The sequence below is a fragment of the Athene noctua genome, chromosome 3 (genome assembly GCF_965140245.1).
Source record: "Athene noctua chromosome 3, bAthNoc1.hap1.1, whole genome shotgun sequence".
Classification (NCBI taxonomy): Eukaryota; Metazoa; Chordata; class Aves; order Strigiformes; family Strigidae; genus Athene; species Athene noctua.
In genome coordinates, this window is record NC_134039.1 from 53,185,608 (window position 1) to 53,257,696 (window position 72,089).

The window sequence follows — 72,089 nt, forward strand, 5'->3', positions numbered from 1 at the left end:
TCTCCAAGAGCTCTACTGAGCAAGGATTGTGATAAACTCTGTTAATTTAGGATTAAAGAGAGAATGAAAATCCAGCAATAACGGCCCTTTGATAGCAGTGGGGGATGAGTAATGGAAAATGTTCTTGCTGAGGACTAATCAGAGCGTAATTGCTAAAGGAACCAATCTTTCATTAATTGGAAAGTCAGTAAACTCAATCAGTCACAGTGCCAAAATATTGCAGTTCAGTTGAAGAATTTTATTGAACTAATTGATTTAATTGTTTTAAGTATTGCTGTCATAAGAGCCATTATTAAGAAAAATTATTCTCAATATACTGTTCTGAAACATAAAAACTTTTTATGAGGCAAGTGATTTTCATTTCAGAAAAAGATGAGACAACAGTTTTGAATTAAAAGAGCAACTTGAGTAGGTTATCTTTCATTAGAAATTGTAAATACTTGATTTTGGATGTCATCATGGATAATGTGAAGCACTTTGTAAGTTAAGAGTACTTTAGCTATGTTTAAACTAGCTTAAACATTTCTGATAGCATTTTCTTGGAGTAAGAAAATTGGTTTATTTTATCTGCCTAATCCGGATAGGATTCCCTGAACCAGGGAAGTCTGCCTCCCGCTTTTGCACACCCATTCTCCACTCCTTTTTAGCCCTGAGAGAACATTGTACAAGTTCTGTAGGTTACTCACTAGCTCCACAATCAGTTTAAACTGGAATAAGCAGTCCTGGCTTACCTTCCAGTCCTCTGCCTGATTACTGCCATTTGCGTATCTCTCTCCCTTCTGCCAGATGTTCCTGCAGCCACATGGTGAGTGGGAACAAAGCAACGCTCTTGGTTAAAACTAGCCTCTTTTTTTTTTTTTTTTTTTTTTTTTTCCCTCCCGTAAGTATTTATGACTATTTGCAGTCACTGGGGAAGCAAGGAGAGTGAAAACAGTGATTGTGTCAGTGGGAAGTTGGCACTGCCTCTTTCAGCATCAGCATTTGCTTATGTTGACTTAAGAGAGTTGTGGGACTATAGTGTTAGCATCGGTCTTCTGGGATTCAAACCCAGTCTGGGTCTGTGAAGCAAGAAGCAGGAGCCCAGATTCGTCAGTCACTGATTCCCTTCCTTTCCCAACAGTGTTTGGGCTGATTGAAAAACCCATATCACTGACACCAGTTCTGATGCAATATCTCTTAAATTCAAAAGCAGAGGGAGGGTGCTGTATGTAACCCTATATGAACCGCAAGTGCAGCGTCCTGGCCATGTCTGTGTAATCTTTCAGGGTCTGTGACAGTGACAATAAATATTGACATCACTGCAAAGCCAAGCAAAACGTTTGGGAGGTTTTCATGCCACAATGAACCATTAGTGTGTTTCTAGCAACATCCCATTGGTTATTGAATCACAGACAATCCTGACGGCGCAAGATTTGTAGAGGAAAGTCAGGTAATTCATTAGATACAATGGCAGAATTCAGGAAAGAACAGTCACATTTCCAGACACCTGATCCAAAAGGTAGAGCTTGTTAGTCTTTCAGATATGGTCAACAATCAAGGAGATATGAACGGTGACTGAGTTCCCATAAGGGGACTTTATTTGATTGCTATTTGTGTTCAGAAAGTTTCTTAGAAGATTTCTTGCCATTAAGCTGTGGAGTCAGTGTGGCTCAGGGGTCCAAAAGGCTCGGTTAAGTGCCTGGAAAGTTTCTTGGCCAAGGTTCTGCACAAATTCATTGCATTTGCAACATTAAAATAGAGTTGTCATTACTTTTGCTTTATCACTGTTATTTTTAGCTATTATATGTCTCCTGCAGCTTCTCTTGATCAAATGCCATTATGCTAACAAACATACAGACAGGCAGTACATGACCATTTCTAACTCACATTTTTAAGGAAATAATAGAGTTTAAAACTCAGGAAATATCACAAATTAGGACTGCAATTCATGAAGGCATCTTCCCTGTGGAGTGCCTCTCAGGATTAGGTGTGGGACTGAGAGGTGGAGGACAATCCGCTGGGTCAGATACTGGCTCCCATCACATGGGGCTGTTGAACTTGCTGGATCAATGGCTTGATCAGAGAGGGCAAAACCTTGCAGAATTTTCACAGTTTAGTCAGAGCAAAAGTATGTTTTGCACAAGGTAGCAGGAGGGATATAAAAACATGAGAGTGTAATAAACATGGTTTAGCTAGTATAATAAACAGTATTTGGAGCCTTCAGAGCAGAGCCAGATTTCTCTTCTAAATGAGGAAAAATGCACAACGAGGCATTGTCTCATATGACAAATTATAATAATGAGCAATAACAATAACATGAATCATTGTTAGAAGTCATCTGTGATTTTTAAAATTTTTTTTTAGAAACTAATAAAACATTACAAAAGTCACTATCATGGGGTAAGGAACACTATCAAGAAAAGTATATGGAACAGACAGACAAAGGTTTTCTAGATATGAAGTCTCAACAGAAAGAAAATAATGTTTCACATAGAGTATGTTTTTGATCTTTTTAATCCTTTTTGCATCTTGTATTTTATTATGTGGCTTTTCTGTATCGTTCACTCATTAAATAGCAAATAAATGGCAGCCAGTTTTCGTCAAGGACATGCATGCTTCTTTTCCACTTAGTCTTGAATGTACTTATCCCTATGATGCCCATGTGAAATAGGCATGTACTACATTCCCAGTTTTGCAGATGAAGGACTGGAAAGCAGAGTGGGTTAGATCCACTAGGAACATCTGTGAGTTCATCTACAAGGTGTTTTTTAGAAAGACATGCACTGACACTGCCCACGCTCAAAGTCAGTCCAACCCATGGAACCCTTAGGAGCACAGCAGAGAACTGAAGCTTTGTTAGGCTGCCACGTCTCATACCAGTAGGCGTATGCTTGGTGTATTTTGAACAGATCGGGCAGATTGAACAGTAAAGAAACTTTGACTTTGTAGAGCCTGAGTTGCCCAGGTCCTGAGCTGCCGAGCCCTGCCCAGGTGGTGGCCATGCCAGACAGGGCTCTGTTAACCTTGGGGATCTCCCCATGTAAAGTGTCAGGGCCTAACACATTGGTGTGAGCTCTGCCTGCCACTCTGGTGCCTAAGATCTCCATGAATGTTGCCTTAGAGGTGAGTTCGATATGGCAGGAAAAGTCTGCAAGAGAACCAGGAATTCAGTTTTATGCTCTGGACTAACTGCAGGGCACTTGGGGAGATCAGGACTAGGTGTACAGCATCGCCCATTCACTGCCAGAAGAAAGTAAGGGCCTCACACTCTACTGGACCAGGCCTGTATTGGTTTCATCTATTTTTCATTCATTTTAATAAATGGGAAATCCTTGTAGGTTGTCAACACCCATAGGTCTCCAAAGGCATGTTTTTCCCCTTGTGTAAATATAAACCTTTTTAAGAGTGGTACCTCATCCTGATTCCTTCTAAAGAGCTGAGTGATCTCAGGATCTAAGTAACATTGTTAAGTGCCTCAAAGTATTATACACTGCTCAGACAGCACAAGTAACAGTACTGCTCTACTGCAGAGTCTGCTAATGAAAGGAAAAACTGGTTGTTTTCATAGGCTGATTTTAATCGCATTTAGTTTATATGAATATGTTATTTTTATAAACAGGAATATAGTCACATGACCCTAAAGATTACCGTGAAACTAAGTTATCAGTGGCTTTTTTTCACATGTTTTATAAAAACTGGTTGATTCCTAATGTAACAAAGACTGAAATACAAATGGCCAAATCATAGTTAACACAAACATGGTCAAGGACAGACTAAATGCCTATTAGGAAGAACTTGTCCACTTTTTCCAGCTAGGACAGTGGTCTGATAAAAGTGGTGCCCTATCCCCTTACCCACCTGTTTTCCTTAGCTCACCATGGGAGCTACGACTATGCTTGTGGTCTCCGTCGGAAAGATCCAGGTGTTGCTAACCCTACTGTGGGTCAACTGTGTTCAGTGCCCCTCTGCTTCCAAGGAGACCCTGGCTCTCTCTTATCCATAACCCCATTAAGTTGTTGTAGACAGCAATAATATGTCTCCTTAGCCTTCTTTTCTGCAGGCTGACCAAGACCAACTTCCTCAACCTCTCTTCGTATGCCTTCCATTCCACAACCATCTTGATGTACTCCTTCTTGGAGAAGTGGGGACAAGCAATTCAGAAGTGCCTGATGAAGGGGAATAATCTCTTCCCTGCCTTTGACCTTCTGGCTGCACTCTAGCTAAAACAATCCAGATGGTTTCATGAGAGCTCTTCCAGGCCTTCACTCTGTGATCCTGAGGTAAGGAGTAGTGGTGGCTAGCTCTTACGTCCCAGCACATCATGCTGGTACATACAGAGACATTTGAGAGCTGTACATTGCTAAATAAATATAGATTTATCTGGATGACTAGACACAAACAAAAATGTATGTATGTGTCCCCATACATCATCCCCAATAATGAACAGTGAGCTCTGCCCAGCCTGTGTGACTGGAATTATATTTCTCATGATACATCACCATGGACACATGCCATGGTGGACACACTTCTGGTCACGCAATGGGCATTGGGGCCCAAGGAAGATGGAGCTTCAAGCAGACTAGCTTAGCAAGTAATCCTGCTGGAAACCTGTCCTTACTCACATCTGAAGGGCCTCTACAAGAGGTGGCAGCAGAGATGGGGACCATTTGGATCAAATGTTCTGATAAATTGGATCTGAGCTGGGCTGCTTCTGATGAATTGCTCAGGATGCAGGGGTCACTGCAGCTGCTGCAAAAATTAGCCTCCTCAAATGAAGATGGAGACCAAAACAGCAAACTAGGTTTAACTCCTTTTCACCTTGAAGTCCTGGACCTGCAAGTATTCCAGGTCTTGAAAGAAGCAGGGGTCCCAAAGTCCTGCCTAGTGTGCAGCTCTGGATGCTCCCAGGGCCCCTGAGTCTCAGCATTATTCACTGCCCCAGTCACAGGTGTCAAACCACTCGAATGCCTGAAGTCACTTGCTCACATTTGGGCAGCACATAGCAGCATCGATGAGAAATCACAGTTAGTTACCTGAAAGGGCAATTCTCTACACTTAGCAAATGGCACAGTGTAAAAAGATTGGATAAACTGCAATGCAGTCCCAAACAAGCAGGGATAAGACTTCTTATACATATTAGTATAGAAAAGTGCTAAGCTAAAGTGATCTAACACTTCAATGTTCCTCAGTGATATGTTATATTTAAGAACTATGCAACCATGATATTGTATTGCATATTATCTAGCAGTGGCTATTCACTACCTTGTGTATTCATCATTCCTCTGACCTGCAAGTTTGCTTGCTCAGTCTGGTTCCATGTAGAGCATGGACAATATGTTCTTTCTAGCACACGTGGGCACTTTCAGAGCAAACAATAGACACAGGCTTGCAATGAAAATCTCCAGGTAGCCCCTGCCTTCACTCAAGAAAGGCTTGAAGCCAGGAATAATTGTCCTGACAGTGCAACATGTTCCCAAGTATGTTCTGAAAATAATGGAGGGATTGACACCACTAAAGTAAACTTTTTTTATGTGAGGGTCTGGAACAACAGAAGGCCTAGGGTAAAAGTCTAGGGAGTCTGTTTTTGTCCGTTCCTGATATCATTCAAACAGAAAGTAAGCAAAACAATTTTTGCGTGGTGAATCCTTCTTCTAAATAGTATAAATAACACATGTATCCTTCTCAAAGCTCAGACTCATATGATCAGCATTTAAGCACCTGACTGAAATGTATTAAAGAAACTGGGTTGTGACCATAATTCCCTTCCAGATGGGCTGAGTCATTTTCTGAGATGTTCCTATCTCCCTCCATTGAGATTATACAGACCCTAAGGCAAATTTTCTCCTTTCTTAGTCATTGCAGTAAAGTGCCTTTTGTTAGGTGTTATGAAGCCGAACCTCTCTGTCTTTCCCTTCTTCTTAAAAATATTGGACAACAACAAATACTTACACTCTGAGCTGACAGGAATCATTACAATAGGGAGATGTGGTAATGTCACAAAGAAAATATCATGTGCCACCTATAGTCATACTTGATGTTATAGGCACACTAAGTCAAAAAGCGCAGTAGTAAAGCAATTAATATACTGTAAATTATAGTCCTGATTCTGAAGCTTGTATTTATTATATGGAATGCTGTTCCTTAAAGTGAACCACTTGAGTTTTATTTAATATTCTATTTTAGCTCTTCCTCAGTTCACTGTAGCCAATTGCAAATGCTGCTTTTCATACTTGCCCTCTGAAGCTCATTACTGCCAGAGAGACTGGAATAATCTTGGGGACAAAAGAAATTATGGTTTCGGAAAGGAAAAACAGGATGTTGCAGCCTTTTTTCAGAACATACCAGTTATTCTGCTAGAGGGAATTTAATACATTTACCAACTATCTTCAGTTTTGATTTGGAAAATTTGTGAGTATTAATATTTATAAAGAGTATTTTGGGGTGGATAGTTATGTATTTACAATGTATGTGTAAAGACAAAAAGATTTCTTAAGCCAAAACCTGCTGCTCTTTCTCCAGCAAATCTCCTCAATAGATCAGTGGACTGTTGAATTCCTCACTGAGTATTTTTTTTAACTTGTTTCTGATGCATGGAGTGTTGTTTGCCTAGCATCTGGCCATGTCTCAGCTAATTACATTCCTGTCATCAGTAGTTTTGAAGGCATCTTTAATATCTTTGTGTTTCTGCTTGTGGCACTAAGCAGTTTCATACACTCATCAGAACACCGATTGGAATGGTCGGTTGGAGGACAGCTGGTCCAGTGACCTTCCACAAAGCAGGGCTGCCACAAACACCAGGTCAGCTCAGACATGGCTTTGCCTTGCAGAGTCTAAAAAACCTTCACAGACATGACTCTGCATCCTCTGCTCCCTCAGCAACATGTTCCCGAGTTGCACTACTATTCTGCTGATGTCCAGCCTAAACCTCCCACACTCTGGTACATGGCTCCTGCCCCATCCCATGTCTGGCTGTCTGGCTCTACTAAGAAGAGAGTCACCTTTCTAATCACCCTCCAATTAGCTATAGCTTGCTCTCGTGCTCCCCCTTATCTCCCCCTCTGCCAGCTTAAACAAGCCTTGTTATCCCAACTTTTTCTATTCCAAAAAATCCAAGTGTTTTAGTCCAGCTGAAATGATGTGGCTCCTTGGATATGCAGGATCTGGGTGAGAATTCAGGGTGTTTGAGAGGCAGGAAATGACATTACTGAGGTGACTGTTGGAGTTTGTAATACGATCCCACAAATTGAGAAAGAAGAGATTTATTCAGAAGCTTTGGAGGATGGGTGGTTGGTCAAAAGCAGTATACTTGGTCCTCCTTTGAATATAAGAGAAGTTACTCTGGCTGCAGAGTATCATAGACATGTCTCACAGAAAGCTAGTGTCAGCTACAAACAGACACGAGTGTGATGAATATCACAAGGCTGTGCTTTCTTTTGTTCACTGTTTCCAACATTATAATCAAGAATTTAATCCTATTCTTTGCCAGAAAACAAGAAATTATATTTTCGTCTTTAAACTCTCGCAGGATGTCAGTAATTCTAGCAAATACAAAGTTTTCTTTAGAAATAGTGAAATCGAATACAGACATGAGGAATGCAGAACAGAAAGGCCTCTGCAGTCCTAGGGTTAGAATGTGTCTCCCTTCAGTCTGAAGATCAGACACCAACATTTGCTCAGCTGAGAGAAGTCCTTCCTGGTGAAAATTAAGCAGTGCTTTCTAGTTGGGGATAGGCAGAAGGAACTGGCAGTGTCAAGAAACCTCATGTTAATACAGCTGGTTCCTTCTCTGCAGACAAAATTGCCTACAAGCATGTGGACAGTTTATGTCAGCCCCCCTTGCCCGTACACCTTATGCTGCCTGGCATCTTTGGGGCATCAGGTGCTGGGTCAGGGGTACTGCTGAGCACTGTCAGTCCTCATGATTCCATTCCTCCATGCACCGAGGAAAGACCCACCCAAGTAAGTACCCTGATGTGGCTGCAGAGTTGAGCCATGCTGCTAAGGCTCAATGGGTATCAGACATAGACATTGATATCTGTGATATTTGAAAAGGAAACAAACTCTAATCTTGATTACTATTTTTTTAATCAGGTTCAAAATATGTATCAGAAGTAATTTTCACAGCTGTTGTTGACTTGTTAGTACATCTGTCTCCAAATCTCCCTGCTGTTTGCTATATGGTTTGCAATCTTATTTTCATTTGTTTAAAGAAATGTTTTTTTCTCCCCTGTCATTACATGAGACATCCACATGAACAACAGTGCAACAAAAAATCTGCCTATACCCACAGTCCTGTCAAGTGTGCAAAGCAAACAAGCACAAATGGAGCAGGACTGCCTTCCCCAGTCCCTCCTGCAGTTCTGCTCCTCTCATCCTAGAAATGGTATAAAACAGCTTGGTGCCAAACCACAGCTGAGAACTGCTTTAATTCATTAAGACACCTATTCTTTGTCATATTCTATAGCAGGAGAGCTTGTTTCCCTCATTAGGCCAGCTGATACAATGGAAAATATGGCCAGCTTTCAGACTTCCAAGTCTGTTATCTAGTCTAAGCCCAAAAATGTGTTCGTTTTTCCAACTATGAGATAGGTTTAAAGCAAGATAGGACCTCCAGTTCCGAACCTTGCACCTCTTAATCTTTGAACTGTACTACTTTTGACATCGTATGACATGACAGGCTTTATGATCAGTCACATTTTCATGGGAATGCAGAACTGAGGGAGACAGAGCTTATTTTTGTTAAACTATTTGTCTGAGTCTATATTGGAACTTTTGGAGGGGGGAACCATAAAATGGCACAGCACAGCCAGTGCCAGCAGCAAGCAGGCAGAAACCCTGCTTATGGAAAAGCAGGGTTGGGTTCCCACAGGTTGTCACCCAGCCCGAGCTAAAGCAGTCTGAAGTGCTCTGCAGGGAACTCTTAAGAATTAAAAATTACATCCCCTCACTTGCCTTCCTGCCTTTGCAGTCAGGCCAGTCTGAGGGCTTTAATCACAAAGCCTACATGGGAGAGAGGGCTGGAGGGTTGTTTGGATTTTTTAATTACAGTCATTATATAATTGGATAAAAGGTTGTAAATTCTACACAAGCACATCACAGGTAATGAAATACTTCTCCAGAGGTGTATAGTGCCATTAAATGAGTAACATTTGTCATTTAACATATACCTCTACAATTGTAATGACAGTAAATATTTCAACTGGGAAACTAAGGTACAGGTCAACCAGCCTATTTAAAAGCACACACTTCCAAACAAGTTCTGCCGTGCACACCTCACTGCAATTGCAAGATGTTGCTGTGTAGTTACAGAGATAAGAGCAGTGTGGGAGCCCTTAGGTTTTTTCCCAGATCCCATTTTCCAGGCTTATTACTATTGTGTTACTGCAAGCTTAATACACACGCATCATTCAAAAATCAAGACTATCAAATGAAAGCATGATCAAGCCTGGGTGAAGCATTCTGCAGATAGGCATTTTGTAATAGAGCTAAGCTCAGAGAGCAAATAGCTCTTGTAACTGAGATGTTTGCCCTCAGTGTGCTCCAATAAACTGATTTACTTTTCTTCTTTTTTTTTACCCTTTTTTTAAAAAGAGCTGACGCAAGTTTGTCAAAGGGAGTTGTTGGGGTGTAGCAGCTGTTGATTGGTTCATCTGATACACTCCCATTTGTCTTTAAATCACTGTCCAACTGCTCTAGGTTGAACATGAGCAAACTTTTCATTACAGGTGCAATTCCTAGAAGATAAAACCTGCTTAGCAAGTGAGGGAGAGAACCTGCTTGACTCAGAGGTAAGCCTAAAATATTTTTCCTTTACAATGTTTGATCAATGTATTTTAGACACTGGTCACATTTTTAAAAACCGAGAATTAGAAATTTAATTAATCTGTAAATATAAGTGCAATGTGAAGGATGTGTTCCTTAAGAATTACTGACATGGTAATTTACATTGGCAAATATCTTTGGTATTTCTTCAGGTATGAAATCTAGTCTTTTTTTTTTTTTTTTTTTGTTTGTAGAGCAAATCAAAACCTAAGCAAAAGAGAAGCAGCAAAGAGTGTTTAAAACTGACCAGGCAATTAAGAAATGTATGCTTGCTTTACTTTGCAGCCCTTGGCTAATTTCTGATAATTTTTTTCAAGGCTCTTGATTTGCTTGGCTAACATTTCTGTAAATAAATGAATTTGTGAAAGAAGGCTTTGCATTTCAACTGTTTATTTCACAGTGACAGAACATTTCATTTTTAAACAGCTGTGCAGACAATAATTTTATAAAGTCACTGTCATGAAGATGAAGAATCTGGCAAAATCTGCTAAATCAGATATCATTGTGGAGCTTACAAATCTCGATACTGCAAAACCCATGAAAATGTTAGTCATATTTGTGACCTGGCATTGTCTGCCCGATCATTGTCCATTCACTCAATGTCCTAACTGCAGACTGGACAGAAATCAATAACATTGTGAAATCCCATGCCAAAAATGTCATCATTTTCTGAATCACTGCGGAAAACTGTTACTTAATAAATGATGCAGAACAGTACCCTATACTTGAAGAGAAAAATAGTTCTATAGGGATAAATAGCTTCCCGCTAATAATAGGTGAATCTCTTGCAACCAGTATTTCCATTTTAATACCATACTTTAAGAAAAATATTTTCTGTTCAGCCAAATGCCACAGGAGACAGCAAAACTATCACCATATTGAAGCCAAGTTTAAGAAACACTGTAGAGCTAAGATTATTCATATATATAAACATAGGGGAAAATGTATTGGTTTTAACTAAAGAGAAGGAAAAAGAAGTGGAGAGATTTTTGGTTGCTTCCAAACTCAGAAAAATCCTCTGTAGGGAAAGGAAGTCACACAAGTTATGATGGGTTTGGATGCCTAAAGCAGAGTTTAGGGACCAAATTCGCAACTCTGAAGCAGAAAGCACTCAATCCCGGGGAAGCTAAAGCAGATGAACTTTGATGTTTCTCCTCTGCTATCATGTGCTAATCTTCTTGCCAGGGCCCAGGCCTGCCCGCCCTTGGTGGCCGTGCTCTGTCACATCATCACTGCCCTGGTGCCTGGCCATGACCCAGGAGCAGTCTTTCAACCAGCACAAACCCCTGCAGGGGTGCAGCTGAGCACCCATCTACCAGCCCTGGCCGTGGGGTTGCTCATGGTGCAGCATGCAGCTGTAGCCAGAACTTATTTTAAACAGAGCCAGCTAGTGCATCCCCTTTTTTCTAAATAATATCTTGCAGGCCAAGCAGCAAGCCAAGAGGCACATGGCTACCCCATTTCCTCTTCAGGTGAAGGGGTGGCAGTTCTGCCCATTCCCCCATGTTACTCATGGGGAGCAAACGCTGCCAGTACCTCAACATCTTCTCAAACCCTTCCATACCTACACCTTTAGGAACCTGAAGACATGGATTTCCACCAACTAAGGACCAGTTTTGACAAGTTCTGCTGAAGTTCAAATACACCGTTAGTTGTAATTACAGATATTAGTATTTGCAGGATTCAAATCTAATACCAAGACAGTTTCATGGGTCTCATCCTGCCCACATTTATGCCAATGTTTTCAGCTCATGGCTTGCAGACCCTTTGAGCTCTACCAGCTGTTCCCTAAAAGGTGACAACTGCAAGAAACCAGCTTCTCAACAGATTTAATTTTGCCACCTGAGGCTTTCCACCTTCACCAGAAGACTTTTAGGAATTCACAGATTAAAAAATAAAATGAAATAATTTTTAAATCACTGCTTTATGCAGTAGTTCCACAGCCTTTTGAGGTGACGCCCATAAATGAGATTACTTGTGTAAATGTTTGACAGGACAATGTCCAGATGATTCTTATGCTCTAACATGTATTTCCAGTCCATTTTTGCTCCCCTTTCCAAATTGTGTTTGCTGTGCTGCACAAACTTTCCTCCTCAGCCTAATCTCTGTGTAATTTAACCACTGGCAACTTTTTTGCTTACTTTTCCTGTGTTTCCCAACTCTTTGAAGATCTGTATTTTTTTTGGACTACCACTTCTGGAAAAGACAAGTGTTTCTCTGACAAGCGTTTGGCAGTGTGCACAGGGGAGATTTTGCCCTTTACCAGAACAGGGCTAAGCGCAGTCAGATTTTTCTGCCTGACTTTTACACCACAGATGATTAAAAATAAGCATCAGGAATTGGAAAGACTTCTCTTCTCAGACAGGGCAGTGTCTGCATTTGAAGACAGTTCTGTGAATGAAATCACAATTAGGAGGGCTCTGTTGGGGGTTTTTCTTATTGTCTTTCTGTGTCCTGGAGTTATTCATACCCCAAGCGGGCAGAACCCCCCGGCTGCTGGAATGCGAGTGCCAGCAGCTCTGCCCTGATGCCCAAGTCACTCGTCCCCTTATGCACACTCCTTGCGTGGCAGCTGAAAGGAGTAAACACAGATGATCTCTCTGGTAGGCAATCTCCTAATGCACTGTGATATTGCTTTTCCTTTTCAGCTGTGTGGTCTGGGTAAATGTTTTTAGCAAGCAAGGAAGCTGACTTTTATTTCTGGCCTGGGGTCAGTTTTAGCCTCTAGGACTGGTATTTAAAGTTTGTTTACATTTTAAATACATGCATTCTAACATTTTGCCACTACACGCATGTTTGTAGACATTCTTAAGAACAGCATATGATCATTAGCAGAGGCTAGTGAAGGTCTGGTCATTGAGCAAGGACATATCCATCCATAAATGCAAAACCAGGAAAAAGGCTATTAAATAATTGCAGGTTTAGTGTTACAAAGAGCCAGACATAAAAATTACTTGTTGCAGTGTCTGATATTGTTAGTATACAGTGCTGTGCTGCATTTAGCATGTGATATTTATGAAAATTGTAATGGATTCAGCCAGTGTGCCTGATTGCAACGTAGCAGGTAGAGTGCCAGCAACATGCGATCTGGTCTGTACTTGCTCTCTTCACCAGTGTGCCACTTTGTCTCCTCAGCTATGACATGGAAATATAAAATGCATCAAGGAATATCTTTGGGAAGGGAATAATATCATAAACCTGCAACATTTCTTGCACTGTGTTTTCCACTTGAATCTGGGAATGAGCAAATGAATGTAAATATGTATCTGCAGATAAGACTGTAACATAAAGCTGCTGATAATCCTGGAGGTGAAGTCCTCTTTGTAATTCTGGTTTGTACCGTTTCCTTTGGTCCATATAGAAATAGAGAGTTTAGCATTTATCCATATGATTTTTAAAAGGCAGAGATTTTTCTAACAAGAGTAAAGGCAGTCCATGTAATATTGATGTAATATTCCTGCATGAGACAGAGCTTTTAGTCTTGGGACAAGTAAAAATTAAACACAGATATACTGAAAACCAGAAACTGCTGTATCAGAATTGCACCACCTAAATATCAAAGAAGGGATCATACAGAGATGCTTACCTCTGTCAGATTCCAGTGAAGCAGCCAAACCTTCAAAACATTTAAATCTGTGACAACATTAATCTTACCAAAAATTATTCAAAAATAATTTCCCTTAAGAGTAAGTATGTTTTGAAGTAGCGGTAGGAAAACCCTGATATACTCCATTTCTAACAGCAAGCACTTCCACATCACCATCCCCTAGAAATTCAAAAACAGCAGTTCAAGAAATTATTTTCTGATGGATTTGTAATTTTGCCAGATGCTGGACATCCACTGTGCATCCATTGGCCCCTGCACTCTTTCCCATTTGAGGGGAGACAGAAGGGACAAGTGCTGGCACATAAAGGGACATTATGCTTGCCCAGAATTTTCCCAGTCTGCAACAGTTTCCCCTCTTAATGCTATTACAAAGAACAAACACAACCCCAACAATTCACACTGGTTTATCTAATTTGAGGAAAACTCTAATGAGTTCTGTTGTGTTTTGTTTGCAGAACAGAGTGTTCTGGCAGTCCCTGCATGGTAGAGAGGACCCACAAGCAGACGACGTGGTGCTGTTTACCCTGAAGAAGTGAGTGTGTGTGCTGGAAAGCGCTGACCACTCTAATGGATCGCATGGAGCTGCAAAAAGTCAACATCGAACTTGATGATCAGAGCAACAGTGGGGAAAGCCTAGAAGATAACTACACGGAGCTGGTTGATTCAGAAAAGGCTGCAATTAGAAGGTAAGCATTTAAATGGGAAGGCTGTTCTGTTAAGGCTAGAAAGCAGTAACCAAAAAAGCAAACTTCACTAATGGCATCTGGGACTCAAAAACATTTCCTAGGTAATGCGATGAATTTAGTGTGGTTGTTTAGCTAGTGTTTTCCCACAGCACCAACCATCTCTGTTCTGCTCTCTCAAGCATGGTGTGCCCAGCACAACAGGGGCAGCCCAGGTTCCCCCTTGCTGCCCACTGCCTGAAGCGACCTCTTCAGGGACCCGCTTAGCAATTTTCAACCACTCCAGCCAGATAGGACATGTGTAGATTAATATGCTCCCAGGGCACTGCTCATCTCCCATGGGGCAGCCCACACTCAGGCATCTCCACCAGGAACCCCTATAGCACCAGAACCTGGGTGACCTGAGAAAGACATCTCAAAGCCAGCCATCCTCCTCCAGCTCTCAGCTTGCTGAACCCCCCGGCACATACCTCCAACAGGGCAGCTGCAAGGCACTTTGTTCCTCAGATGTAAAGTACGTGCTCTGCTTCAGCACATTGCTGGCAGTAAGGCATTGTTATTTTCCAACATCTGCAATCAGATATAATTTGAAGATTACTGGGTTTAAAACTAAATTCCAAGGCAAAAAAAAAAAAAATCTATTAAACATGTCATTGGACATGAGAATCTCACAGGAGTAAAGAGGTTTTTTTCTGAAGGATTTTTAAATATTCATTGCAATGTCAAAGGAAAGTTTCCACTGATGACAAAAGGCACTACTTGAACATAATGTGTATGTCATAAGCTTTATCTAATATTTTCTTATTTTTCTTCATGTTCAGTGCATTTGCTAGTGATGATGCAGAAAGTCAGAAGTTCCTTACAAATGGATATCTGGGTAAAAAGAAATTGGAAGAATATAATGAAGAATATGTAAGTTTTACTCAATTTTAAGGGTAATTGCAAAGTAAATCTTATTGACCTGAATCTTTCTCCAAAAGTTTCAGTAAACAAAGTTACTCTGGAGCTTGATTGGTATAATCTTGGCTTTGGAAGAGTAAACACATTTTCTAACAGTTAGTGTAGCAAACCCTTTCTGTTGTCTTGAAAGCAAAACTAGGTCTTTCCTTCACAAGTATTCAGAAAATTCCTCAGATCATACTTGGACTTCAGTAGCCCCCATGTCTCTCACCTGAGATGTTCAGCCAGGGTGGGTCTGCACTCATTTTTCTGATAGAAGATTTGGTTCAGGGGAACTTTGTTGTTCCTATATCAAGTTAGAGCTGGGCCTTAGTGCATGTGCATTTGCATTGTTTGTTTCCAGAGTCAGTGTAAATGAATCCACATCCAGCTGCATTGCTTTGAAGAAAGGACATTCACGTTTGGCTTTACAATGCTGAACATTACACACTCAGAACACCTCCAGCTTTTTCCATGTGCAAATGGAAGTACAGCACTGGTTCCCGGGGGTTCATGGGGGTATCTCTCTGTTCAGGATTTAACTTTATTCAAAGTTTTCATGAACATCTGATTTTTTTTTAAATCAGTAATTTGAAAATCTGTTAGATAACAGCATGTATTTCTAGAGAGGCTGGCCAACACAGCCAGTTGTGGCTATGTCACCTCAGCTGCCTGTCAGGGATGTAGCTCTTTCCGCCACTGAGACAAGAGGAGAGTGGAAAGATGCAAACACCTACCAGCACAGCTGACTTTGGGGATAGAAGAGACTCCTTATGGTGGCAAGCACCTGTGACCTCAGGAACCTTGACAAAGCTCTACCTCTAAAGATCAAGGAAGCAATACAAGGGAAAACAGCAGACATGATAATTAGTCAGTTGTTCTCAGTAAAATGCAAATTAATTTTAATTTTCTGTTCTTGTTCTCAACAGCACCGGGGCAGAGCTTCCTTTGGAATGTCCTCGTTCAACCTCAGCAATGCCATTATGGGCAGTGGCATCTTAGGGCTCTCCTATGCCATGGCTAACACAGGAATTATCCTTTTCATGTAAGTACATATAAAGAAAAACAAATAGAATATAAGCAGTGAGCTAGAGCTAAAGTTTTTTTGACTGAGAGGTACATTAAGCTTGTTTTGTGAGCTGAAAAGTTTTGTAAGATCATTTGTAATTAAAACATTTTAGCTGCGCCACAAGGAACCGTCCACTGCTGACAAATTTTTTTATTTTTTCTTTTTAGCCCTGTTTTGTATCAGGAACACAACTGTAAATTGATACTATTCAGTCAAAAGCCAGAGGGGTACAACAGTATACTGGTCCTAAAATAACAACAATCTTACTGGTTAAGTTGGGATTTCAACAAGGGAAATAAATCACCCATAAAGTAGATATTTACATCATCCCAACTATCTAATCACTATGTAGAAATGGAAGAAGAATATTCAATGTAAGTCTGAAATAGCAGTCTGCTTTGAATGCAAAGGCATTCACAGATTTATTCAGATTTAATGTTCTCCCTCAAGTCTATTTGTACTCAACATGCACAGATGACAGCAATAGTATGTGGCTGACATACAGTATCTATACAAAATGGGTTTTGATAGACAGTAACAGCCACATGAAGTTTTTTAATCTATGGCTAACCTTTTAAAATGAGACGGACTATACAAAAAATAAAAAAACCAAGAACAAAACTTGGTTTTCTTTTTTCAATAACTGGTTTTAATTTTAACTGAAGCCTTGATATTAATCCTCCATGAGGCTGGAATAAAGCATGACAGTACTATATGACAATAAGCCATTACTGAAATCTAACAAGCCTTTAAATCAGGTTGCATGTCTGTCTTCATACAACTTCTTTCTTCTGGAGATTGTGTAACTATGACAGCAACAGCATTTGAAATACTACATGTAGCCAGTTGCTAAGAAGCACCTCCTGTGTTTCCAGTAGAATTTTTGACTCAAAATTAGTTGTAGATGCACCTTCACTCAAATTGTTTAGATCTAGTATTTATAGATACAAAAATGGAAACTGGTTCAAAAATTGACTGTATTAGAGTCTGAAAAATGTCAGATTTTTTTTTTCTCCAACTTTCTCTGAGCACTTGTACTAACTAGTATGGCCATAAAATATCACTGGAAAGAAAACTGTGATACATCAAGCCTCGCTAGGGGAAAAAAAAACCATTACTTTTGTAATATCTTTATTTTTAAGGCTCTGTTTTTTCACACGGGTGGCTAAAAAAATCTGATATGAGCCTAATGACATTAGCTCTGTTGGTGGTGCTAAAACAGGGAGTAATGCTAAAGCAACCCTATGAAATCTTAAACAGCAAAAACAAAGGACGTCTCCACCCACAGCTCATTTTCTTTTCTGTCCTACTTTCATACTTTCTGCATGAGAACATTCTCCCTTCTGGTAGAGGAAAGAGTTTTATTTAAAAGTATAAAACTGTGTTAGGATATTGTTACCCCCATAGCATGTATCCACTTACTGGAGGTTCCTCTGTTTTCACAGATCATGACGTTAGTGTTAGCAGGACAGAAAAATCCCATCTACTAAATGGAAACTGCTGGACATTTATTTGAATTTATATGATGCTGGCAGAGTTGTCTAAATTTTTGTAATTTACTGTTCTCATGTTGCCCAAGTGCTCTTGTGCTGGAAAATGTTTCACAGGGTGAAGGCTAACGGAGGGCTCCTAAATTTCAGAAGCTCTCCAGAAGTTCTCTTTACATCCTCCTTTCCTGTAGAGGAGGTTTGCAATGGCACACAGCATGCACCAGAGCATCACTTCTGCTGCCTGGCATGATTTAGCAAGTGCAACCAGGATGGCTTTAGTTTACCACACCTCATGCATCAGGACGTGGAGACCATGTCTCTGAAAAGCAGCTGCATGATTAAGAAGGGCGCCGTCTTGGTAGGATACACTGCGACGTCAGACATGACCCTCCTTACCAAATCGCATGAGCCAACAGCGTGAGAGACAACCTTGCTCACATGAAGTCTGCAGCACTGTCTGTCTCTCTTGGAGAAAGAAAATTCAGAGAAAATTGTGGTCTCGTGGCCATCGCATGGCCCCAGGGCCTATGTCTCCTCTTAGACTGTAACTCATTTATGAACTTGGCTGTCAAGTGTCTCCCATAGCTATACCAAACCATGTGTTCAGTGGAGTGGAAGCTGTGGGCACAACCTCCTGTTCAGTCATGGAGTAAGGCACATCCGTATTCTTAACTGTGTCATGTTATCTCACATCCCCTTCTGCACCAACACTTGTGCAGGTTGATAACAAGACAGTGGTAATAAGATATGTTACCCACAGTGTTGTGCTCTGAAAATGTCATACAAAGCTACATTTTTCACCAGCAGTGCGCAACAGGCAGATAGCTGAAATCACATAGGATGTGAATGTTGTGTGGAAGGAACATGGCAGTAATCAGAATTAATTAATTCAGGCACCAGTACCTGCAAACAGACTAAGCTAAAAGAGTATGATGCAAGTGCTCCAACAGTAAACTTGCTAGTGTCATACCACACTTTAGCATTATGCAAGATTTCTAAAAGCGAAAGCAGGCATCTCAAGCTAAACTCCACATCTTCATGGTGACAGAGCGAAAGCCAAAAGTGGTGACTAGCCAGGAGCAGGCAGCAAAGTTGTCACAATCATGGCTTTAGTTTCTTTTCTAATAGCTCTGAGTAAGGAGAGAGATTAAAATAAGTGGTCAGTGAGCAGGTGAGAGACCAAAGACCTGACTCCTGTATAGAAATCTGTTTACTTCAGCAGGGTCTTGGTAAGATGTAAGATTCAGTCCTTGTGGAACAACACAGAACTGGCACTTACCTGAACTTAAACAAGCCTTGAGGGGCTCATGGAGTACAAGACTCACAAGTAAGCTACAGCTGTCAATTGTCTCTTCATTTAGCACTGGCAGTCCAAAGTACAAAACTTGCTGAAAGCTATTATGCATTGACTTCATGAGAATGAGCAAGCTTACCTTCAAATCAACTGAGTGTCTCTGATGTCCTGCTTGGGATTCTGATTTTTGCTTTGCCTTGCAGAGTTTTGCTGCTCAGCGTAGCAATACTGTCACTCTACTCGGTCCACCTCTTACTGAAGATATCAAAAGAAGGAGGTATGAGGATCAGGCTGTGACTGACTGAGTCCCTACTGCATGCATGTATTTTACCTTGGAATCCAATTCATCAAGTGTGTCCAATGCAGTGGCCCATGTTTCTTCATTTTTTTGTTTGTTTTTCAGCATCACTAATATATGAAAAACTGGGAGAAAAGGCATTTGGCTGGCCTGGGAAGTGTGGTGTTTTCATTTCAGTTACAATGCAGAACATTGGAGGTAAGGGGCAAGAGTTTTCTAACTTTTCTACAGAACACAAGTGTTTTCTCTCCTCTTCTGGCTAAATGGCATCAGAGAGGAGCCAGGTACATATATCTATACCATACTATAATAAGGAAGGACAGGAGGAATTCACCTTGGCTTGTTTCAGTTATCTGACACTTCAGTGTCTGGTGAAAGCTAGTCACTTGGGATCCCTCCATGACCAGTGAAGAGCCTTCAATGATGGCTAAAATGGCTTGGCTGAATGTCCTTAAAGACCTGTTTGTTTCTCTTCACTGAGTACAGCTCAGACTAGACATCATCTGCTTCAACTCAGAAAAGATTAATCTGACCAAAAAGGAACAGCACATGCTTCTGACTTCTCCATAAAAGAAAGGCTCTTCAGTAGTTCATTTTACAGCTGAATTGTCTCTTTGAAATGACAGCTGGGTTGTGATGTCTCTAATTTGTTGAGTGTTTAAGAGTGATTGTTGGAAGTATTCGTCCACAAAGATACTTCCTGTGAAATATCTATGAAGAAATATTCATCCTCTCAGGATACTGTTTATTTACTGATGTAAGTATTAGGGGTAGAACTATGCATTCATGCAACAAAACTTAATTCCTTTTGCTACCCTGGAAGAAGCCTTTTAGAAGACTGGAGAACACCATCTCTGAAAGCTCAGGGCATTTTGTAGTTTTTTCCAGATTTTTTAAGGAGAGGTAGTTGAAATATAAATTAAATGCATCAGCAGTCAATTAAATATACATAGAGTTTTTTGTGATCTCTCTCCTGGAATTTGGCATGTTTTGCAAATCTCCATTGACAGATCATTACTGTCCTTTTAGAGCAAGTTTGCTACCCAGACAGAGGTGGTCTACTGCAAAAGGCTCTTTTATTTTGTTCATAAAAGATCCTATTCCATGGTCTTCCTTTCCTTCCTCAAGCCCGGATATCAAATGTGGTTGAATTCAGAAAGGAAATATGCTTCCCTCCTAGAGAAGAACTGTTCCTCTAGTCCTGTTGTCTAGACTGATCCATAGGCCTCCAGAAACCTCTCTGTGGCCAATGTAAAATAACTGAAAAAAGCATGCCTTCTGGAAGTACATTTAAACGAGATGTATAGAAGTCCACCCTTCCATCAGGAAACCTGGGGCAGGGTTTTTTTTAATATGTGGAGTAGCGTATTAGAAGCAAGAAGCTAAAAATAGAAGGGATAAGGCAGATGAAGAGATTTAGAGGCAGTAACAACTAAAGTTACTACAGGATGTGGATGGACAGTGTCCATAGGAAAAACAACATTGACAACAGAAAAGCAAAAGGAAAAGTTAAGAACATAAATTTCATCAGAACAGTGATTTCAGTATGTTGTTAATTCAGTAATAACTGTATTGTATTCTAAGACTGAATGCTAGATGTCATTCAGGACATGCTCTTAACAATATCAAGGGAACATACTATCTATTTAGTCACAGTGTTATTTAAACAAAACTAATTTCTCTATTTTAGCAAAAAACTGGTTTCCCAAACTAAATGTTTTCCATGAAGTATTAATGGTTTTTAAAACAAATTATTTTTGTTGGAAGTACACTGTTTTCTCTGAAGGTGTTTATTTTTTTCAGCAATGTCAAGCTACCTCTTTATTATTAAATATGAACTTCCTGAAGTGATCAGAGCATTTATGAAACTTGAGGAGAGTTCTGGGTAGGTACCTTTGCCCAACCTGAACCTCAGATGAAAATTTTTCACTTTGATGTCCATCATAATGATTGTTATTTTTCATTCCTCCACTTTAGGGAATGGTACCTAAATGGGAATTACCTCGTCATACTCGTAACAATTGGGATTATTCTTCCTCTCTCCCTTCTAAAGAGCTTAGGTAAGCTTAATGCCCCACTTAACCTCATTTCTTATTTCTGTTAGGATTATGAATTTATATGTAGCTGAACAATTGTGGTTTTTTTTTTTTCTTGCTACCCAGGTTATCTTGGCTATACGAGTGGTTTTTCGCTGACCTGTATGGTTTTCTTTGTCAGTGTGGTAAGTGACTAGGTATTGTCTCTCTGCAAATACAGAGCCTGCAAACTGTGCAATGCTGCTATATTTTTTACCATGACAATTTAATGTGGATGTTAGAATAACACCTGCAAGTGAATCAAATCAGCAAGCTTATTGCCAAATGAAGCCAGAATAAAAAAGATCGGCCTAAAAAACCAAGACCTGAGAATAAAAAATAAAGCAGGAAAACTGCAGACACAGAGTAACAACAAATACTTGCAGGAGAAGCAGAAGTGTAGCAATTGTTTTCTTCCTCCCTCTCCTTCCCTTCTCTCTTCTCTGTTCCTGTCTATATTTCTGTTGGCATACCCTGGATGTAAGTGTAATCTCCTATGGTGGTACCCTTCCGATTACATTGTCTACTCTTTTGTAGGTAATCTTCAAGAAATCCCAAATACCATGTCCTCTCCCCATCATGGACCATGGCGTTGAAAACTGGACCACCACCAACAGCACAGTGCCAATGCACCTGGTCATGTTACCAAATGAGTCTCTCAGTTCTGGTGTGAATTTCATGATGGACAACACAGCTGGGCACTTGCCAGGCCTTGAGGAGCCAAAAGAAACCTCCCCCAAAAGTGGTGTAGAATATGAAGCACACAGCGACAGTAGTGACATGTGTCAGCCAAAATACTTTGTATTCAACTCACGGGTAAGGGAGTTTCTGTAGAATTTGTCTTTAGCCATTTGTGCCACAGCTAAACTGCTGCCTGCCAAAAAGTCAGAGGTACAGCAGTGACCATTCTTACTAATGGGAGCTTTATTTTACAGACTGCCTATGCAATACCCATCCTGGCATTTGCATTCGTATGCCACCCTGAGGTGCTACCAATATACAGTGAACTGAAAGAGTAAGGTTCTTAAATTTTGTCCCATACTTCCAGTTAAACATAACTAGAGATCACTTTCTACATGTTCTGCCTTGATTGCTGGTGTGTAGACAGCTATGATTTATTGCTTTCCATAGTAAGCAGATATTGGCTTTTCTTTGACCTACTGTCAGATACTGGTGACAGAGAACCACTGTTCAGATAGCTGCATTAATCGATATTTACTTAGAAAAGGGGGAATCTGGACAGTCCTTCAAATGATGCAGAATATACTGGGGAAGTTCATTACCCTAAAACAGATCATTCTGGTTTCTAATAATATCTTAGTGAGTTCTGCATCTGGGTCAGCTGCTGCTTATACTTAAGCTTTCTTGGGATGCCATTGGTTTGGGTGTCTTACATAGACCCTTCACCCAGTCTGTTTCACTTATCAAATATCAAAATCAAATACGCTTGCTTAAATCAGCACAGAGTTGACAGTTGGGAAGGGCTAAGAAAAATAAATTTGTTCAACAGCAAGAATTACACTACAGGAGGTTGTGCTGCAAAACTCCAGGAGGCCAAGACCCATTACCTCCTATTTCAGCAGGTTTAACCTCAGAAGAAACAAAAATTCTCAGCTGACTTGGGTCAGCTTCCAGGTCCTATAAGCTGAAGATTTTCTTACACTAAATCTCTAACCAAAGGATTTCTAAAGAAAGCATTTGACCTGCAGGAGGTTCTTGAACCTGCAGAACAGCCCTATGTAGATATAAGGGTATGTTCATACGGAGCTGACTGAAAGCTCTTGTCCATTGTTATTACCAGCCCTGCAATTTTAGCCACTTCATTTTTTATTTAAAATACAACATTTGATAGTATATAAATAATGATATTCAAAATAACACAGCACATTTATATGTTGTCACTAAGTAAGCAGTAGAAATAGAGTTTCAACACACTTTTATAAGTCTGTGCTGTCCTGCACAGAGCTGTGAGGCTTCAAGTAAAGAGCTCTGTATAACCAGTATAGTTGCTATGAACTACTAGCCAGCGAGGGGATGTCAGTAGAGCTATGACTCTTCAGAGCACTTCTTGTACAAATAGGGGCTTTATAAGAATAGCACTGTTACTGTCTTTCTCTCCTACTTTAGTCGCTCCCGAAAGCGGATGCAGAATGTCTCAAATATCTCCATCAGTGGCATGCTTATCATGTATCTTCTGGCTGCCCTCTTTGGATATCTTACCTTCTACGGTAGGTCAAAGCCCTGTTCTCTGCAGAATTTTCCCTCTCATTTTAAAGCAGGTGAGATGGTTCTGTCACACTGAAGTTCAAGTGTTCATGTATTTTCTGTGGGCCTGAATCAAGGTGTAAGCATTATTCAAACACAGTAAGTACTTAGTGTGTAACCTCATGAATAAGCGGTGGGACTTATCCAGCTGTCGGGCCACAAGTTCTTCATGCACAAGAGACTCAGAGACACCTGCTAGGTGGAACAGTTTTGTATCTCTTGGTTTTGTGAACAAGAAGCTGCTGCAAACCTGGCTCTTGGCAAAGGCCAAGAGTGACCATACTAAAAATACTCTAGTACTCAACAGTTTTACATGACACTATTAAGTGCTACCCACCCTGGCTCTGACGCCACTAATTCACCTTCACCTTATGCTGAAAAACAGGTGCAAATCATTCTAGTGTAAAAAAAATATGGATGAGCTAGACTAACCGGTAGGTAAACAGAGCAGCCCCTCTATTAGCACACCATTTTATGCAAACGCCACCTCTTTTTACCTTGTTAGTTCCTCCATTACAGCAGAGAAGTGAATGACACAGCACAATCTGCTCTCTACCACTGGGGCAGGAAGGCTCTGTTTGAGAGCTGGGACACCTGAGTGCAGGTCGGAGGGACCTGTTCCCAGTTCAGTGAGTCGTTTCCTATTTCGTATCAGAGAAATTATTTTTACCTCAGATTCCACATCCACTTAATCACTTTGAGAAAGTCATTTGAGATACTGGGATGCAAAGCATCACCTCGAAGCTGTATTACCCTCATTATCTCTGAATGATGGACTTGTATCAGTCATGCTGCGAAAATTCCTCTTTTGTGCCTAACCCAAAACATGTATCCAATGACAGCAGCTGGGCCAAAGCTAATCTTATCTGTCTGGAGTATAAACATCGTTTTGCACGTGCAGATATTACTTAAGTGATTCAACTGCTTTCTGTTTCCTTTTCGTAGGAGAAGTTGAAGATGAGCTACTTCACACATACACCAAAGTGTACACCTTCGACACCCTCTTACTGTCAGTTCGCCTGGCAGTGCTGGTGGCTGTAACCCTGACTGTGCCCCTTGTCCTTTTCCCCGTAAGTAATACAGTTGCTGAAGCTGAGATCACGGCTAGCCCATATATACACTGGCTGTATGTACTCAGCACAGACAGACTTTAACATTGAAGAAAAGTAAAACTAAGTTTTTATTTGGGAGGGTCTGTATTCTCATATACAGTTTGTCCTGAACAAGGACCGTACAAGTTAGGGTTGTAAACTTTGAAAGACTGAAATAAATCAGTCTTTATAAATAAATCAGACACAACTGTTCTGTCTCTCTTTGTACTATATTTACCAGAGCAGCAATGTAAGTAAGTACCAAAGACTTGGGGATATACTGAAGCCACTTAAAAGATTTCCTAATACAGACAGGCAGCTACTATAGCATCCAAACTCAAGACAGACACATGCAGCTCAGGCCATGCACTGTGCAGGACTGCCAGACCTGGCTGCCAAAGTAGAGGGGCAGAGACCCTGTGCACATCTTACATGCTTGAGTATGCGGAAGTTAAGTGCCAGAAAACAGAAACAGTCACGATTCAGACACAGTCAAATGTCTCAGCAAAGTTTGGAGCTTCTAGGTGAAGTTTACAGGGAAAAACACAATTTCCACAGGAGCAGGGACAGAAAGACACAGCAAAACAAACTGCTCTGCAGAGGGACTGACCTCCTCAGGAATCAATCCCCAGCTGAAGAGCAGACCTCCAGCCTCCTGAATGTACAGGACTGTCCCTCATGCCTTTCCAGGGCTGGAATGCAACAGGGGAGAAAACAGTTGATCCTGGTCATTTAGTTTTGAGAGGCTGGTGTGCCATTTGTATGGTGTGTACAGCCCTGCATTGTGCTACTTTTGGATTCCCAGCAATCCACATCACACTGTGGTGTTCCCATCTGATGAGAGCAGGAGTCCTGGGGTCCTGTTGCTCTGTTGTCCTGGATGCAAATGCAAGCTCTGTGTAGGTACTGTTTCCAGGCTTGCTGACAAATACCTAAAAACACTGATCACCATTCAAGGTTGCCTACAGCAGAAAAATTTCTGGTATAAAGCACCCAGAGGGATCAGTCCATCTAGCTTAGAGTGCTGGGATGCTCTGCCTTAAATGTCGTGTTTAAATCAGTGACTATGTGCTTAAATTAGTTTTAAATAACAGATCCCTCTTCATGGGAAAACAAGCTAAGGTCATTGCAGAAGCCTCTATCTGTCAGATGTGGCATTTTGCATTTTGCGTCTTTAGCTTTCTGTATAATCATTTTATATCTGAATAGTGAGCAAAGGCTTAGCAGTTACATACCACAGCACTAATTGCTCTATTAAAAGAACTCCCCAGAAAATATCTTTTGCTTGTAAACCAGCATATCAAGCAATTTTATACGACCTATCAGGACAGCCAGCTCAGCAGATCTAATTACTCCAAAGAAGCACTACAGTTGTATCAACTACTTTTTTATGAACTACCGCATTTGTATTTCTTCAATTAGTCAGAGTTTAATCTTTTTTTTAAAAAAAAAAAGGAAATCAATGCATTGCTAAAAAAAAAATAAAGATCGAATTACATACCATTAATCACTGTAAAATTTCAGTTTGATAGCTTCATCTTAAGGATGATATCACAGCAGGAACAATGCACAAGATGTTGACAATAAATGAACAGGAATGCAGGCAGCAGTTCTTCAGTGGAATAAGGCTGGTTTACACCAACTCAGTGGCTGAAGAAAATTTTTTCAACCTGCCTCCCTCTTCCTAATATTGGCTTACATCAACCTGAAAAAGATAAAATGCAAAATTCATTCTCTGTTTTTAAACATGGGCTCCAAGTCTGACAGAACCCCATACATTTATTGAATTGCCAGATTCATCCAGAAACAGTTGTCTGCTATTTTAAAACAACCAAACAGAAGTTTCTAGCTTTTTTCAATGTAAAAACTTTTTTTTTCAACTTCTACATTTCAAATGTTTTAAGTTAATCAACAGTACTTCAGAGCAGCACTATCTCCAGCCACCAAAGGGATTTGCTCTTCACCTTTTTCCTACTTACCATCTTTGCTGATGAAAAAGCAGAAAAACTCTCTCTGTGTTATGAGAAAGTCAGCAAAGTGAAAAGGATCCTCTGTAATAGCTTTTAAAATTATAATTTTCAAGTGCTATTGAAAAATATACTTTTGAGAGACATGTATATGTACATGTATATATTTAATGAAAGTAAAACAACAGCTTCTTTCTTCTCTAAGAAAAGTAAATTATAGAACTCTTGTGGGATTTTCAGAGGGATCAGGTTCAAGAATACAGCAACTTATATTTCACCCATGCATTTTTTGCCTGCTGATTAGTATTCATAGTGGGGGTTTCTTTGGGGTTTTTTTGCTGATATTAGCATCTTTCAGTTGAACAGATTTCATATCCCTGATTTTACACCCTATTTACTTGATTTTCTTCTACACTGCAAATATTTGAGTTTCTGCATTAAACTGTGAGCCCAGTACTCAAAAACCTATATCACAGTGAGATTACATTAAGGGAATCAAAGACTGAAAACACATTTCTTAAGTCAGAATTTCTCACAGAAAAAGTAACTAGCATAGATCACTTCAAAAAAAAAAAAAAAAAAAAGATAAATTAATTGCTGTTTTACTTTCCCTGCTCGTTTTCATCTTACAGATCCGTTCATCTATCAGTGCATTGTTGTTTCCCAAAAGGCCATTCAGCTGGATAAGACATTTCCTGATTGCAGCAGTAATTCTTGCTTTTAATGACCTGCTTGTAATTTTTGTCCCAACTATTAAAGATATCTTCGGATTTATTGGTAGGTTTCATAAATACTTTTTGTTCACTCTGTTAATCCTCTCCCCAATATATCTACATTCATGGGCTGAATGACAGTCTCTGTTTAGGTCTTGCAGTAGAGTAATACAAATGCAGATTAAAGTTAAAAAGGGAAATGAAAATTTCCAAACAGCTGACAGACAAAGTTAAACGCTACCCAACTTTGTTGCTACCTTGCATGAGGCACAAGGAATCCAATAATCTAGTATAAAAACTGGTGAGGAATTCCCACGTTGCCAAAAAGGGCATTAAGTGCATGTGGAGGAGAGGGAAATCACCTCTGGTTTTCAAGCATCTGTAACTTGGACAAAACGTATTGACTTCCAAACTGTGATGTTAGAAGGAGAAAGGTGACACATTTCTTTCGACATTCACATTTCTCTCCCTACTTCTTTCTTTTGGTCAGTTTTGGCCTCTGACCAAAGAAGTCCATGAAAAGCCTCTATGCTCTGAGCTGCTTGAGGACTTGGGGATGCAGATGCCCTTGAGAAAGACACCTCCATGGGGTTTCTGGCTTTTACATATTTTTGTACTCCACGCAGGCAGCCAATTTGCTCCTCCCTGCCTTTTACACCCGGACTCTGCTGAGAGGAGAGGAATTGGCATTTCCAGGCCATGGGTCATCCACCCTCTTTTCTACACCTGCTTCCCAGGGTCATCCTGCCCTGGAAGTACCTGTTTATCCTTGCTTCACCAGCTCACATGTAAACCTCCATATCACGGGCAGCCATGCTGGTTTGAACAAACCCTCCCAGTACCAAGTGCCTCTTCAGGCCCCAAGCACTCATGTAAGTGTTTGGACATCTAAAGCTTTGCACAAATGCTGTCTACAGAGAAAGCCTTTTGCGCAGCGGGGCTTGGAAGAGCAGCTGCCTCCCCACAGGCGCTTTTGCAGGTGCACCACATTGCTAGAGTGTCAGATGGCATGGTAGTCAGCTCTGCTTTCTCTTCCAGGTGCCTCTTCTGCTACAATGCTGATTTTCATCCTCCCTGCTGCCTTCTACCTGCGTCTGGTTGAGAAGGAGCCCCTGAGGTCTCCCCAGAAGATTGGGGTAAGGGAGCTGGCATCAATTGCAAAAAGGATGGGAGGGTGTGTGCTTTCTGCTGGTCTCAAACCTTTGACTTGCAACATCTGGCAGTGGCTCATAAAGGGTAGTGTCTCATGCAAAGTTCAGGTCAGGCAGTGGGATTCACCTTAGCATGGAGAGGCCAAAGCCTTTAGCGCCCTACTGCTACTGGTACGCAACAGGAGGTGTCTAGGTTAAAGTGTGACTTAAATCACTAGAAAAAGGCATTTATTTAATCTGATCGAAGATCTAGTTAACACCTGCACTTTCATAAATAACACCAAGAGAGCATATAAGGAGCTGTTGGTTCATGCTAGAAGGCCATCTGTGGATTAACAGGAAGTTTTGAGGTCAAGGTTAAGAAGGATGTTGTATTGCAGAGATAATTAAGTAATAGTGAATTCCCCACTGAGGTGGATCCATACACCTACAGGACACAGATATGAAGGTATATCATTTATACACAGTATATTTTTATATGTTGTGCTGGACCGTTACAGCTGTACCTTTCATCCTGAATATCAATAGTTATCTGCACATTTAACAATATTATCAATGAGATGTCCTTTGAAAATTTAATCTGAAAAGTTATTAGTGAAATATATATGGGGGCACATAGTGTAAAGAGATATGCATATGTACATCTATATATATGTTCACAAAAAACATGGAAGTTCAACCGATACATACTGTAAGTATAAAAGAAAAGGTTTGTTAGCATAAAAAGATTTCTGATTATGACTTTTGGAGCTGTTATTATAGAGAGTCTGTGAATATTTGTTCATGTCTCTTTGTTCATTCTTCATGTTGCTGTGTGTTAGGCGTATCTAGAATGTCACGTCCTGCACTGAGATCACATAATTTTGTGTTGCGAGGCAGAATATTGTTAAGTGTGGACAGATTACGGTATACTAAAGCTCCACTAAAGCCAAGGGTGACTATAAGCACCTGAATCACTTCAATATATACAGAAATTACTTCAGAGAAGAGAGATGGGCTTACCTGTTTGTCTAATAAGGATGAAAAGGATTAACTCTGAAGCTGTTCTTGACATCAGTGACAACGATCATTCATTGAAAATTGGTCAGTTTTTAAAGAAAAAAGCTGTTCCTCTGTTATGTTTTGTATTATTGTTCATAGTAACAGAGTGTTTTTTTTCCAGATCTAGTCTTGTAAAGCCCGTCTCTCTTGAACTGGAATTCACACAGGACTCACTTTCATTCACATAGCCCTGTATGACATTACTTGGGTTTTAGTCACAATGACCCAAACTCATGACCTGGGTTTTACATAAATGCGGTTCCAGTGGGACAGTCTGTGAACTACGGTCTGCTCAGTCAGTCGCTCTATTAATAAAATTTCATTTTCCAATTGCAGGCTCTAATTTTTCTCATACTTGGCATAATCTTCATGATTGTGAGTATGACTCTTATTGTAATGGACTGGATTTACAATCCCCCAAGTTCCAGACATCACTAACCTGTGGAGACAACCGAGTGCTTTTTATACCATAAATATTTCTACTGTGTGCTCCGAAGGACACCAAAATGGGACTGTTATTCCTAGCTAGTAACTGCAGTATTTTGAAGACAGTTTCTGGTAAGGTCACTAGAACCCAATGGAGTCTACATCATCCTTTTCACTAAGGATCGTTATTTATGCATTAGGAACCTGAGCTTACCATTTCTGGCCAGGTGGAATGATATGTGTGATGTGGATGCTTTCTATTTTCAAAACCAAAATAACTGTGTACCTAGTCCTCAAAAATAGCTCGGTGTCACCCTTTTCAACCTCTTCCATCATGCTAATAACCACAGTTCCTAGAGTCCTGGAAAGGTAATGGCCAGAAAACCATCTAGTTCCTTGTTTTCTATCTGAAGCTTGTGGGCATGGCTGCCCAGCTCCAAGAGGAAGGGTGCAGTTTCTGTAGGGCTCTGAAAGGTGACTGGTCCCTACCAACTGGTCTACCAGAAAGATGATGGCTTTGACAAGCTTGTGGACAAAACTGAGCATCAGATTTGTTGCCCAAATTCATCACCCTTGGCAGATGACAGCTGTCGTACAGAATAAAGCTCTCTGGCACAAATTCTGTGCCGGGTCATGTGCTTGAACAGTTGAGCATTCGCATTGTGTTGTTAAAGATGCCTGTGCTGGAAACATCAGGCTTTTCTGCTGTGGGGTTTTTTTGTTTGTTTTCTTTACTTTTTTAATTCTTTTGTGAGCTTGCATCACTGAACAAGTTGTATCCTCCATAGAAACTTGTCTTCCATTCTCATGGGAATTTAAGGAGACCACAAGATGTGGCAAAGCACCCTATCCAGTATTGCTCGGTACTTGTGTATTTGATAAATGTTCAGTGCAGGAAACTGTAATTTGCTATATATAAAAATATATGTATTTATGTAAACAATTTTTTGTTTTCCTCTAGTTATAAAAATGCTACCCTGTGGTAAATGATTTTTGAAATTTTTGTATGTGTCACTCTGTTTTCATAGCCACACACTTAATATTGTTTTGAAGAAAACATATTGGATTGGTGGGTTTGTAAAAGGTTCATTTTTATTCAGCAGTGTTTAAAACATACCTGTAGCAAGCCCTAACGGTTACCTGTGTAAAAACACATTTGGATGTTTACTACTTATGTTACAATAAACTGCAAGATGTTTTCCTCTTGAGAATTTTTAATATATGCCTCACAGTTCTGTATTATCATTGTACACCATAAACCTGGGTAACTTGCTTCATTGCTCTACCTTAGCTTCTCTCTGCATATGCTAGCTTTCAACTATATACATAATTAAGGTACACAAAGGAAAAGACATTATTGACAATCTCAAGTGTATTATGCTATGCAGCTGTGCAAGACAGAAAAAAAGGTTAAGTTCTATGTTATATGGATGCTTAATTAACGCTCAGTACCCTCCAGACTGCGATTTTGGCTGTGCTGTGGATTACCCACTACATATGCTCTCTGTACATACCAAAGGAATATAGTTGGAGAAGTCACGTTAACTCCATAGCAGAGGGAATGAGTGCAAAGATGCAAATGTTGGTTTTAACACGCTTACACAAATCCAGGCTCATGTAATTGTAGTTTTCATTTTCCAACTCAGAAATCTATTGAGCACACACCTGTGAATTTGGAAAGCTATAAAGCGCACAAAAAGTGTCTCTGCTCACTCCTCAACCTCGCACAAAATTATGTGTGTGTATGTGTGTGTATAAATGTGTGATACTTACGGGTAAACCAGAAAGGCACACCAAATATGTATTCCATTCCAACTGCTGTATGTATGAGCAGTATTTTATGCTCGTTTGAATACTGTATCCTTAATATACTGGGGCACGCTTCTTCACGAACGCTAAGTCTGGCTTTACATTTTTTAAAGAAAAAGGTGCCAATAATATTTTTCTCTATTTTAAGTACACTAATTCAAATAATGCTGCATTATTGTTGCAGGTACTTTTAACATGGACTAGAGTTAACAATAATGCACTCACACACCTTTCTTCCTGCGACCATGACTGAGAGTTACGCGTATGGAAAAACTGAACTGTAACTGCATCTTTGCTTCGGAGCAAAAGCACATATTGTGACTGCAGCTGCATGTAGAGATAGAATTCATGTCGCCCACTTAAAATATAAAAGACCTCAAGAAAAATAACAGAAAAACTATGGAACAATGGCATAATTCACTGTCTTTTCACAGTGCAAACCTGTCAGTGTCCAAAACCAAAGTAGAGAGTCTGTAACACGCCCATTTTTCAAGTTAAAATATGTTGGTCACAGTGATATGCAGCTGCTGTGCACACTGTAAGGGTAGTATTGCATACTAACTTATTAGCACTGCTGGAAGTGGTGGATGTTGGATTTTCTTGCTCATTTTGTAATGTTGACAGTAGGCCTTGTGAGGGTTTTTATTACAAAACCATCCATGGATGTATAATAAATGAATTTTTCAAAAACTGTAGATCTTTTTTCTTCTGTTTTAGGCTAGTGGGAGAAGGAATTTATTTTTTTAAACCAAGCAGAGTCAAACTGGTAACCTTAACATGAGCATCATTAAAACTACATTCCTTTTAAAGAGAGAAATTTGTGTATCCCTGTCTCTGCATATGAGCAACATGGCAGCCCCTTCATTTAATAACCCTTTTACATACCTTATTTTGTATCTATTCATGGAGTTGCATAGAAATCACCAAGTAGAGAATGGCTGGCATTAAAAGTGAGGTTATCTGCGAGATACTAAATGCCTCGTTCTTTAGAGCGTGGGATTAGCCGGGATACACAGTATGGCAGCTAAGTATAGTCACTATTAGGAGCGTGCACCAGATGGTACCACTCTGTATAAATATACTTCCTATCACTGCAACTGTAGGTTTTCCTGCTGTTACATATTTGTCTGGTGTATAATTGTAGCCCAAAATATACGGGTCTATGAGCTGCTCCAGCAGTGATGAGCTCATGTGAGAACCACGCTCACAGACGCAGCCAGCATTTGCAACCTGCCCACTAATGAAGGAGGGACTGCAGACCTGCAACACAAACATCCTCCCTGATTTTCTCCTTCCCTTGTGGTTAGGTGTCCTTAATTCCCTAAAGTATCTCCTTTGCTCTGTCTTGATGGGCCTTGAGCTGTAAATTTCTTGTGGCAGGAGGTCACTTTAAATAAACAATTAAAATTGTGGCAAGTGAATGAGGGGAGTTAAAGAAAAGGAAAAAGTATGTCTTCAAGGACAAAAAAGAAAACAGTGAAAATGTATTAGAAATTTTAGCAGACATAGAGGTGTGTCATTAAATGGACATGAGAAGAATGCTAGAAGTGATATAGAAAAAACCAGAAGTAATGAATAAATATTTCAGCTCTGAATTTTTAAAAAGCCAGAAAAAAGGACATTCATTAGAGGGCAAAGTCCTCTCTAGTCCATAAGTAATATAAGATTATGTTAAACAACATCTATCTGAAAGAAGGGCAGCAGGCCTAGATAAGCCACAAAGCAGCTGGCTCTGGTGTTAATTTTCAGTAAACCCTGGCATGCTTGGCTAGTTCTCAATGTCTGACATAATAGTAATTAGAGCTAGTCAGCAGTTACTCACTAAGAGGTCTTGCTGGTGCTATAGGTGGAAAACTTCCATTCATTTTACTTGAAATTTCAATGGAAGTTTTACTGAAAATGTGCTATTGCAACAAAATTCTGGCAGAATCTAGGCAGACCCAAGTGGAAATCTGCCTGGTTTTCCATTAACCTGCCTGACAAAGTGCTGGGGGCTCTAGGGGCTTACAGCTCCTGGACTCCACCTCCTCTGGCAGCTGGGTGCCCCGGGAGGGGGACCTGCTACAGGGCCAGCCTGCTGACACCCAGCCCAGGTAGGTGCTTTGGCTGGGGATCCAGGGTGATCTCGGGGTTGCAGAGTCTCTTCCCATGGAGCCTTGCCTCAGTGCTGCAGTGGCAATCTTGTCAATATCTCCATGGTATATTGCCTTGTTCAGTAGCATACTGGGGGAAAAAAAACAAAAAAAAAACCAAAAAAAACCACAACAAACAAACAAAAAACCCAACCACCTGGAGAATGTTTTTGGTTAATTAAATCACTTACTACAAACACTTAAAAACTTGTGCTGAACCTGGGTGATAAAGACTGTTTTAAGAGCATGGGAGATATGAAGCTGGAAGGGATCTGCGGTGACATCCTATTCCGCACCTGGCTTAGCTAACAGTCTGAGGTTAATGTTTGCAGACAACAGCATTGCCTCTAGCTGCTCATTTCAGATATTTTGTAAAGTCCAGGAGAAAACAAACAAACAAAAAAAGCTGTGCTAACTGGTCTCACAACCACTAAAACCTGTGAAGAGCTGCTGTTTCCAGCTACACAAGAGACACCGCTGATACCTCAGTACCCTCTGGACGCTGAGGTGTCAGGAGGCATTCACAGTGCTGCAGAGCTGCTGCCTTCATTATCAAAGCATAACAGTGAAAGGAGTTATTTCATACGGAGCCTAAGTCCCCCTGCCCACCTGCTGAGTCGAGTTCTAAACCCAGTGCATCATATAATGATAAATAGCTTTGGAAATCTATGCCCCGTCCTAATTTTGCTACATAATATGAGATAGAGACCTTTTTCTGTTACTAACAATGAAACAGAAGGTGTTGATCACCCAGCAGAAGCAAAGCTAAACATAAAAGGATGCTCACTTGGCCACAGCTCTCCAGGACACTTTGAAGTGGATGTTTCAAGTTCCACATGCTCAAATGGAAAGTGTTCACAGCATTCATTCACCTTTACATGCAGCATGCGCCTCTCCTAGCACATTTATCTTAATGCCTGGGAAAACTACCTGTCTTCAGTAACAGATTGTCTACACATAAATTATTACCTAGCTGTTTTTCCCAAAAGGAGGGCCCATGCAGGAAGCAACGGCTGCATGCCATCAGCATCAACCTCCTTTTCCCTCTCTGACCAAGGTGAAACTTTTGCCTTTTCCACCACAGAGAACCCAACCCTTCCCACCCTTCTCTCTGAGATGTTTGGGTTTAACTTTTACACAAGCAGCTCAAGCAATTGACTCTAGTTTCAAGACTGCCATGGTCAAACTAATAAAACAAACAGCTTCATGTGCATGAGCTAATACAAATGCTCACACTAAGATTGACACTTCTCCTTTGAATCCTCGCCTTTAACTTGGTCCATCCTGAGCAAACTTAAGAGGACGTAGCACAAAACATTTCTGAATGTCCCCGCAAAGCAGCAGCTGCTGAGGCAGACAAGACACCTTTTCACACACCCACCTCAATTACTCTTTCCTACAGGTCACTTGGTGGTCTCCCCTTGGCTTGCAACATCTCCTCACCATTCAGAGGCACTTCAGCCTAATATATCACTAATGGACAGAAATAGTTGCCCTACTTATGTACTCAAAGCCCTGTTGCAGGGGTTAGGAGCCACCTGTTTCCCTCCTTCAGCTACAGAGTGATAAAGTTACATATATCTGGAACCTGCAATGAACTGATATAAATCTTCTGATGAGGCCTGGGCTGTCTTAATACACCCCTTTGCTCTTAATAGTGCTTTTGTACTCTACAGTTCATTGTTTTAACATTCTGCAAAATGCCATTCAGACCTTTTTTTTAAATCCAGCCTCAAAGAAAACAAACATTTGAATTACCCCTGCTTTTACACTTGTGAGTAACTGGGCAGATACAGGCTCAACAGGAAATTATATTCCCCATTATTTTCTCCAAGAAATCTTACGTCATACCTTAAGCTGTTGTAGGGAATGTGGTTCCTTATATTGCTCATGAAGAGTCTTCAAGACACTGAATACTGCTACTAACCTCACCCATATCGAGCTGTGTAAACATCTGCCCAATATGCAGCTAAAGCAAGAGTAGGCAATTAAAGCAACTATGTTCCTAGAAGCTATTGGGAAATCAAAGACAAGATTACTCAGAAAGCAAGTTTCCCTGAAATTGTCTCCAATGCCCAAGACCTCATAGTACTGTGTGAGATACACCAAATTGAATTCAGTCTAACAGCATTCATTGTGAGGTGAGTCAGGCAACCTAGTCAGGGATAACTCATTTTCTTACACACTCTACCAGAGTCATGAACAGACATTTTGGTTAAATGGGCATATTTTACCTGGCTTCAGGTACAAAAGACAAGGACAAGCTACAAGCTCAATATTTCTGTAAAAAAAAAAAAAAAAAAAAAATGAGGGTATCACTGGCATTCTCTTGATGGGACCAAAACCATTTCCCTCCCATAAACAATGCCACCAACAGCAAAGGGATCACATCCTTAACTTCAGAAGTCGGGAGCATGCAGTTAATACCAGCTCCATCTGTTCTCCGGCTGCTTTGAAGCACAACAGCTACCAGAGGGCTAGGTTACTTATTCGGTAGAAGGGAAGCTTTGCTAAAACACTGGAGTCAACTAAGTGCCAAAGTCCTTAGCCAGCAACTTCCAGATTCAATGCCAACTCAGAGAAAAACCTCACAGCTGTGTGCCCATGTGAAAAAGTTTTTTACAATACTTAGCACAGTCTGATAGAATATTTTGATTGGTTATCATGGTAAACACTGGGAAGAAAGCTACTAGAATGAGAATAAGAAAAGTCTCCTGCAGTCAAACTGGATTTTTTCTGTGCCAAAGGAAATTTTTTTCAGTTTCACTTTCGTTTTTTCTATTAACCATACATCCCACAATCAGTGAACAATATAAACTAAGCAGTGTAAGGGTACTAGCAATAAAATGTGAACCCCAGGAGAAGAGGGCCTGCAGGGCATTGCACGCTGAGCATTGCCTTCTGGCACCATCAAGCCAGACACAGCATTTTCTCTTCTTTAATCAGAAAACAGATAGGCAACTTTTTTGCCCTGTTGGACACCAAAAACCCCAAGTTGCACAAGCAAGCATTTGAAACTAGTAGCAGGTCACCCCAAAAGTCCATACCCACTTCTCCTGTCACAGAAGACTGTGCCACACACTCCAGCCTCATCAGCAGCTCCCAGAACATCTTTCTCTCTCTGAGAGCCCCAACTAGAAACTGCTCGTTGTAGTCCAGATTCCCCTCCCAAAAGGTAAAAATAGCTTTCCTGCAAACCTGTTTGTGAGAAAAACAACAAAGGACAGTGAAATGGAAAGAATTTCAGAATTTTTAAACATTATTACTGAGTAACTGGGGAGGAGATGGGAGAGAGGCCCTTTTAGCCTTCTGTAATATGACATTTAGCACACGTGAAGAAGACCTGTTGCTTTTGTGCTCCCAGTTTCCATGTGCTAAGATTTCATCTGAGCACGAGAAACTACTCCTTCTTTGATTCTTATATCCTGCCTATCTTCATCCTTTGATATTTGCTAGTGTTCACACCAGAGGTCTATGCTGGCTACTACAGCTATCTAAACATTGTATTTTAGCATCTATTGTAAAAATCACAAGGTATTAAAAAATCACTAGTTAGATCTGTCCCCTTAAGGAACAATGAAGAATTTTTTTATTTGCTCTGGTAACTTTACTAGTACATTCACATTGGTGTATAGCCATGCTGAAAGTGGTGAACAGAAGACAAGGGACAAATATTCACCAGAATCATGGGTTCCACCCCACTTTGAATGGGACATACGAAAACTTCTCTCTTTCACTTGGAGTGCAGAAGGTGGGGAACTAAGAAAATACTAACTTTTCTGCAACATCTGCTTAAAGATCAGCCATGTGCTCTGCTCTCCTCATTCCTGAACACAAAAATACTTTGCTCATGACAATTCTCATGGAAGGAGATGACCTGGAGAGTGCCAATGTGCAAATGAATTCACCAGAATGATTGCTGCTGCTTTGGGGAGACATGGAATCTGTGATGGATGATACACAAACACACGTCACTATAGCAACACCCACACTAATATACGTTTGCACGAAGGTCCAATCCTTGAGGGACTCATTTGAGCCTTCACGAGAAGTTTCAACTCGCCAATGAAAGAGCAGGCACAATCCCATGAGATAGAGATGGCCAACACACCATATATTGCATGAATTACTGGTCGCTTGAGGCTGAAACAAGTGACAGGAAATAGCGTCTGAGAAATCCAGCATCTGACTGAAACCATCAACAACTAACTAAATAACAAATGTATTCATAAAAATCCAGGCCTTCCTATTACAATGCACAGGAAGAAGTAAACATGGAGTTAACTGCTTGCCCAGAGAGTTAGATCATCTCTGCTAAGGCATGCAGACTTGATATACCATATACCTAGTACCAGCTGGCAGAAGTCACTCTAGTAAAACACGTAGAAAAATTCACATGCACCCATAGACAAATGGCAACCAAATCACAAGAAGGAACATATTAAACGTTCCTGAAATAATTTCCCTTCTTCTGTTTTAAGGATCCCCATATATTATCTTTTAATTGAAGAAAATCAGACAAACACTAATACAGGTTAACTCTAAACATGGCTTTATTCCATCATGTCTGTCACCCCTGTATAAAATATCAGTTACAGCATAATCCTCCGGGCTTTTTTCTGGGGTGTCATTGTTCTCTGATATTCATTGAAATCAGAAACACAAAACACCACATCAGGCACCTGACATACTGAACAAAATGTGCAACATTTCTAGCTTCTGAGTTAAAATCACCTTATATTTACATTTATCCTGCACACAGAGAATTGAATATCAAATGATACATTTGCATTCAGTTTTCACTGATCTACTGATAATATTAAGGTGTCTTTTGAAAGCATTCTACTCAGTTACATCCAAAGTTCAAATAGATTTTAACCTTAGTGAGGTAAAATCCCAATCAGAAATCAAAAATGTAAGATAGAAGTAGTAGGAGGAGGAGGATGAGGAGGAGGAGGAGGAGCTGAAATTTTGTCCCATCATCAGAAAGAGTGTTTGGCAGCTGCTCTCTGGCATATCTGTCCATAGTTATAACCTTATCAGAGGATAGGCAGAATTGAAGGTAGGGGTACAACCTGACAGCAGAAAGCTCATTAATCCAGTCCTGAGATTTACGCAACATAAGGAAATGTATTTTGCATTTTCTTTTTCAGTGTCTCATCACACTGATGCGCCTCAGCCTAGAACAACGTAATTTTTAAGACAACCAGTCTATGTGGGTGGCTATTTTAAAGATTTCTGGGCAAAGCTACATATCACAGAGGTCACAGAGTTGGAGGAAGCTGTAACTGTGTGAACAGTGTATTGTTGACACAAGGCAAGATGTCTGTTTATTAGGCACTGATTAGATCTTTTTTTGTATTAAATGCCCTTTCCTAATAGGCACTGCTTGCTGGCATGCCTCCACATGAACTGTTAGCCCCAGCAACAGCCTTTAGCCAAAGGAATCAGAAACAGCCAGACACTCGCCCCAACCAGTGCCTGTGGACTATCCCACTGGCACTTCTGCCTGAAGAAAGCATCCAGCCACGTATCTCTGACAAGAGTTTTCAGCATTAGCAATAAAACATAAACTTCTAACAGTCAGACATTAAATATTTCCACAAGAGGGGAGAGAAGTGAACCTAGCCACAGCAATCGCTGACTGCTTGCCGGCCGTTAGGATCACCCACCCTGGTCTTGCTTGCACCTAGCAGTTCCCAGACAACCTTTCCAGAGGTCACCGGAGTGGCTTGAGCCCAGCAGGCTGGTTGCGCTCTGAAACTATGGATGAGCATGTCCCTTCCAGTGGCCCTGCTGTGGGGGCTGCATTTCCAACAAAGGGCAGTAACATCACAAAGGGCAAGTGATATTTCAAACGAGGAAGCTCCTTCTCCAGTGAACATGTGCCTGTCCATCATCCTATGCAGGGTCACTGAAGGCAGCTACCTGATACCCTTTAACTTTCAGGTTATGAGTAAAGCTGATGCTAAAACAAATCAACTGATACCTGTTCTCTGAACTAATCTGTCTATTGTAACCAACAGAACTGCTTATTCTCGCATATGATTCTCTTTATGAGGAAAGAAAATTTCTCTGACATTTCTGGCAATGTCAAACAGCTCTGCACTCAGTAACACAAAATGTGCACAAGATAAATGAGCATTTTCGAATAATCTCCACATTGCTGTTTCCTAATTACAGAATCACAGAATCATCTAGGTTGGAAAAGACCTTGAAGATCACCCAGTCCAACCATTATCCTAACACTGAGAGTTCCCAACTACACCACATCCCTCAGTGCTAAATCAACCCAACTCTTAAACACCTCCAGGAATGGGGACTCCACCACCTCCCTGGGCAGCCCATTCCAACGCCCAACAACCCGTTCTGTAAAGAAATACTTCCTGACATCTAGTCTAAACCTTCCCTGGTGCAATTTGAGGCCATTACCTCTTGTGCTATCACTTACTATTTGGTTAAAGAGGCTCATCCCCAGCTCTCTGCAACCTCCTTTCAGGGAGCTGTAGAGGGCGATGAGGTCTCCCCTCAGCCTCCTCTTCTCCAGACTAAACACCCCCAGTTCCCTCAGCCGCTCCCCGTACGACCTGTGCTCCAGACCCTGCACCAGCTTCGTTGCCCTTCTCTGGACACGCTCGAGTCATTCAATGTCCTTTTTGTAGTGAGGGGCCCAAAACTGAACACAGGAATCGAGGGGCGGCCTCACCAGTACCAAGTACAAATTGCTCATGCCTGTGTAAAAAATGTATCAAGTTCTTTAGTTCCTGCAGAATATGACATACTAATCCTCACAACTACCACAAACAAGCTGAGGAGGAATTTCTGCTGTACCCACCCCTGTCCCTTAAAGCATCACCTTCAAACTGATTGAATAAGAGTCTGGGTATGGTGACAGATCATACACAGTCACTGCTGCCCTATGCCACTGTGAAGAGAGTGGTGGATGCTGTCTGTCAAACCTTTTGACTCATGTTTTGAGGAAGATGCAATGAGCTGCTGCATCCAGGATAATTTCACATAATTCCTGAGGCATCAGGCAGTCAGCAGAGGTGGGGTGGCAGAAACAAAGCTGACTTTAAAATGACAAAGTTCCCACAATATAATGGAAAAAAAAGATGTTTTGCCCAGTTATAACTGAGGAAATGCCAGGCCATTCACTAGGTTAATATACCATTGAACTGGGAGGGAGCAGGTGTGTCTATGTTGACACTATAGGGAGAAGACAGCTTTTATCTGACTGTTTTCAAGAAAAAACAAACAACAACAAAAAATTTAGTTAGGATTTATGGGTAGGAAAAAAAACCACAAATGTGGTGGTCCATAAATTCAAAATTTCTATCATTATAGTTTTAATTACTGCTGTCATAAGTAGCAAGAAAGAGCATGAAGCAATCACATTCAAGTGCACTAAAATCTCATCTTTGCCTTCAATGGGAAAATGGCAGCTGGGAAAAAAAATTGCAAATGGAACTGAACTTCTAAGGAACTAAGACTAAGCTCATCACAGCAAGCATAATACTGGAAGAAATTATTCAAAACCCAAGCAGGATCATCTCATTTGTCCCACAGGAGAGAGGATTCACTCAGGCACCACTGAGACCTTCCATGAGCTGCATCCTAGGGTAAGTTTGAAGGAGATACTAATAACCTTGTAGATGGGGAGAAGAAGGGATCCCTGAGCAGTTCACCCCCTGAATGCTTACCCAGGGCACCAGGCCAGTGCTGCAGCCTGTGCTGCTGGGGCTCACTCTGACACCAGCACCTGAAAAAAGTGAAGCCACATAAGGTACAGTCATGCTGGGAGCAGAGTGACTCTGCGACCAGGCTTACCCTCAGCAGCACCATCCATTCAGTCTGCTCTCCTTTACCAGTCAGCAGATCATCTCCTCTGCAGATAACACCTCCCAGGACAGAAATACTAAACCTGGCTCTACACAGGGCAGCATGGCTATGGCTAAGCTAGCACAGAAAATGCATCTGAGCAGTACCATATAGCTCATGTCCATATGGACAAATTTGCTTCCATCTCTGAGCAAGATGGCTATGACCATGCTGCCTCCAGCTCATGGTCTCCAAACTGTCCTGCTCCACCTTGGTCTGCAAGAGAATTAATTGGCATAGGGAAAAATCATACCAAGGAGTGTGTGAACAAGTAAGATCCGCTGTCCAAGTCTATACTCTGGCCCTAATGTTTTTAGTATGGCTGAGCCATCCAAATCAGGTTCATTTGGGTCAGGCACAGCTCTGCTTCCACTGAGCCAGATGGAAGCTGTATGTCCACAGCCCCAGAGCACAGCACCAGGAGCTGGTGAACCTGAGCTGTCAAACCTGAGCTGGCTCTGTACCTCTGTACCTGGCTGCCTCCTGCTCCAGGAGCTCAGAACTGATGGCTCCGATCCCACCTGAGCTGGCTTCCAGCACCCACACGACAGCACAGGTGAGCTAGGAGGCCCTCCCTGAATGAGTGCACCTGGCAGCATGATGCAGAAACTCAAGCCGACTGTATGTGGAGCCACCATGGGAAGCCATAATACCTATATTACTCAGGTCTTCCAGCCCCACTTTCTCTTGGATAACAAAAGGCTGACAGTCTATATCAGCAGTAAGAAAACAAGAAAAAGATTAGGCTACAGACTGTCATCCAGGAAAGCACTTATAATAGCCAAACAAAACTTTAATTTGCATCCTCAGCTTCCATTGCAGGACTTTTTTTTTTGGCACAGTTTCTTTGTCCTTCACATGCATATTATATGATGAGGGGCCTGATCCTGAAGCTTTTATGTGTTCACTTATTTCGAGTGTCTGTTCCTGAAAGAAGGTGTGGTGTACCTGCAGAGCTAAGCTCTATGTGACCGTTTCCATACCCTTGTTTGTATAATATTGATCATCTTTTTATACTTTTGCCTTATTTCCCTGTCAAAGCTTTTCAAAGCTAAAGGAAATGAAACAATACTTCCCTCTACTGGAAGACCCAGGAATTCTAGAAATTAATGTGAACTGTTACATTTTTCTGAACTATTTTTGCTAGGTTGAGAAGACAGACCACAACAGCAGAGGATGAAGAAAACAACAGAGGAGTGTTAGAAATTTTTGTTTGGTTCTTAGCCCTGGATTAAACCATTGGGGACCTCCTATACAACTTGCTCTTTTTCCTCCAAGTTTTAGTTAGTGTGCCATGTTTATTATTTTAATTATCAATGCACCTCTGAAAACCCTCATGCCACTCAGGCTATATGCTGAGATTTTTTAAGTGAATGTAATTTTCTGAATCTGTTTTATGGCTATTAGGTAGATTATCTCAAGCTGCAATCACAGGGCTTATTCCAGGACTCCAATGAGAGTTTTGGAAAAAAAATCAGCCATCACCAATGAACATCTTTGAAACTCCCATTGGGGATGTGAATCAATGGCTAGGCACGGGAAGGCTCCAGGGGACATGGAAAATTTCACTTGTGGCTTATAGATCTTGTTAAGAAGGCTGTTCCACTGGGCTGGAAAGGGTGATTCCCACCAGAGTCATGGGAGCCCTGAGATTTCCAGCTTTTTTTATAAATCAGGATCATGTAAAGCAAGGTCAAGCACCAGCTGTCCCATTCCTGATTTCCAGGCATCATCCACTGGCAGCTGTCCATAAGCTTTTCTATAGTTAGATTTCTACTGGTTGTGGAGGCCACAGGGAAATTTGATAACAAGGGAAACTTCTACCAAGAAATTCCCAGATACCTCTGTTCCCAGTTTTGTCTCTGGTTCGTTTCCCAGTCTCTCTGGGGTTCTGCAGAACAATTACATTACCTTCCATACTTCTGATCATTTATAACTTATTTCTATAACCAAATTAGGCCCACAAAAGTAAATCTGATCAACATCTACAAATATATCTTCATATGAAATCCAAAGTGTCCTGAATTGCTCTTTACTGATGAAGTATCATTATCTAACACCTCTTTAACCTCTTTAACAGATGAGGTAACAGATGAGCTATTTCAGCCACCAGTAAATGTTACCATTTCTGGGCTGAAACATAGACCTACACAACAAAACTACAGGCAGGAAAACAGCCACAAAACAGATTTTTCAAGTGAAAACAAAAAGAATTATAGGTAAGATCTCCATGGTCAGATCCTGAGACCAGCTTTGGTATGCACCCAGCTCTTACTGAAGGAAAGCTTTTACCGACTCAGTAGTAGTTGCTCAAGAATGGCGACTGTAATCCAGGACTCACATTTTGCCAGGGCTCTGGAATTAACACCTGCTGCTTTAGAAAAAGTGCTGTGGCATCCCTTGAGGGCTGAAAGAGGTCAGACTGCCCTCCACTGCCTCCTAAGATTCACTTGAATCACTGGGTGAGCAAGCTGGCTAAAGAAAAAACAAAGGGTAATAACACAACTTGATTCATGGGTTTGACACGCTCAGCTGAGGACTCTTTCCCCCCTTCTTGTTCAGTTAGTCAGTTCCTCTGTTTCACAAGGGACGTCGGATACTGTGTTTCTCTCCTGCGTCCAGGAACATACAGGCACAAAGTCTGAAAAGGAAGGAAAATGTACTGTTGCTAAAAATGACCATATCGTCACTTCAGGCAGGTCATGAGCTCTTCATGCCAGCAGCTAAGCAGTCATGCTCAGCTAGCTCCATTCAATGAAATCAGGTTGCATGTATGAGTAACTACTTATTCAGCCACATATAGAATTCAAAACCTGGTCATTTAAAGTCAGAATCAGAAATGAGAAGACCATAGCAGATCACAAGACCTAAGTCACATTGTAGGAAAGGACTCTGTGTTCTTAATTATTTAGAGCAGTGGGACATCAAGAGCTGGCATCTTGCATCAAGCAGAAAAAATGGCCTTCTTTTGTAGGAAAACAGCACACCAACAGCCCAGAGCTGGAGAGATTTCCTTTTAGGGCAAATCTCTCAGCCATTCACTGATTTATTATTAACATTTGTACTGCTGCTGTGTTAAAAGGCTCTGGCTAGCTTGGGCTTCACTAGGCTAAGTACCACACTGATGACTGATTATCTGCAGCTCAAGGCTCAAAATCAGCCCATCACCCAAAGCCCAAGATCACTGATACTTCATCCAGCTGAAAGGTGACCCACTGCACCTTTAAGCCAGGAAACTGGGGCAGAGAAGGAGAGGTCCCTACAGGTAATGTGGCCACTGCTAGCTCAACACTTTTCATTCTGAAACTGGGACTGAATTTGAGAAAAATAAGTGAAAGCCTCAGACTCTGCAGACTTTCACATCTGATTCTTCAGAGCTGTATGCCTTGCTGCTGAAAACAGAGGTCCGTCATTCCCCGTGTATAAATAAGCATTTGAAGAATGGGGGGGAATTTCAACTGGCTTTATGAAATACTCCTGAGTGCAGCAGCCACTGCTTTTAAAAATCCTGATAACAGCTCACTGTATCTGTGGCATTGGTCTCACACTGGCTTTGTTCACTGTGGATAATAAAGTTGTAAATTCAACCATTGCAACACATGGGACTTTTTTCTTATATGGTGACTGTTGCCCCCATATTGAACTTGTTCAGTCATGTTCTTCAGATGCTTGGACTGATATATCCCCAATGTGACTGGAAAAAAGTTGTGCATCCTCTCCACAGTACCACCTATGAGTATTCTGCCTGGTCTGGCCATGTTTTACCCCCCCAAAAGGCACAACCTACGGTAACACAGTCCTGAAGCTGACTTTGCTTGGCCACTTGGTCCCTCTGACCGCAAATATCTGGCAGAGTCCTAAGGGAAAGCATGTTCCTGCTGCCCCATGACTCCTGTCACCTCTGCTGCGCCCTGCAGTTGTGCTGCACCTTGGCAGTGGTCAGCCTCACAGAAAGCCATCTGAGCATGCATTGTTCCCCACTGTATTTGTATTTGGCTGGGCAGCTGGGGATTATTCTTTCAGGCTGGAAAGCAGTGGAAACCACGGCTTACAGCAGCTGGGAACTGCTAAAATAAAACTTTTTGTGTACTTGAAAGTAAAGATATAGGGTCCCGCTGCAGCACCCGGAGGTTAGTTAGCAATATGTGTCAGGGGTGCTGAGCTTCAGCCTTACGGGTTCTGCAGGGTAGCACAAAACGGTCACAAAGAGACTAATCCTAGATGGCTTCATTTTGTATAATAGTTCTGCCTCTGGATAACTACAACTGATGAGCTTGCTGTGAGAACAGAATTTTGAGGATACATACAAAAATAAGTATGTTTTAAAGAGAGTTGAAGAAAGCAAAGATCAAGCGACTACCATGTGGTATACTTATAACATCCATGAAATCACAAATTGAGCACTTTAAGACTCATTACCCTTTCGTGCCACCCATATCTTCTGTTTCCTGGCTCCCAGGCCATGAAAGGTTGGTCACTCCAGAGCAGGCTATTGCTAAACAGTCTTCAAACAGCATGTAATTGCCAAGACGACCCCTTTAGATTTTACATGTCCTTGTGAATTATTAGACTTCACTGCACAAAGGAGCCTAAGAAGAGCCTTTGAAGATAATACCCCACAGCCTCTGTTTGCCAAGTCTCTAACGATACCGCCTCAGGAGGAACCCCTTCCAAAGAGTGTCCATTTCCTGATGCAGCAATATGGCATAACACTATGAAACCAGAACCCCAGAGCAGTTCTCTGGGAGCAAACACAAGGGTCATTTCATTAACAGCAACAGAGCTGTCCTCCTTCCAAGATTTTATTTCAAGGAAGTATGCCCTTTTGAAACACATGCCCTAGGCAGCCACACAACATCAAACACGAAGCAGGTTTTGCAACAGGAAATTCTGAGGCATATACTACCCAAGCTAAATATTCAGTGTGGCGCATTAAGATGGTCACTCTCCATGACACATTTTTTCTCTCTCAGCTGTCTCTAAACAGAACATTCAACACAAAGAATCACGTATTCTCCTCAGCCTTTTTCACAGGGGCTGTTTTATAAACCTTCAGGAGTTTCTCTTTTGCTCACCTTTAGTCTCCATCTAATTTGTCTGCATTTTCTATTCCAGATCTTGCTCGTATGCTCCTGCATCACATGTGCAGCCTTTAAAATAGCAGAATAAGCTTTATACAGCAAGTCCAAAGAATGGGAGAACAGATAAGCAGTCTATCTCAACACTCAAGTTAGTTTACAACCTGCAGAGATGAAGAGCAATGCCTCTCCGTGCTTTCTACTCTGTCTCTACGTATGGCTAACTGCTATTTGGTTTGTACTACATTATAACACCCATGATGCCTTTTTTTTGTTTTGCAACTACATAAACACTTGCACCTTATTGGTAATTCTGCATTTGATTTTGCCTAACTAGACACAGAACTTTTTACTTGTCATGAAGTCAATCAGATTAAATTTAATAATGGTATTTCCCCAATTTATTTCATTTTGAATTCTCCACTACCTCATGACAAAGTTCATCAGTCCCTGCTAAGACAACTAATTTATCAAAATGTTTGCTGTTCTAGTCCATGCACTGAGATCCTTATGGGTAAAGACGTGTCAGAACCAGAAGTCTGGAAAAAAACAATACATGGAATATTTCAGCCCTTTCTTATCCTTTACAGACTGATCAAAGGAAAATAATCAGGTGTTGTTTTCGTACACAGTAAGTATTTCTCCCTAGGACAAGGAAAAGTTTTCAGACATGGTCAAAACATTTTAAATTTGGGGATTTAAAACCTGGCTGATCCAGCTACATAAGTGTGGATGACTTAGGAGCACAGGTATTCCACTGGGTCTGTTACAGTTCACTGTACAGTGCTCATTTTCTCCTTAAATTCTCTTTTCCCTCTTATTTCACTTTAACTTTAAAGGCTAAGGACCACTATCTACCCTCGTCTCATGAAAGCACTGACCAGAAGACCCCTGAGTGCTTGTGGGGAAAAAAAATCAAGCCCTGAGGTAAAGATTTCTAGTGCTGAAGTATCTACCACTGCCATAAGCAAGCAATTCCAAGGATGCCTGCATTATGCCAGATAAGCAAACTGTGCCTTGACATAAGTGTCCCACAATCCAACAGCAGTATCAGGAGGAGAGTCCAGCTGCCTTGTTGCCCCAACGTACACCTCTCTCTTCCACACCTCTACCTCTGAAAATCTTTCCAATGTAGTTCTTTGGCTGTACCTCTACATTTGAAACTAAACACAACCTACCAAACACTATTGATTGAAATATTGTATTATCATATTACTTTCAATAGCACTCTACTCCAACCCAAAATAGCATTTGCCTTTGATCCTCTGTACCAGATGTTTTCACTAAGCTATCCACAATAACATATGATTTCCTGAGTGACTACAAATCATTTCCAACTCAAATTACTCTTCCCACACGCATATGCAGTATTTAATATGCTATTGTATCATTGTGTTGGGTGGCTTAGTTTGGTACCTCTGACTAGTGAGTCACACAGTATCTTTATTAACCTAGATAAACACTTATCTGAAAGATGTATGTCTGATCTTCTTCACTCCCTCTTCCACCAGTTTAGGAAGAAGACAAATTTTTTTAAAACATCAGTCAAGACAGATCCATCTGTTACCAAGTTAGCTCCTATTTTCTAACCAGATACATGATCAGGCCTCACCTTTATCCACTTGCTTACTGAATAGATAATTGTGGAGAGTTTTGTCAAAATCCCTGTTCAGAGGAAGGCATATGCACAATCACTAGTTCACCTTGTCTCTCTAAGAAGAAAATGACAGCACACTAATAGAATAGTGTAGAAACTTCCTGTTTCATCCTGGGTATCAGGTTGTTGTTCATCTCCTCTGGAGTACAGAAAAAAGAGGTGGCTGAAAGGATAAAACATGAAAGGATTATTTAGGATGTCTTATGTAATAACTATTTAGAACATAAACACGTAAACTTTTTAGATAATCTGAAGCAAAATATCACATCAAATGAAAACTGTGGTCCATCAGTACTATTCATGGGAGGGTGCCTCAGCTCAGCGAGAATTTCTGACATAGTCCTCATTGAAAAACTTCTTAGCAGCTTTTGTCTTCCAGTGCAACAACATAAGTAGGATCTAGACACTTCAGTCACATAACACATTTCTTCACAGCTCTGTTGAGCTTCCACCTATCCTGCCATACACAAAGTGAGCAGGAGTGAGAGCTGGCCAGAGAACTGCTGCTCTGCAGGCTAGTACCCTGCGAGACCACAGGGACAGCTTTGCTAGCATGGGGACAAGGGTCGGGTTGGGCAGTACAAGCAGCAGATGGTGAAGTGTGAGGGTATAAAGACATGCTGGAAGTCACAGCCTGCAGTTCCACCGATCATATTATCTTTTATCTATTTTCACTACTCAGAGTGGACTGATAGGATAAAGATCTTCACATTAGTCTGGGTTCCCATGGAAATGAAGATTATGTGATTTCTCTTTCTCTTTCTGTCAGCTCTTCCTGCTGTTTTCTGGACCAATTTTTGGCCCACTATGGTGCAATCTGACAGAACTTCACAGCCCTCAAGAAATTAATGTTTCTAAGGTTGCATAAACATCAGCATCTAGAGACAGAAGAGATCCAAATCAGAGCCTTCACCAGAGAAAAGGTTGCAAATTGAGCCTTCTTCCTCTGGCCTGTTTGTCCATTTGGACATATCTCCAACCAGATACAAAATGTTTCGCCTCTTGCCCAGTCAGCAGTTAGAGGAAAGGTCAGGGTGCTATAGATAGGTTTAAGGAACATGGTGGGAAAAAGGAAAGATTGCCAAGATCTACAAGGAACATTATTACAAGGACATAGGAGAGCAGCCCAGCTCAGTTAGCACATGCAGATGCTCCCAGCTCCCCTGGGCTTCCAAGCCCAGCAGAAACTAGGAACATCTGAAGCAAAATACTTCTGATCAGACAAAACCTCCAGCTGAGCCCTAAACCAACACCAGTGCCTTCTTCCAGTGTGAGCCCTGGCTTTTCCATCCATTCCTTGAGCATGAGTAACATGGTGGACACCATCTGACCCAACTCCAGGATTTTAGCTGCAAAGACAAAATTGGATTTTGCCACGCTGTGTTTGAGGGGTTGGGAAGTGGCTGTTCCTGCCATAGGAGGAAGAGGAAAGGGTGGTGTAGGGCAGAAGAGCCAGGCTGTCCACTTCTACAGCCCACCATGATGAGGCAGTGATGGAGTGACTGCTGCCACTGGCAACAGCCAGACACAAGCTCAGCATCTATCCCAGCACATCCTTAAGTGGCAGAAGGCAGCAAACCTGGCTTTCCAGGGCTTTGGCTTGGTCCAAGAAGGTGATAAGACCAGAGGTGTTTTACCATCCTATGGATTTGCTGTCCTCAGTCAGCTCCTGCCTCACCTGGCTGCAGAGCCAGGCCTAGGTTTCTCACAGAAGACAGCAGCTGCTGCTTCCCTTCTAGCTGGATCCCAAGAGCAGCCATTAACTTTGAAGTCCTTCAACCTGTTTTCTGAAGTGGTTCCACTTTGCAAGAAATCTTCACTGAGAGCAGGAGGATGTCCTCAATGAACTTTGTAGCTTCTCAACACTTAGCAAGGCAAGGGGAAGGTTTGGGCTCCTGTATAACCTCCAAGAACCAGCTCCACATTTTATCCAAACAGTGGATTGTTAAAGAAAAACAAACTGTTGGAGATGTTCAAAACCAGTTTGTCTGATGCAAAACATTGTTCAAACAGAAGTAGAAATATAGTAATTTTGAAGTCTCAGTTTCTCCCAATACAGTGAATAAAGCCAGACAATGTGTCATCTGAAAAGCCTCAGACATTTTGAAGATATTTCCTTGTCCCCTTCAGGGACAGTAAAAGTAGGAGAAAAGAGGAAAAAAAAAAAAGTTTGTCTACATCTGTTTAAGGAAAACACTAGATAGTGATTGATTTCACATTTGTGGGCGAATGATTACAGCCAAAGGTTCAATACGTGGTTTTGCAACACAAAAAGATATTGGGGGAGGGTTGGGGGGGAGCATTGCAGCCACTAAAATCATGTGTTCTGGTATGGATAAACACTCCATTATCTGAGAAGCTGAATCATTATTCCTCAGTAGTAGTGTTATGACACATTTTTAATTGGGAGCTTGTGTTGATAACAACTAAAAGTGCATCATCTTTTCCAGGAAGCTAGCCTAATGCAGAGATTCATTTGATCTTCTGATTTCTCTATCGACTTTGTGCTGCATGCCAAAATAACAAGTCATGCCTTCATGTCACTGCTAGAAATGAGCTTAGCCAGAGTTCATCTCCAGACAGAAAACATACCCAGAGTCTGAAGGGATTTTATATCACTAAATCATAGGCAGTGTTCAGAAGAATCTGGGAGGATGGGAATAGGGGAGGGGGGAAAAGAGAAAGGAATTGGAATGGGACTTAGAAAAGTAGATCAATGGAAGCACTTTAAATGCAGTTTGGTTATGATACTTTAAGTAATCAAAGGCTACTGAGTGAGACAAGAATAATTTGTCAATGTGCTGAAAACATCAAAAGTGAGTGTGTGATTCCCAGTTGTCATGGAGGAGAGATTTTAGGGCTGGCCCATTAGCCTCCTGAGCACCGCTGCTAGTGCTGCACAATGCACCTGGCTCCCAGCCAGCTGCAGGGATGGAAAGGGCTCCATCTCACGATTGCAGCTTAGCTTTTTTATCTTTCACCCAAATGAAGCTGTAAATTTTACTCTTAAGAAAATATCCCAGTGATTCATAGTGGACAACCTTGAAAAATTTTGGACAGTTTGCTCACCTGTAAGAATATCTTGAAGTATTGCAATAACAACACTCTCCAGAAGCCTCTTTGTCATGTCTAACACCAAAGGCCAAAGCAGGTGGCAGTGACACTATGACTTGGCTAACACATATAGGTGCTACACATTATATCCATGGCTTAGATGGCATGTGCAGTAGCCCTCCTTCCCCCAAGATATTTACTCCAAGGCCACATTCTGCTAATTGTCCTGAAGCCAGGCAGAAGGGTGTCTCCATTTCCCACTGCTACTGTGCCTGTGCCTCAGGTTTGCCACTAGAGGACACTGAATCTATATGAGACCTTGTTGAAGGGCTAGACTGGGGGTGTTGCTGGGGAGAGGGGTGCTCTGTGGGCCCACACTACTGCCTTCTCCCACTTATGAAAACCCTGGAAAAGATGGAAACTGGATGGGGAGTTCTCAGCTGCACCAGCAGTGGTTTGCCACTCGAGGCTATGACTCTCAGATGTTTTCCATCCCTTTGGGATTCTTTCATTTTATATTTGGGGTGCATTTTTTTATGCCACAGGGGAGGAAAACTGGGAAATCAATGTTATTTTGCATTGTGCAAAGCTCGTTGTGTTTGTTTATGGTGGGTTCTTTACTAGGGAACCCATTCAAAAGGAATTGTGAAAGAAACCAAACAGGAAAGGGTGGAACATGATCTTGATAAGAAGCATCACAGGCAATGCTCAAACACAATAGTTAGATTTACAGCCTGGAAGATATGAGGGCTCTGCTCCAACCCTAGTGAAACTGTTGTTTTTCTAAGGCTGTAGATCCGGACATCAAAGGGTAAAGATCAACCCTGAAGAAGGAGCAGGGGAGAAAGGGCTGCAAAAGAGACTCATGAAGATGACAGAGGCATGAAGCCTGCCTTAGGCAAGATGTGACTTGGTCTCCAAGAGAACAAAGTCTCATCAACTTGTACAAAGTGTCATCTACTGATGGGCATGAGTGGAGTGCTGAGTACAGAATGGAAGCCTGTTTCTGCTGTTTTAAATCAGTGTCTCAGAAGTCCAAGTACTTTGGACACATGTCATTCTTTGTTATGAAGAAGCTCTTTAAGGGTAGGCAGCAACCCATAACTGTCCACGCATGTTCCCAGGGGGGACTACCTATCTTACCACAGCTGTTGGACTCTGATGGGTATCACTCTTCATGAGTGAGAAGCTCAATCCGGGGAAGTTCCTGGGGGTGTCTAGCTGGAAGGGCCTGCACCGAATGCCAGCACCAGCACTGGAATGTATCAGAAGCAGGGCTGGTTTCTGATATAGCCAGAACAGGCAGCAGACTACTTGAGGAGAGCAGAATGGACTGGGGTCCCTTGTTACTTGGCGTCTGTCAGGATAGCTAGTGTAGTTGCTGATGCTAAGTATAAGAAGTCAGGAAGGTGAGTTAGTAGCTATCGCAATGAGCCATGACTCTCTCTCAGGAGAGACCCCTGCTTTCCCCCACTGCACTTCTCACAGATCCCCTTGCAAGGGTTATCTGTGGCTTTCCAAGATCCTCTTTATGAAGCTGCCACCCTCCTGTACCTTTCCCAATAGCCCTCCCTTCCCAACGCAGACACAACCTAGCTCTGGTCTGCAAGGCACCTGAGGAGGACCCTGCCGAGACCCATCACCAAAATAAAATCACCATGAGAATGACACCAAGGCACCACCATCACCTCTGGGAGAGGAAAATGAAAAGGTTCTACATCGGAAGCATGACACAGGCCCTCTGCCTGTGGATAGGGACAAGTACCTGTGCCTGTAGGAGAGGACAGCCACGACACCACAAAACAGCTATGCTGGCGGTGTTACCAGTGGGAGGAAGGACTGTCTCCTTGGCACTTTTCACACCCCAGCATTTGGAAACCCATGCTGAGTTTGTGGGAGGATTCATAGCACCATAGTGGGCACAGAGTGCCTCACAACTGATTTTGGAAATAGAACATCCTTTATGACACTCTTGTTCCTTTTCCTTCTTTGAACAAATATATTGTGACAGAGTCAATTCCTGTTCTTCACCATTAAGCACAGTATAGTAGTCTTTGCACAAAATACTGCTGCTGATAAACATCTGCAACTGCTAAAACCTGCAGTAGGGAAGAGAAGGGCAGTAGGATCATGGGAGCAGGGCTGTTCTTCACGGCAGTTACCCACAGCCTCTCTCATGATGGGTGGGAGTTGAGGTACACTGAGAAGAAGAAGAAATTAATTTTTTAAAAATTATTTTTAATTCTGACAGACATTGACCTGTATTCAGTTACTGTATTTTTCATGCCTCTAGACAACACACTGTCACTGTAGAAACTAAAGGAGACCTTTCTCCAAATTCCCTGTTTTCCAACAGGTAAGGCAAGCTCACCGAGGGGAAACAGGTCCAATTCAGAAGAGGGTTGCAAACCACCATCTCAAGAAGCATCCCAGCCAGGAGACTATAGGATGTTTGATGAGAGAATAAAGAAAAAAGGTTGACTCTGCCCCTAAACACTTGGCTTTTTTTTTTTTTAATCTTTCTATGTAACAGATTTGGTTTATTTGTGAAACCATTCAGACAATTCTGAGAAGTTATTCCTTGTTCTGTTCATCCATACTGTTGCCAAGCTTGTCCCCAATTCATAGGCACCCACTGCTAATCCACAATTGTATCAGCAGAGCATTTGATGAAACAAAACAAAACAATCCAGACTGTTTTAATATCCAAATGGCTTTTAAGACAGGCAACAGTGATTTATTTTTTAAACCCAGACATAGAGTGAAACTTTAAGAAATAAGTTTCTGGAAAACTTGCCCATGTCAAAATCCTCACAGCCACCAAGAGGCAATAATACAGCTCTAAATCACAGCATGAGACAGGAGGGGCTGCACATCCTTGTCATGCACAGCCAAAATCAAGAGCCTGGAAGAAGTCTAGATAGATGCCGTGTTGATGTAACTCATACTTTCCTTCACCTCTCCAGCCCCATCCCTCAGGGTTGTATCAAGATAGACTCTCACTAGGTTATCTAAACTCTGCATTACCCATTTCTGTGTGGGTGCACCCCCCACCTCACCCACCCCTCACCTCTGCTCTCTGGCCCCAACATCCAGCAGAGCTCAAGGTGGAGCCTCTCACATATCTCAAGTCCCACTACAGCAACTGTAATGACAACATCTAATGCTTGTTTAACTTCGGGGATTGCCCAAAAGATCTATATTTAGGAGAAAAATCTAAAAACTTGCCCCTTTGACTTGTGCTCTCAGGAAGTTCCTGGCTCCTGCAAGTCTCCCTGTACCAAAGCTAACTATTAAGCTCTTGTTATTGCAGCCCATTTCAGTAACAGCAGTTGCCCAGTAAGCATTACATTGAAACTGCACAAACATTCTGGAATTCACATTAGCATATAAAGGACATTTTGCTCTATCAAAACACTTTTACTTCTTAATTTTCTGTTGTTATTCACATACCTGAAATCAGGATAATTGGCAGCCAAAAATAATGTTCACAACTTCTAAAAGGTAACAGTGGTATCAAATATATCAAATATCTTCCTACAAGCACATGTGTACACAATTGTTAGTATTAATTTCTGGCTTATTTAAAAAAACAATTAACTGAAATTAGGACACCTGCTGGTATTCACCCCCTACCTAATTTCAATTATTGTAAACACATAATAGAAAATCAAATACAGGCATTTTCAAATAGCAGTAGCATTTGTTATCATATTCCAACCCTTGTTTAAAAGTATGTTAGCTGGAATAGGCTATTTTGATGGATAAAAGTTAATTTTATGTTCTGATTTCATTTTTGTTGCAGAAGATAGAGATGTACAAAACTTCAAAGACTCCCAAACTGAACAGTTTTACAACACTGCAGCACAATTACAACCTCAGTTACATTCATATTCAGAAGCAACGAATAGCAGACTTTAAGAGCTTTCAGAAGTATAGAGTTATGGGATGAGCTTTTGTAATCAAAAACACCATCTTGAAATTATGAGGTTTATTCATTCATTGCTTGTCCCAGAATTCACGTTAATGAAAAGAGCTATGAAAATCTCTGCCCCAGCTGATTTATAGTCCAGCTTTCAGACAGGAACACCAGACATATTATTTGGGTATATGTTAAAGATAGTATAAAAGCAAATTTTAAAATTATAATTTATATATTGAATATAAAACCAAAAATAATATATATATTTTTAATTACTTTTTGTGGAAGTACGTTATGGAGAATAGACTTGAATGGTGGCTCTGGTTACAAATAAGTAATCCAACTTTTTATTCTGTACTCCTTGCAGTGGGCTACATTTCTAATTGGGCTGCACCACTTGGAAACAACATAACAGGCTCCAGCTGGTGCTGCTTGTCATAGATCCAAAAGCAAAGAGAACCAGACAACAACATGGAAGAGCTGAGCTTTAGGTGTTTAATAGCTTCTCAAACACGCCAAAAGATTTAAATGCACAAAATAAGCATCCTTTTTAAAGTTTTTTATTCCAAGGGGAACTGTCATGTAGAAATAATAGCTATCTATGGCTGTGCCATCGTACTATTGGCTGCACCATGAATTCAGTCACCAGCTATGCTTTCCTTCCCCCTTCTCAAATAATTTTGATTTTTTTTCTAACAACAATAGCTTTTCTGTAACTCCAAGGTTACGGCCCTTCTGGTGCCCAAGGAAGCCTCAGCCACCTGGAGACAGGCTCAGTCCTAGTAGTATCTATTAAGGAAGCCCACAGATGTTCACCAGCTTGCAGTTGAACTCAGTTGAACTCAGTGTAACTTTCAAAAGCACAAGATTGGAGCCCAATTTACTATGGAATAGCAGAGTATGCCTGGTCTGATATCTATAAACATCTGAGCAGATTATACATCTCCTAAACTTGTGTTAACCGATGTGCTCTAATAATATGGTAGAGATCACATACATCCAAAATCTTGACTTTGCAGCCTCTGCCACAAGCCTTTTTCCTGCAGGAAGTTCAGGAGTTCCAGGGAAGTTCAGAAAGCAGGACCTCCTGGTGCTGATCTTCTGCAGAAGGTCTCCAGCAGGACACAAGACCACCCTCCAGCACTGAGCTGTGAGACGGATGGCAGCTGTCCAGAGACACCCTGAGCCAAAGGGAGCTGGGTCTGGCTGCAGGAGAGCAAGGGCAGTACCGATCTGAACCCAGGAAGGAGAGGGCCGTGGCTCGTTAGCTAGCCAGCTAATGACAGATGAGCACAGAGGACAAGCTGGCAGCCTATGCTGGGGCCATTCAGCATGTGGTTTGAACCAAAGGGGTCTGCAGAAAAAAGCCTCCAGAAGCAAATGCAGATGGCTGGGAAATGATCCTGGCCATGTGCAAACTGAACTCTGTGGCTCACCAACCTCCCTTTTTTTTTAAATCTCTTCCCAATGAATGAGAAACTTGATTGAAGGTGTTTCAATTCCATGCATATCTTTTCTTATTTAGCAGCTATTTTTGTCCCTGTCTGTGGCATGGCTGTTTAAGTGGGCATGTTAAGTGCATCTTTAAGTGACTCTGTCTTTAACTTTCTAATACTACAGGTGTCTCCTGTTCTCAGACTGCTGTGAAATGTTATCTTTCAACAAAGTGCTTAATAAAAATGCAGTTTATCTTCATGTCAATGTTTGTGGTGTGAGCAAGTCCTCCATCCTGACATTAGCAGGTGACAGTGCAGCTACCAGCCATGTCTAAACTGAAGGATCTCTTCAAGATTCATTGCCTCTCCAATGAGGTTTTGGGCTTGAAAGGGCTTAAACTCTCTGCAGCAGCCAGAAATCATAATTCAGAGGCAGGTAAAAACACAGTTTTCTAACTGTAGACTGTTTATATTTTCCCTAAACCAGCAAAACTAAGTTTTATAGGACACAATGGGAGGAGTCAGCTGCAGATGTACATTGGGAGATTTCAGGGGGAAGGTATGCAGTGCCTCTCCAAATAAAACTGTGGTTCAAAGTACATCTGCAGTGAGACAGGCAGTCTATCAAAAAATGCCTGGGCCTTAAGCCTAAAAAGACAAGATGGGCAGTGAAATCCCTAAGGCCTTTTAAACTATTTTGAAAAATTACAGATTAAACAGAGGAAAGAATTTTAAGCGGGCTTTTAAACCATTTATTTAAACAGTATAAACTTTCTGGATATAACCATCATCAAGATGCAGAGGTCTGCATGCAACTTAAAAGGAAATGGGGGAGAGAATTACTGTGGGGTTTTTACCAGAAAGACTAGAAGAAAAAAAAAAAAAAGGAAATAAAAACTCTTACTTAATGTTAAAAAAGGTAATGGCAAATATGACAAAATTTTACTGTGCTGATCAAGCTCCTGCTGAGGATGGAAGGAGACGAAACTGGAGCATTTCAGCTGCTGGCTCACGGGACCTCTGCTGACCGGATGACGTAGTGAAACATCACCTTCTAGGGCTCAACTTCTAGACAGCAGCAAGCCATGACTTGCCCCCTGCATCCCACCTCCACAGCACTTTGTTGCAGCTCTTCGCTAGAGGTTGCCATCTCACAGTTCATGCACTGGTCACAACCTGTTGCATAATTGTCCAGAGGGAAACACTGCAGGAGATGTGATGGACATCCATGAGCACTAATTTCATGAGAAGTACAGTTATATTTGGAAGAGGACATCTGCAAACATCCAGTTCCCCACACAAGTAATACTTGTTTAGAAAGATGAGCTGGAGGGACAAATCGGTGTTGGGTACATGGTGGTCACCAGAGCAAAATATTCAAACTACTTGGGAAAAATGCACTCAGTGTCTTCACAAGCGATGTTTTTAGCAATGCTTTCAACTTTAAGTATTAACTCCCTTCCTCTGAGCATCTGATAAATGGGTTCTCAGAGAGCCTTTACAAGCAGTCCTTGGAGCTTGGTACCATTTCAGTATCTCCTGATGAGGAATACAGCAACCATCAGATCACCAGTTAGGACCAGGAACCTAAGAGTGGCAGTATATTTTCCAGAGGCTTTACAAGTCACTGACAACATTACATGGGAAAATCTGACAACATTCAAGAGAAGAGTTGGAGAGGAGATATCCTTCTTCATCATGTACAAAATATAGTACCCTCTAGCTCATGTCTCATTTGCAGACCCTTCTACTGTGATGCATAATCCCATAAGAACAACTTGAAACATTTGAAGAGGCTATCCAGTTTAAAACCAGTAGGACGGTGTTTTAAAATTTTCTGCAGCACCTATAAATGTTGTTGCAAGATATGTTTGTCATAAGCTAATTCTCTGGGAGACCATCCAAAGATGACCTTTGGTTTTCACCATGTTAAAGTCATCCCTCTGTATTTTTTTTTTCAGTTCCCATGCCAGCTAGCTTGTACCCTTCAGTTTTGTTTCTCCAGCCTTGGAAAGATATCAGTATTCACACACCTTTCAGATGTCTCACCCCTCTGTCTTGGTTAACAACCAAGAACATGCTGCATTTACTCTCCCTATTTCAAACTACCACAACAGAAACCCTGATACCACTTGCTTGGGCCAAACAGGTAATTTAAGGAAGGCAGCTTGGCTGGCCTTCTGAGAAAAATGCCACATAAATGCCATGGTTTTGGCAAACACAGGCCCCTTCTTAAAAGACATATAGAAGTTTTCCATGCACCTCTTCTTGTTGCCACATGCAACAGGGTGGTTGTGATTTTGAATAGGCAAAGCACTGATGAGCTCTCAGACATCATTCTTCTCTCAAGGAAGCTCTCCCCTTCCACATGTTCACAAGACCAAAGAACTTCCAAAAGCACTATGGTGGATTTGGAGATGCCAGAAACACATTCAGTGGTGCTGGTTACATACAGTTTTGGGATGGGGAGACACTTGGTTCCTCTGCCCTCAGTTGCTCGGTGGGAGAGTCCTCTCAGAGTAGTTGACACCCTCGATGAGTGAGCTTTGTTTTGATGAAAGTCTGGGGATCTTCATCTGCTTTGCCATATTCATGACCCCACACTGGTCTAATTATAGAGTTCACCCCCTCACCTGTGAATTCTGCACCCTCTTCTTCTTTTCCAACACCTGTTAGTGAATAATATTTGCACCACAGCTATGCATGGTAAGAACCAAACATAGCTACTCTGGTCTCATAGTCTTTTTTTCAGCCTTTTTCACTTTTTCAGCCTTAATTTCTCCACTAGACATGCCACATTTCTTCATGTATTCAGAAGCCATTCTTTATCATCAAGGCTTTTTACAAAAAGAATCAACATCCATTGTATAATAGTCAAGGAAAATATTTCTATCCTGGGTCACCGGGCTCAGTTACCTGAAAATAGCACCCATCACGACAGCAATCACACACTTTAACACAGCTTTAGCTCAAACAGGACTGTCACTGAAAATGGCATCTTTTTCAATGCTCCAGTAGTTAATACAGCAGAATAAAAGGCACGTAATTCAGGGCACTGTAGATATTCTCAATCAGTCAAATAAATTATTCTAAGGTATTCACATTTAATTTGCTAGAGCTGCACATTCCTGTTTATCAGCGCATACTGTCCCAAGCAGCCTCTACACTCATTTCACTGTGGCTACAGTAATGTAGCTGACCTTTCCCTGGTCAAGAAACATCTTAATTTCTTTGAGACATCTCCCATCCTGGCTAGAAAGTCTTCAGGCACTTTTTCACTGGACTCCCACAAAAGCCAAATTATTGATCAGTTCTCACCCATACCATTAGATAACTACATGCAAAAGCCATTTGTCAGTTTTTCATTAATGTAAAGAAATAAATCATTCTCCCCACACAGTTCTAATGGCTATCAAAGATGGCTCTCCTAAAATAGCATTTATTTTTCTCACAACTTCAGCTTCCCATTTTTACCCTCATGCAGAGCTCTGATATTTTAATCACTACACCCTTATTCCATAATTTCTTTAAATCAGAGGTTTCGCTGCAGAGTTGCTCTCCTTCCTCTTAAGAGTATGAAAATTCACTTCTCTTTATGATATTTCCTCTGAACAGCTTTGACTCCCCAATAAAAACAAAGTTGCCGTAGAGTTATTGGCTTTCTGAAGACAGTTTTTCCAAGAACCACTTACACAGTCTTTATATGATGCAAATGTTCTGAAAGCCTAACCAGTTTTTGACAGTAGTACTAACACAATACCTCATTGCTCCATAAGGCATACCAGGCATGTACTTTTTGCTGCAAGACAGGACTCTCCTCCAATGGCAGACTTCAGCTCCTGTATTTTTCCTCATCCTAATGCTTTGGAAGTGCAGATCACTCCGTTTCAGACTCCATCTTCTGAGGCCATCCCATTGTGTTGGACTTTGAAGAACTTTGAAGCCATGTTGTCTTTTAGGAAAGCAAATGCATTCAGCATTTCCAGTCTTGGTGGGGCCAAGGAGAAGTCACACTCCCCCACCTCTGGAAGCGCTGCCTTTGGACTGAGCAGCAGGAGCCCAAGTTTTGGAAGTCCTGGTGACAGCCCTGTAAAGCTGGGTCAAAGTCTTCAAAAGGACTGCTCTCCCTTAATTAAGAAAACAGAGTTTTGGCTCAATATCAAGCATCACCTCCTAGATTTCATGAAGAGCTGAACGCTCACCAAAACATGATGAGATTTACTTGAGTTTTTAGGGTTTTTTTTACCAGAAAGTATCTGCGAGTAATGAAGTCTGGCAAGCCACTGATGAACAGTCAGAATGTATGCTAGTTAGTACCTACTATAATTGCAGTAATTATTAATTATCTGACATTCTGCTGTGCCAGAGAATTTCCTTTTCCTGACAATCTCTTCCCCTTTGAGCTTATTAATGACTCCTGCCAACAAACTTCTCCTGTTTTGTCTCTGCTATGTATATGAGATTTCCTTCATATCAAATAGTCTTGTAAAATTTTTTAATAAATCCTATAATTACTTTGGAGAAATGCTTCAGAGCATATAAAAAGCTTTCCAAACACATGCTTCAATTTATAAATTCACAGTGACCAGACACAGTTTCAAAATACCTGCTGATCCCAACCCAGGGGTTTCCTCCTTTCCCTGTCCCCAGCACAGAGAGAAACCTCTGTATTATTTTATGTGCATGCATCTCTGCACACCATGGGCATTAAGCTCTAGACCCAGTGGGAAAACAAAGCAAGCAGATCAAGGGGGTCTCTCAGTCCTTATATGAGGTGTTATGCTCCTCACAGGGTCCATACCGCACATGCAGGCAGGTTCAGGCCCCCCATCGCATCGGCAGGCAGGTCTCCAGGACACTGTCCCTCTGTGCCTCCCACACCAGGTCCTCTACTCTTAGGCAGACAGATTTTGGTATTTGGAAAGATAGAGAAATCTGTACAGACCCTTGCAAAAATTTCTTCACCCCAACAAGCTCTAGCTAGAGCATGCGCATACATATTTTACTCACACATATGGCATTCACTTCTGAGATAAAGCCAACAACAAAGGCAATAAAACCAGCTTTTTAAATACACCAATGCACTACACACAAACACACACTTTCCAAGCACAATTAAAAAAAAAATAAATCCCTGTCATGGGATGAAGACATGCTAGGATGTGACTTTTTTTTAATATTTTCACCCAGTCATCCTCAAGAGCTTTGGCTTAACTAACAGTAATAATAGCGGTAATGAGCATTACTTCCTACTAAACTTAAGCTATGCTTACATAAACAAAACCAGACATGTTTTAAAGTAAGACTCTGTAACTGTATTAAATAAATGCATGCTTAAAGTGAAATTTTACATTAATTTGATAAATGCCAGTGGGAAATCATCCCATCCTCAGTAGATATATCACCCTGCAATAGAAACAGGAGTTACTGCTTGGAAAACATCCTGGAAAACAAACAAACAAACCAACAAAGAAAAGAAAAGAAAAGAAAAGAAAAGAAAAGAAAAGAAAAGAAAAGAAAAGAAAAGAAAAGAAAAGAAAAGAAAAGAAAAGAAAAGAAAAGAAAAGAAAAGAAAAGAAAAGAAAAGAAAAGAAAAGAAAAGAAAAGAAAAGAAAAGAAAAGAAAAGAAAAGAAAAGAAAAAAGAAAAGGCACAGTATGTACGTAGAAGTGGGATCATGAAAGAAGTACATATGTATTTTGCAGTTCTGTGCAGGATACTCTCTGACGTAAATGCCAAGTGCAGCATCTGTCTCTGGAGGAGCCATTCTCCATCCAGCCATTGCTTCAGTCAAGCTTCACCATCTGTAGCAAGCACATTTTGAACATCTCAACTTTACCTGACACACAACTGATTGGAGGAAATGACATGCTCAGCCCTCCCCCCACACAACTTTTCTTCTGTGAACTAAAGAGCCTATTTTAAGGGAGTAGGTTTTTCGGTTTTAATATAGTGGAGAAGAGAGCACAGGCCTTCTTACAGAGCCACATGATGAGCCCACCCATGCCTCAGGCCAGCCCCACTTCCAGTGAATCAGGCCCTTGCCACATAGATCCACCTCAGTGTCTGAACTCTAGATCTGAAAATACTTTTTCTGTTCTTAAAATATGCTGAAGAGGAGAAATAAAGACCATATCACCATTTCTTCCACCATCAATACAGCAATAATCACTTTAAAAATGCCTAGACAATTTACACAGTGGAGCATTTTTATTTCATGGCAAATTTTTATTGATTTTTAAGATTTGATCAGCACTGATGCTCTCCAAAACTTGTCAACTCAGAGCCAGGTATTCTTTAAGAAAGTTTCTGTTTTCTGTTGCAGCACAAGAGCTGCATTTTTCACACTGTGCATACCTACGGCCTCCCTGAAGTCAGGAAGGGCTCTTCAGTTCAGCCTGCTCGAGGCATCCCAGGTCAGGTTCAAGGAGTCTGGAGGCAGCACCATTATTCCCATCCATGTGGCAGGGAGAAGCTTTTATCTAGTTTCTGTTTAAAGTGTAAGAGGCTGCTTGGCTTTAACCAGCCTACTTAGTTGAGCTGCATAGTTTCTTTATGTAAAGTCTAAAGACTTTGCATCATATTAGACACTTTGGCAGACAATTCAGCTCCTTTGCTCCGTAACAGCCCTCTTTTCTTCAGGACACAATAGCAGAGCTCCCTCAAACTTAATTTATGTAGTAGATACCTAAAGGGCACCTCCCTCCCTTCAACAACCCTTTTTCTTTAGGTTCATGAAACCTTGAAACAACAGCACAGCATGTCACAAGCAGATGTCCCTGGCTGAGGTTTTATTTGCTGTCAGAGGAATGGGCTGTCCCCATGTCCCCCACATGCACCAAGCTCACCACAGCACAGCAGAGCTGTTGCTGGCAAGCTCACAGGGGGACCTCGACATCTCCAGTCCCTCCAACTAAATCCTGCAGGGACCACGATGCAGGTTCCCATGGCCTTGTCAGGATCACCTGCCAGCACAATGTTTGCAGAAAAAGTCCAGGAAAGCAAAGAACAAAGTCGCTTGATGAATATTTTTGTAGTATTACTGACTCGCTTTTTAATTCCTATAACGAAGCATCAGTCAACTTTCTGCTGTGGGTGGAAGCAGGGGTTTTAGACACCTGTTTCCCAGCTGCACAGCAAAGAGCTCTGCACCACAAGGAAGAAGCAGACCCTATGGGGGGGAAAAAAAAAAAAAAAAGTGAAATAAACTAATTCACTCTCTGGTGAGAGTGTCATCATTCATGAGGAATCCTAATTTTAGCTGGTTCCCAAGCATTATACGCTGTTTCAGTTCTGTTTTCCCTGAACACTAATGGGGGGGGGGGGGGGGGGGGGGGGGAAGACAAGTTGCAGACTGTACTCACTTTCCTCTTTGGGGAGCAAAACCAAAAAAATACAGAAAAGTAGTACCTGGGGAGAGGTGAAGGGCAGGATGATGTGCCCAGCTCCACCCTGCATGGGGGGCCATGCCCCCTCATTGTACCCCGTGTGCTGGCAGCCCTCACAACACCAGGGCCAGCATGGGGAGACAGCTTGCAGGAACACAGCATCTGTTTTCAGTTAGGTCCCTGAAATGCATAAACTGCAATCTGGCATCTCACTACAGGCTTTAAAATTATGCTGGGGTAGCAGAGAGAGAGGGGAGGCATGTGATGAAAAAGCAACACCATGTTTATTAAAATGTATCTTCAATGTTCAGACATGCTTTCAGTCACTAGATTTGTTAGTGCTTTTCCTCATCTCCATGTTGGGTTTTTGTGTCAGTTCACAAGCCAAAGGCACAGGCTAGGAAGCAAGAGGCTGCCTCCTCCCAGAAACCTCTATGGGGTCTGGGAGGCTCCTTGCTGCCCAGCCCTGCTGCTGGCTGACAGAGGTAGACCACAGCCACCTCCATCTGGGGAGCTCCTGCTCTGGCACATGTGAGGCAAAGGCCATCATCTGCAACCTACTAAGGAAAAACATGATAAGGAAAACCTAAGGGTGAATATTATTATCCCAGTAAAATACAGTTCAGGATATGATGCTGCAAGTTACCATCCTGCCAGTGCACTTGAAGGTGCCAAGGAAGGCTGGTCCCTGGAGCCCAGTAGGTAAGCACCGCACTGCCTTGGCACATCACCTGCAGCCTCAGGCAGACCCATCAGCACAATGAACAGGTGTGACCCACTCCAGCCCCTGACAACCACTTTTTCCAGTGCTAGTAGCAGCCAAGACGATGTCTTCAGAGGAGTGAGTGGCTCACAGGATGGAGCTCACACATGGCTCTGGGCAGCAGCTCAGTGGGACATCAAGTGGGGCAACAGCTCAGAGGTTTCCCATGCAGGGACAGGCACTGCCTCAGGGCCTGGGGGCTCCACCACGCAGCAGGGTGCCCAGTCCCGTGGGAGAGGTGGCCCATGGGAGAGATGTCTCATGGGCACAGTGCAGGCATTCAGAGTACAGAGGTCACAGAAGCACTGGCCTAGGGAAAATGCCTAAACGAGGAGCCTTTTGAAAAAGCCTATATCCATTGCAAGGCAAGAAGGCATTGCTATGAAACCTCTCCTGCAGACAAAACTTCTTCCCTCAAAAGGAACAGGAGCAGGACCCCATGCCTATCAGTCCTTGGTAGATTAAATGATTCACTTGGAACCAAGCAGATATCTCCTCCTGTTGCAAAGGAGGCAGAGCAGTGCTCCAGCCCCTGCAGCAGTCCCTTGTGCTGCGATGCCAAAAGCCCCCTAGGCCCCACAGATGCTGCCAGCACCTCTGGGGACACGTTCATCTGCCCATCACAAGCTGCCAGCCAAGGCACTGCCTTCGTGGCCAAGGGACGTGCCGACCACGCCCTGTTCCTACATCCAAAATTCGGTTTTGCACATTCCTCCCAGCCTGCCCTGTGCCATGCCATGCTGTACCTGCCATGGTTTGTCTCTTCCAGGTGCCACTTCTGACACACAACTGTGCCAAGCAGCTCTGGTTTGACTCAGCTACTCAAGCACTTGCCTCTCAATTAAAACGCACGTGGAGGACTGAGCCATGCTCCAACCTCTCACATAATAGCCTAATAGTTAGAGCACCGATCTTCTCAGATGGTGGGAAAGTTCTGCCTGAGGCTACATCTTTCAGCTATAACCATTTTTCTTCACAGGTAATTGCTGGCTGAGGAGACGCGCACAACTCCTCCCATCCCGGCTCTTCAGTTTTGCACAAGTTTTGTAAAGACAGCGGTCTTCTCATCCACCCAGTCTCTCAGGCACAGTGAAGGAGGATGCTTTCCCCCCCTGCTCCTGACCCCACAGGGTGGTTTATAGCCCAGTGATTCAGGACTCACAGGAAGTAGTTGGCTTGAGGATCCTCTCAGACAGAGAAGAGACCCAAATCCCTGCCTTAGACTCCCTGAGCAGGTCTCCAGGCGTGGAACTCCTGGATAAGAATGATGGCAAGCAGATATTTTAATGTAAGATAAACCTCCTTCCACAAACACCCAGTTCCCTTCCTGGCCTAGAAAGGGAGCCCAGCATGACTAGCAGAGATGTTAGTCCCCACAGCTGGGGATATAGGCCTCAAGATTTGATTCTGAGCCATGCATGGTCTTGACTGGGAGAAGCACCTTGCAGTGAGCCACTCAGCCAGCATGGCATCACTGGCATGTGCTTGCTGTCACCAAACTTAAAGCATCTCTGGGAAATTGCTAGTAAAAACTGGAGCACCTCTAGACCCACAGGTATGGTGGCAGTTTTCAATGAAACACACTGTTCAGGTAGGATTTAGGTATCTTTGTGGCTCTGGGTGTCATTACCTAGACGTCATAGACTCAAAGTGCAGAAGGGTGGGAGCTGTATTAGCATGACGCTGTGCTTGAGCTCATAAGCCTTTCTGAGCAATAGAGTGTCTGCCCCAGCATGGTACCATACTAAGGCATCCCCAGCACAAGGCCAGCAAGCAGCCAGCCCTCCTGGGGAGCAGCACCTGCCTGGGTCCCTGGCTGCTCGCCCCTCCATCAGTGGCACTGCAGCCATCCCTCGTGTTCTCTCCTATGGCTCTGCAGATCTATGCAATGCTCAGGAGCTCTTCCAGTCCTCTTCACACATAATATAATTCACATCAAACATAATTCACATTCAAACATAATTCACATCCTGCTGCAGTGGAACCAACCAGAGCATATGGGCAGACACTGTAATCAGTGTTTTCTCTTTTTCATTTCAGATCATTCCCCAAGATGAGGCTAAGTCCTCTGTTTGTAATACGGCTATGCCATGATCAACATGGACCAGGCATAAGCTGAGATGAAATGGTGCATTCAACAGGGGAACCAGAGCCTCGCTGCAACCCCAGCTACTGCATGCAGCTACCAGCTCACAGCAGTCACTCCCTTCCCTGTCCAAACATGGACGATTTCATTGCATGACAGCACAAGCCACAAACACAAAACTCCCGCTACAGTAGGTCGCTCTTTTTCATGTACTGTGTCTGCACAGCCCTATCTACCCTGCCATCGCCAGAGGCAGCCAGACTAGGACAGGGGGCTCTATGGCAGTGAAAACAAGCCAAAACATCAAGGAGCAGATGAATGGCTACTGCCTACCGCTACTCAGGTTTGCAGTTTCATTGGCTTGGCATGCTCTTTAATGTCATATAAAGCTGAGTTAACTGAGGCATGAGCCTGCTGATACTATTCTGGCTGCTGTTGCAAGAGTACGTGCCAAGAAAGCAACCTTCCTGGGGAAGAGCAGCAGGGTTGTCATGCTAGGAAACAAACTAATGTTTCTGAACCACAAAACTGTTTGGTTTCCATTTCATTTCTCCAGAAGGTCAATGAGCTAAAATAGCTGGCAATGAAATAAAACCGCTTGACTGCAGAAACCAGCATGACCCAGCCACTGGGCAGTGGCACTTAAGCCTGCCATATTAGATACCCTAGGTATGTGTGGTTTGTAAGCATCAAGTTTTTTGCTTTAGCCATGAGTGTTTGCTGAATGGCAAACCCGGCTGAAGCACAACTGGACCACCCCTCCAACTGCCAGTTCAAATGCAGGTCTTTGCCCTCAGCCTCAGTCCCTCAGCACCACTCACCCCCATCGCCCTGTATCTGACAGACCCAAATAGGTTCAGCTGTTCCTGTGAGCCAGCACTTGGTCCCAGCTGCTACAGCCTGGGGTGAGAGCAGCAAAGCTTTGCTAGGTGGCTATTTATTTACAAAAAAACTGCTGCACGTGCCTGTGTAAAAGCTCTGTCATAAATGGAGCCGTACCAATATGAGCAAGTTGGAGCAGCTGCTGCAGCATCCGGCTGTGCTGGGAGTGTTACACTGTTCTGATTATGCTGACACAGTCAGAGCAACAAAATTCCTCCATGCACCAAGGGCTTATCTAGAAAAGGTGCTTACAGGGATTAGGACTTCATTCTTGTTGTTGAAGTCAGACAAGCTCTGCCCTTGACTTCAGGGGCTTGGGAGGTCACACCAGGCCAAGGACAGGCTGGGGGGGTTTGTACTGTGACCCTCAACACAAAATCAATGGTGCTTACATGGTTAGTGCCACTGTGTAAATCAGTAGCTTGCAAAACACAGGGACAGGCCTTCTAAAATGAAAATATGTCATAACAAGAGATACAGATTCCATTTTACAGCATGCCTTACATAATTCTGAAAAGTTAATATTTTAAAAGAGGCACCAGTTTTGTGGATTTCTAAGTACCTGTTAAAAGTGTACTAAGAATCATATATAAATATATTAAATGCATTGATAGAAATATGATTGAGCCAAACAGAACAAGGGTATGCAAATATTTCCACTCCAGCTGATGCTGTTATATTTGTAGTTGGGAACTGTTTTGGTTTTAGTAGCTGTTATCCTTACAGAGGAGCTGATTCGGGAAGGTAGCTTCACTTCATATTTTGGGGGAAGAATTTGTGCAAGGAGCTGACTAACAGGGCAACCAGAAAATATAGTCAGTGACAGACACAGATTAATTGCCTGGCAGTCTTTTTTACTCTGATGAGTGGAAATCAGATCTGTGAGCAGCTATTTTTAATAGGTATGGGGCCATGAAGGATTCACTACAAAGTTTTTATACTCTTTCACTAACCAATACTTAATATTCCCTGTCAGATTCTGAGGTGAGGTAAACTTCTGCAATTTGTGGAGACAAGCATCATATGTAGACAACTCCTACAAGTAGGAGTTGTCTGTTTCACCAAAGCCAGAGGTCCCAATTAATGTGTTTTGTGTAAAACTAGGAAGCAGCTGGTTTGAGTTTCATAAAGATTACCACAACAAAGTTGCAATGGAAGGGGCAAGCAGAGACACACATCCAGTTTGAGCACCCTTTGGCCCAATCACGGCACACACTGTTCTCAAGACAGGCCTGTCCAGAAACCAACCTTGGCAGCTGCTGTGTCAAGTGTCAAGGAAGGGATTGTGCACATGATGTAACCTAACCAGAGGCTGAAATAAGTTGCATTACATAGAACTCACATATGTTGCTGTTAATCTATCTGAAGTACAAAAATCAACTTGCAAAATTGCAAACTAGACTTACATTAGCCTTTCCTGCCCCTGGAGTCATACAGCTGCAATGGGGAGATGGCCCTCAGCTGGGTGGAGGGTCATCAGCCTTCAGGAGTCTTCCTCAGTGCAATGGCCAAGAAATTGTGCAGAATAAATATGCCTGGGCCAAATTCTCCCTTTCTCCCTTTTCAACTAGTCAGCAGTGCCAGTTGAGAGGAATTCGTTTTCCACACCAACAGGGAATTTCATTATTGCAGCACGAGTGACCAGTCTGCAGAGACATGCATCAGCGCCTCTGTACCACCCTCCTTTCAAGCTTTGGGTGTAATTAGCTGGACAGGAGCCAAAGGGATGAAAGAAGATGTGGTCACATCATAGTGGTTCTTAACTGGTGTCCACATTGTCCAGACACTGCAGGTAAGGACAGTATGCAGGATGCTGTATTATACTGGGTTATAACCAGCTCTCCAAATTTCTGTCACCAAACAGACCTTGCCTACAGAAAAGAACTTGACCTACCATATGCATAAAAATGTGCATGGGCTTGCAGAAGATGTGATTAGATTACAAATTTAACTAATACAAATATTAGTCAAGGAGGTTTTAAGAGATAAAAAAGACCATGAATTTGCTACATCTAGTTATACATGTTGTCAGAAGTGGGGTACATCCAGAACAGACTTGGGTACAAGTACAACTAAAGAACCAGTAGTGCAAACACTCTGCAACAGCTATTTTCTTTCTGCTTAACTTTTAAAATTCTCACTCTCATTGCCTAGAATTTCAGGTGGCTTTCTTGGATTACAGATGGAGGAATTGCCCTCATGGTATTAGCTCACAGGCAATCTTTCGTCTGGAGAGCTCATCAGAAGGGATTATTTACACTAATTCCACAGTGGAACATTTGAATTGTTCTGTGTGGAAAAGAAAATGAGTATCTGTACTCTGTGCAGTAGAGAACAGACATGCAACCTTAAACAGTGGAAGTCCTGATAACCTAGCAAATTGCAAGGTAAGATTGAACCGCAAGTTATCTGGAGAGGTTCCTGGGCCTCCACAATCTGTTTTAGGGGAGATCCAAGGAGTGCACCATTGGCTCTCCCACCCATTCAGCTTATAATAGATAAAAAGTATTTCATCAGGCTGGGGCATAGATCTCTGCTCACAGGAGGGCTCCACATTTATTCCCAGATACACACAGGGGGCCCCTCTGACAGGGCCCTTCCTGGAAGAGCACAGCTGAGGTTCAAAGTGTCACCAAAAAAAGCCTGAATGCACTGATTGTTAGCGCTTGGGACCTTATTCAAATCAGCCCAATAAAAAAAAAAAAAAAAAAAAAAAAAAAAAAAAAAGCAATTATGTCTAAACAGAAGAGGCAGTGTCTGCCAAGCTGGCCAGGTAGTCGACCTCACGGCAAAGCAGGCAGCAGGGAATGGTGCCCTGGAAAGGGCTGTGAGGAAGATCCAAGTTTTGGAGGTCTTTGGGCTTGTGGTTCCTTGCGCTGCCAGTGGGCAGGCTCACTCCCTGGGGTGAAGTTTAGAGAATACAGACAGCCCATACTAAAGCATTAGTGTGGTAATGGCTTTTGAAAACAGTGATTAAGCAAAATAACTTTTTTTTCTCCCTTTTTGACAGAAAATGGGATATTGGTGTTAGAGCTTTCATAGCTGCTTTTCTTCCCCGCAGCAGCAGTTCGTCCTTAGAAAAAAATTTTAAAAAAATAAATAAATAAACATTCAGTAGTTTTAACCACAGAAAAAATTGTCAGTCGGCAGAAAAAGGACAAAAATTTCCAAGTTTTTCCTTAACATGACCTTCCTTCTCCTCTTCCCCACCACCTCTGCCACCAACAGTAGAAATTACTGGCTCTTATTTGAACAGCTTATAAAAATCACACAGGCTGTGGCAACAAACTCATCGCTGCCTCCATGAGGCCAGTGTGGCTGAATCAGCTTTCCAGGGGACAGGGCTGCAGCCAACCCCTGCATGCACCCTTGGAGGAAGCGCAACCCCAGCCTAACTGCCCTTGCTGCTTCCTGGGGCAAGCTGATGGCAGCCTGCATGATGAGCTCCCAACCTTCTCCAGTGTACCCAGGAGGCCCTGAAGCGTCATTTCAGACACAGGAGTCAGAGCATGATTTAATGCAGTTATATGTTGGGAGAGTTAATTCTAGAGCTGGTCCCTGCACTGCTGTGTTGTCACAGGTGTTTTTTTTTTTTCTGGCTGAGGAGCTAGATTCTCCTCTTACTCACAGAGTAAGGAAAACAGGAGTTTTTCAGAATAGAGGAATGGGACTTGAAAAAAAACAACAGCAACAACCAACCAACCAAACAAGAAAATGCAGGCCTACCAGCCTCCAGAGTGAAGTAACATTAATGACTTTCTTAAATATTCTTCATGTCAATATTTCATTCCTCTAACTTAAAACTAGTGAAATGAGACAACTGATGATTAATATAAGGCTTTGGCTTGAAAATCTATCATTTACACATGCAATAGCTCTCTCCAAACTTCAGGATATAGGAAAGCAGCTCAGCTTTTAAAAACATACTGATATTACACTGCAATGACACACATTAAGGTGTCTTTCCCTCACTCAAAACAAATCAGTCAATGAAATAATATCTGAGACATTGGTCCCACATGCAAAATGTAATTACACACCTCTATGTTTATCCTCGTGTGTGAACACCCCTGTGTTAGCAGCCCCTCTCTG

The 72,089-nt window shown here is 41.9% G+C and overlaps 1 protein-coding gene across 2 annotated transcripts; it reads left to right on the plus strand.

Annotated features, from left to right (window-relative positions):
• The first annotated feature begins 9,666 nt into the window (after window positions 1-9,666).
• On the plus strand, window positions 9,667-32,343 carry SLC38A4 (solute carrier family 38 member 4). 2 transcript variants are annotated; one of them, XM_074902991.1, is made up of 16 exons: window positions 9,667-9,767; window positions 13,864-14,094; window positions 14,913-15,003; window positions 15,960-16,075; window positions 19,087-19,160; window positions 19,287-19,379; window positions 20,985-21,066; window positions 21,159-21,241; window positions 21,344-21,402; window positions 21,794-22,072; window positions 22,192-22,271; window positions 23,384-23,484; window positions 24,467-24,591; window positions 27,212-27,356; window positions 28,331-28,428; window positions 29,821-32,343. In XM_074902991.1, the coding sequence occupies exons 2-16, from the start codon at window positions 13,976-13,978 to the stop codon at window positions 29,920-29,922; spliced, it is 1,647 nt and encodes a 548-aa protein (XP_074759092.1). In that variant the 5' UTR covers window positions 9,667-9,767; window positions 13,864-13,975; the 3' UTR covers window positions 29,923-32,343. The 2 variants fall into 2 exon arrangements, with proteins under 2 accessions (XP_074759092.1, XP_074759093.1); XM_074902992.1 differs by lacking the exon at window positions 9,667-9,767 and adding an exon at window positions 12,297-12,404.
• The last annotated feature ends 39,746 nt before the right edge of the window (window positions 32,344-72,089 follow it).

Excerpts from the sequence above, each read along its gene's own strand:
- SLC38A4 (XM_074902991.1), top strand. The coding sequence starts at position 13,976 with ATGGATCGCATGGAGCTGCAAAAAGTCAACATCGAACTTGATGATCAG. Across the intron at positions 19,161-19,286 it reads GAAGATATCAAAAGAAGGAG|CATCACTAATATATGAAAAA; the intron begins GTATGAGGATCA and ends TTTGTTTTTCAG. Across the intron at positions 19,380-20,984 it reads TACAATGCAGAACATTGGAG|CAATGTCAAGCTACCTCTTT; the intron begins GTAAGGGGCAAG and ends TATTTTTTTCAG.